This window comes from Cinclus cinclus, chromosome 27 (assembly GCF_963662255.1).
Source record: "Cinclus cinclus chromosome 27, bCinCin1.1, whole genome shotgun sequence".
Classification (NCBI taxonomy): Eukaryota; Metazoa; Chordata; class Aves; order Passeriformes; family Cinclidae; genus Cinclus; species Cinclus cinclus.
The window spans coordinates 4,148,421-4,214,179 of record NC_085072.1 but is presented as its reverse complement, the minus strand read 5'-3'; the positions used below and the strand labels follow the sequence as shown (position 1 = coordinate 4,214,179).

The 65,759-nt window shown below is 56.1% G+C and overlaps 5 protein-coding genes across 15 annotated transcripts in view; 3 read left to right on the top strand and 2 right to left on the bottom strand.

Moving 5' to 3' along the window:
* The window catches only part of PACSIN1 (protein kinase C and casein kinase substrate in neurons 1), a 3,019-nt gene extending 1,450 nt beyond the window's left edge, over positions 1 to 1,569 (bottom strand). For all 4 annotated transcript variants that reach the window (XM_062509445.1, XM_062509448.1, XM_062509447.1 and 1 more), the window contains exons 1-5: positions 1,507 to 1,569; positions 1,016 to 1,172; positions 650 to 885; positions 335 to 490; positions 1 to 7 (exon numbers count right to left, since the gene is read on the bottom strand). The exon at positions 1 to 7 is cut by the window's left edge and continues 169 nt beyond it. In XM_062509445.1, the coding sequence (XP_062365429.1) occupies positions 1 to 7; positions 335 to 490; positions 650 to 885; positions 1,016 to 1,172; positions 1,507 to 1,569 (619 nt within the window). The remainder of the gene's footprint in view (positions 8 to 334; positions 491 to 649; positions 886 to 1,015; positions 1,173 to 1,506) is intronic.
* A 10,634-nt stretch (positions 1,570 to 12,203) lies between these two features.
* RPS10 (ribosomal protein S10) lies at positions 12,204 to 16,381 on the top strand. Its single transcript, XM_062509428.1, has 6 exons — positions 12,204 to 12,253; positions 12,949 to 13,098; positions 13,293 to 13,464; positions 15,444 to 15,521; positions 15,855 to 15,910; positions 16,293 to 16,381. Exons 2-6 carry the CDS (start codon positions 12,949 to 12,951, stop codon positions 16,332 to 16,334), a joined length of 498 nt encoding a protein of 165 aa, XP_062365412.1. The 5' UTR covers positions 12,204 to 12,253; the 3' UTR covers positions 16,335 to 16,381.
* Positions 16,382 to 17,459: 1,078 nt separating this feature from the next.
* NUDT3 (nudix hydrolase 3) lies at positions 17,460 to 40,624 on the top strand. Of its 3 annotated transcripts, none has more exons than XR_009933998.1 (6): positions 17,460 to 17,787; positions 28,859 to 28,969; positions 36,722 to 36,766; positions 37,386 to 37,470; positions 38,223 to 38,542; positions 39,135 to 40,624. XR_009933998.1 is itself a non-coding variant. In XM_062509427.1 (5 exons), the coding sequence occupies exons 1-5, from the start codon at positions 17,689 to 17,691 to the stop codon at positions 38,390 to 38,392; spliced, it is 510 nt and encodes a 169-aa protein (XP_062365411.1). In that variant the 5' UTR covers positions 17,460 to 17,688; the 3' UTR covers positions 38,393 to 40,624. The 3 variants fall into 3 exon arrangements, 1 of the variants encoding a protein (XP_062365411.1); XR_009933997.1 differs by having other exon boundaries at positions 39,004 to 40,624; XM_062509427.1 differs by having other exon boundaries at positions 38,223 to 40,624.
* Positions 40,625 to 48,288: 7,664 nt separating this feature from the next.
* On the top strand, positions 48,289 to 50,862 carry SMIM29 (small integral membrane protein 29). The gene is made up of 4 exons (XM_062509615.1): positions 48,289 to 48,561; positions 48,640 to 48,665; positions 48,738 to 48,843; positions 49,116 to 50,862. Exons 1-4 carry the CDS (start codon positions 48,451 to 48,453, stop codon positions 49,176 to 49,178), a joined length of 306 nt encoding a protein of 101 aa, XP_062365599.1. The 5' UTR covers positions 48,289 to 48,450; the 3' UTR covers positions 49,179 to 50,862.
* Positions 49,734 to 57,493, bottom strand: HMGA1 (high mobility group AT-hook 1). Of its 6 annotated transcripts, none has more exons than XM_062509376.1 (6): positions 57,233 to 57,493; positions 56,882 to 57,005; positions 53,306 to 53,410; positions 52,531 to 52,614; positions 52,061 to 52,111; positions 49,734 to 50,946 (listed from the first exon to the last, which is right to left on the bottom strand). In XM_062509376.1, the coding sequence occupies exons 3-6, from the start codon at positions 53,405 to 53,407 to the stop codon at positions 50,893 to 50,895; spliced, it is 291 nt and encodes a 96-aa protein (XP_062365360.1). In that variant the 5' UTR covers positions 53,408 to 53,410; positions 56,882 to 57,005; positions 57,233 to 57,493; the 3' UTR covers positions 49,734 to 50,892. The 6 variants fall into 6 exon arrangements, with proteins under 6 accessions (XP_062365360.1, XP_062365359.1, XP_062365361.1 ...); XM_062509375.1 differs by having other exon boundaries at positions 49,734 to 50,949; positions 52,531 to 52,611; XM_062509377.1 differs by having other exon boundaries at positions 52,531 to 52,611.
* Between the last annotated feature and the right edge of the window lie 8,266 nt (positions 57,494 to 65,759).

Below are 65,759 nucleotides of genomic sequence, written 5' to 3'. Positions count from 1 at the left end.
CCTGAGTCTGCAAAAACACAGGAGGGACCCTGGTTGTACCTTGAGTGTCTCAGAGGCCATTTCTGGGTGCTGAGAGGTCTGGTTCGGGGGTCACCAGAACTGGGGAGCCCAAACTGAGCCAGGAGCCTCAGTGGGTGAAATTAGCCCCATAAATGGGATAAATCTCTGCCCAGCTCATGTTCCCCTGAGCACTGCCTGCAAGTCCTTATCCTTCTCCAGGAACACAGGCATGGGAAAATGGGAACTGATGGTGGAGAAAGGGATGTGGTGGCCACCTCCCCTGGTTTCCCTTGCCCAATGTTCCACGTGTCCAGCACAGGGCAGTGCCTCACACCTTTTGCACATCTTGCTTGCACTTTTCCACTTTGTCCTGGAGCTTCTTCTGCTGCTCAGGAGTGTTGGACTGATCTGCCTTGCTGTTGGCTTCACGGGTCATGGCCAGCTTCTCCTCCTTGCATGCCAGGTGATAGGCTTTCTTGGCTGTCTCCAGCTGTGGGGAGGATAGGGAAGGTCACAGTAGCAGTCACAGCCCCCTGCCAATCCTTCTGCCTGTGGGGAGGTGCCACTCATCTCTCCCAGCCTGGACTGGGCACACAGAGTTGGACCTGGGAACACAGGGATGCCTCAAGACACTCTGTGCTTCTCTCACCTCCTTGAGTTTCTTGGCCCAGGGCTTCTGGGCTTTCCGGAAGCCATCCTCAGCCTCCTTGGCCTCTTTGAAGCCCCCCATGATCTGCTTGTGGTAAGCGTCTTTCTGCCAGTTCTTGACCTTCTCAAAGTCGTCATTCAGGAGGCTGTTCTTCACCTCCTGGTGCAGCTCGCTCACCTTGTCTGCCTCCGTCATGATTGCGGCCCACGCCTTCTCCAGGCTGCCATACTGGGGACCTGGGGGGCGAGGGGACAGCTGGGGGTCACCCACTGCCCTTACCCCCTCCATTTCTGCCAGGTGAAGCTGCGATGGTACAGGGGGACCCAGGTGTCCCAGGGAAACCCTCCCCTGGGGAAGCCATGGTACCTTTCTCAATGAGCTGCCTCCACCTCTTGGACCAGTCGGTGAGCTGCTGGGCGTAGGACTTCTCGATCTTGGCCCGCTCGTGCACACAGTTCATGAGGTCATTGCAGAGCCGGTGTCCATCATCGATCCTCTTCACCGTGCGCTTGTAGTTCCCCACCTGGGATGGGCAGGGGACAGACAGGTGTGGGGGCTGTGACCATCCTGCCTGGCTCAGCCCCAGATGGCCTGAGGTGGCTACAGGGGAAGCACCCGGCAATTTGGGGGCGCAGGGATGGAGCTTTGCATTGGGGCTGCTCAAGCCTAACTCCCTCCAACCCCTCTGTCACTCAGGGACAGCCAAGATTGAGACCTGGGGCAGAGCCAGCTCAGACACAGAGCCACCACAGCAGGGATACTCTCAGGCAGAGAAGAGAGGGCAGGGGACACCCCGGGGAGCAGTGACAAGGCAGTGGGGTCTGTGGGAGGAGAGGATGGCCAGGACCGGGACTCACCTCCCAGAAGCTGTCGGTTGTTTCCTCGGCGGCCGATGCCGACTCGTCGTAGGAACCCGACATGGCTCCCGGCGCTGCCTCGGGCGTCAGAGCAGGCGCTGGGGGTTTCCTGGGCAAACACCAGCCTCATGCACTGAAGGGACAGGAGAGGGGAGTCATGGGGGCTGCAGGGAACCCCCGTTCCTCTGCCAACAGCTCTGTGGGACAAGCATCCAGGTACAGGGGACAGACATGGGGACAGTGCCTGCTCCAGCTCTGGACCCGCAGACTCCTGCAGTACCCACAACCCATTTGGTGCCATCCAAACACTCCCGGTGCCAGCAGTTCTGGCAGGGAATGGTGAGGAGCAGCACAGTGAGCGCTCACTGGCCCAGGCCTGGCTCAGCACTGGGAGCCACTGGGTGAGGGGCCATGGCTGGGTCAGGGGATGCACCGCCCAAGAAATTCTCGTCCTGATATTCCACCCTAATCCATCCTGATCTTCAGAAAAACGGCATCCCCAGAGCGTCATGTGGCCCTGCTGTGAGGCTTAACCCTTTGCCACTTTGCTGAGAGCTGGGAGGGGGCTGGTGGTGGCACTGCATGGGGACAGAGTGGTGGCCATTTCCTAGGCGTTCTCCTCATCCTGACCCGTATTTGGACAGTGTTTCCACAGGAAAGCACTGGGGCTATCCTGCATGGCACCTGCAACTGGGATGGGGACAAGGTGTCCACGAGCAGCTCAAATTTCCTCCTGCCCTGTCCCCAAAAGGGCTGTGGAAGAGGGATGTGTGAACCTCACACACCATCCCTTCCTTGGGGAGGTAGAATGGGCAGAGGGAGGCCTGGCTGCCTGTGCCCTGTCCTGGGGTGGGAGGGCAGGGCTGGGGACACAGGCTCCCGTGGGAACACTGTTGAGTGTCCATGGTCTCCAGCTGTGCACACAGCTGGCCTTAAGGTGTCCCTGGCTGGGGCAGGGCATGGCCCCAGGAGGATGGGGACCTCAGTTACTGGAGCGCAGCACAGGGCTCGCTGTGCTGGAACTAACAGGGCCTGGCAGGGATTTAGTGATATAACCAGGGAGGCACCAATCCCCTCCACCCTCCCCAGACGGTTAAAAATAAACGCATGACTGTCCCTCGCTCAGCCACTGAGACACAGATGGATGGGGGACAGCACCGTCCCCTCACAGCTGGCAGCACGTGCTGCCCACGCCTGCCTGGCACCCACAGCACCACCACTGTCACTGCCTGGCACCCACGGCACCACCACCACTCCTCCTGGCACCCACAGCACAGTCACCGTCCCTGCCTGGAACCCATGGCACCACCACCACTCCTCCTGACACCCACAGCACAGTCACCGTCCCTGCCTGGAACCCATGGCACCACCACCACTCCTCCTGACACCCACAGCACAGTCACTGTCCCTGCCTGGCACCCATGGCAACACCACCACTCTTCCTGGCACCCACAGCACTGCCAATGTCCCTGGCTGGCACTCACAGCACTGCCACCGTCACTGCCTGGCACCCAGAGCACCAACACTACTCCTTGCCTGGCACTCACAGCATGACCACTGTCCTTGGCACCTACAGTGCCATCACTGTTCCTGCCTGGCACCACAACACTGCCCTCCCCACCCCAGCACCCACAGGCTGCCCCAGAACACCTGCAATGGTGACAGAGCACCTTGTGGCACAGCCCCAGGGGACCCCCCCAGGTGCTGAGTGCATTGTCCCCCTGAAAGCCGTGGGCACGGTGCAGTGCCCAGTCCCGAGTCCCTGGGTTTTGCTGCAGACACTGCACCGGCATGGCAAGGGCACCCTCAGGGTGACATCCCCAGTGTGCCAGGGCTGGGATGGGGACTGTAGGGAGGGAGCACACCCACGGCTGGGTGTAGCCCAGGACCCACGGGCACAGTGCCAGCCCCAGCTGCCCCCAGCGAGCCACTCATGCCATGGGGCACTGCGGACGTGGCTGCCGCAGCTCCCTCTCCAAGCCACTACCTGGTCCGAGCCGCAGCCCGGGGGTTATTTTTGGCTCTGCATCACTTCCCAGCTAACGCTGCCGCCTCGTTGCCACTCTCCTGCCACGCACCCCCACGCGCGACCATCCTCTCACGCCCGCGCACGTGCGTGTGCCCCCGCCGTGCCAGGCCGCCTCGGCCTCCTGTGCCACACGTACCAGCCCCTTGTCAGCCCCCTGCCAGCCCCCTGCCAGCCCCCGGCCCTGCTGGCGCAGCCCATCACCTCGCATCAGGGTGGCTGGCGGTGATGCCTGGCGCCTGCAGAGCCGGCGGCCGAGCCGCGGCGTGGAGAGCTGCCAGCCCCAGCCACGCGCTGCCGCTTGGGTACCCTCGGTCTAGGGGGGCTCCGCTTCGGCCCCTCGCTTCCACGGAGCTGCCAGGGAGAAGTCACAGAGCGTTTGGCATCAAGTGACTGTGAGGTTTGTCCCAGCTTCTGCTCCACGTGCCCTTGGGCTGCTCCTGCAGAAGGGGCCCCCTGCGCGTCTCTCCTGTCAGTCTGCTCGGCGCTGAGCACTGACACGACTCTCCTCACCCTCCGGGCAGCTCTTGCTGCCCTGCTGCTGCAGGGGGGTCTCTGCCCTCTGTGGGAGCCAGGCCGTGGCCGTGGCCCTGTGCAGGCAGGAGGCTGCTGCAATGCAGAGGCTGGTGCTGCTGACACCGTGGGCAGGGCATGGGCAGCTGCCCTCACCCCCATGGCAGAGCCCTGGCTGGCAGAGCCCTGTCCCCAGCGAGGTGGGACAGTTCAGTCCTGCTGTCCCCTGTCCCTACGTTGCTCTCTCCAGGTGTGTTTGTTGTCCCAGACCCAGCATCTCTCCTGCAGCCAAGAAGCAGGGATGGGGATGTCACACTCCTGCCTCTGGGCACATTGGTTGAGCCCGGTGGGAACCAGGGGTAGGAGTGGCTGCAGAGCCTCTGGTGCAGGTTCCTCTGCTGCAAAGAGCCCCTGGCTAAGGCAGGATGGTGGCTGATGCACTGCAAGGAGTGGAGCAGAGCACAGAGAGCAGTGGTGTCCCCATACTTGTCCCCATCCTGACCCCAGGCAGGAGGTTCACACCAGGTGTGAGCCCTGTTGCTGGGAGGGCAGTGGGTGAGTGAGCATTGCTGAGAGCATCCAGGGCAGGGGGAAGCCACACTGGGAGCTGCACTGGTCTGTGGGAATCCAAGCAAGTTGGCTGGGCCTCGGGCTTTTGGCCACAGGAAAGGTTATTTGCTCTCCCTTAGCACAGGGCTGCTTCAGGGCCCGTTTCAGGGTGTAGAGCCAATGCCACCGTGATGTACAACGGTGGCCACATGACAACCACTTGTGGCACAGACAAATGGATTCAGTCGAGGAAGTCCAGAGGAGCCTGGAAGCAGCATCTCCCACCATGTTCTGGGACTGCCATGCTGCATCCACCTCAGGTACCAGTGTCCATGTGCTGCTGCCACTGCAGCCACACACGGGGGCTGAGGTGGCCACATATGGGGGGTGAAGTGGCCACATGTGAGAGGTGAAGTGGCCACATGTGAGAGGTGAAGTGGCCACATATGGGAGGTGAAGTGGCCAAGGAACAGTAGCAGGTCCTAGGGAAAACGCGTGACACTGACGTTTGCTCCAAGAGGCTTTGCAACTGCAGGAGCTGTGCCTGGTTTGCTGCTCAATTCTGACCCAGAGGAGCTGCTGTGGGATTCCCACCCCAGGGTGGTCTGTGTGTCCCATGGGGCTGGGGCAGGGAAACACTCCTGGGGCTGGTGAGGGTCAGAGCTCAGGGAGCATGGAGGGGTTTGGCTGTGGCACGGCCCTCTCCAGAGCCCCCTGTGGACCCTGTGAGGAAATGGTTAAGTGGGTGCTGCTGATTCACACTGGCAGCTCCACACCAGCAGCACCCGGGGCTCAGGGCTGAGCAACCTCAGCACCAGTCCTGCCCCCTCGTCATCAAACCAAGCCTAATGCCAGGCAGGTGGTGAGCCTGGGCCCTCCCAGGGTACTGTCTCCATGGGAGCAGGCTCAGGTAGGGTCCCTCCTGCATTCCCTGGCAAAACCCCTTAGGCTGCAACGTGAGAAGGGCTGGAGCCCTTGGGCAAAGAGCCAAATCCAGAATGGTGGGTGATTCTCCATGGGATTTCAGCCAGAGCAGCACCCTGGGGCTGCCTGGGACCTGGTGCTCCAGCAGTGCATGAGGTGGCTGCGAAGGCAGCAGGACCCTGGAGGGGGCACGTAGATAATGGTGGGAAACTTCTGCAAGACACGTTTCCAACATATCCTGGGTGGAATGTGCCTATGAAAGACGCCCCCCCCCCCCCCCCCCCCTTGTTTCCATCACGGTCATCTGCATTCATGGGGGGATATGAGGCCTGAGGGCCTGCTAGACCCTGTAGGGTCAGGGCTTGTGGGCTCCCCCAAACCAGAAAGGAGGTTTAGTGATCCATGAGCAGTACCAGGAGCCTGGTGTCCTGTGCACAGCCGTGAGGCCACTGGGGGCCAGGTGCTGCCAGGTTGCAGTAGCCAGGGGAGACGCATTTTCTCCAAGCCCTGGCAGCGATTGCTTCACACCTCATGTGGGCTCTGCAGAGACCTCCCCTTCCCCTTGCGCTCCCAAAACTGCCCAGCTCAGGGCACCCATTAATCTTCTAGGGATTTTAGGAGCCTCGTGCAAAAATTTCTGGAAGCTTGCTTGGCATTTGCAGATAACGCAAGTGTCTCTCCAGGGGAGCCTGCAGCCCAGTTCAGGGACAGCGGATGTGCCGGGAATGCGGATGGGGAATGTGGATTGGGGATCCCGGGAGGGGCAGCAGCAGCAGAATCGCCAATCCCCTGCAAGTGCTCAGGCCTGGGGAAGGGAGAGGGGGCTCAGCCTCAGCTGGGGGTTCCACTGGCAGCCCAGCTCTGCAGCTCTGTCTCATCCTGCCGCCTCGGCTCGCCGTGGTAAACAAGGCTGCTCGGACACCGAGCAGGGATTTGTGCGGTCCCGGGAGCGGGGTTTAGGCAGAAATCCAAAGATGAGGTTTGCAATTAAACCCAGAAGTGGCAAACGGGGATGGTGGAGGATACGGCGGTGCCATCCCCCTGCTTCCGCATCAGGGAGGGGGGAAGCGGAGCGTCACGCGCTGGCACGGGGGTCCCGTCCCCTGAGCCTTGGCGGGATGGACCCAGAGCTGGTGGTGACAGAAGGCAAATGGGGCTGCTGGGAGCAGGAGAGGTGGAGGGACAGCGGAATTTCAGCTGTCTGTGGTGGGGAAGCAGACTTAGAGCCAGAGGGGACAGGAAAATGGGGAGATGGGGGGAGCAGCGAGGGAGAAGCTGGGGTGACACTGCTGAAAGGAGGGGGTTCAGCGATGGGGTAAGGTGTTTATTTGGGCAGGGGGACAGCCATGACAGGGACAGCACAAGATCCCCCCCATTAATTGCAGATGTGGAAACTGAGGCACAAGCCCGGGAGTGCGGCAGCATTGCAGAAGAGATGTCCCTTTCCCCAGCACCCCATAGGACACACGGAGGGGGTGAAGGTCATATACCCCCCCCAACCTCCCTGGCTTGCAGAAGGGATCAGGGGACATTGTGTCCTGCCGAGGGGTGCAAAGCCATAACTTGCTGCCCGCTCCTCGCACAGCATCCCCCCCACGCCGTGCCCCCATTCCCACAAGGAAGCCGGGCATTCCGCACCCCATCCTGGCGAGGGACCCCGGCATCCCGCACCCAATCCCCGCAAGGGACCGGGCGTCCCGCACCTCGTCGCCGCAGTGGACCCGGCTGCCCCCGCGGGGTCCGCGCTCACCTGCCGGGGCCGGGGGGGCCGGGGGGGCCGGGGGCCCGAGGCCGGGGCCGGGGCCGGGGCTCCGCTCGCTCCGCTCCGCTCGCTCCGCTCCCGCCGGGCAGCGGCGGCGCGCTCGGCCGCGGGCACGCGCCTGCCCGAGCCGCCCGTTGCCATGGCAACCGGGATGGAGCCGCTGCTGCGAAAATCATCGGGGGGGGGGGGGGGGGGGGCGCGGAGGGGGGAATGGACCCCCCCCCCATCCCCGTATCTGTGCCCACCCCGAGGTTCCGCACTGCCGCCAGTCCCCGCAGGACCCGCCGACCCCAGGGCACCCAGCGGGGCCGGGCTAAGGCCCGGGGACACGGCTGGGGCGGGGGGGGGGGTGCCGGGGTCGGGGCCTAATCGGACTCGTTCCCCCGGGGTGGATGGCTCCTTAGGGACCCTCCCGGGGTTCCTGCTCCTGCTACCCCGGGGGTCGTCGTCTCTCCCGCACGAGACGGGACAGAGCCATGCACTCCCTCCACTGCTGCCCCGGCCTCTCTGTCACCCCGCGGTTGCAGGGGGGTTTTGGGGCTGAGCCACAGCTTTTGCAGGAATAAACACCCTAAAACGCCTTCGGAGAGGCAGCCGGTGCCGCCTCCTTGCCAAATGTGCCAGCTGGGAACAGGCTGGCAAGAGAATCAGGAACAGTCTTTTCCCCCCGGCAGGGCTGGGGAAGGGGGTGAGGGGGCTGCACACCCAAAGGCTTCTCGGAGGGGAGCAGGGCAGCTCCCCCTCACTGCCATCTGCCCATCTGTCTCCTCCCAAGCCCCGGGGCTCATGCGGGAGGTCACCGGGGCTTGTTACGGGATGGGAGTCCCGGGGGCAGAGGGGGCTGGAAGCCGCCGGGAAGCAGGCAGGATGCGGGTGGGGGTGATGGCAGGCTCCCCGACACTGCGCCTGCATCCCCCCGCTCGCGGGGGATGTCAGGGAAATTAAAAGCCAGCAGGAGACGAGAGCGTCCGGGCGAGTAACCGAAGCCGCTGCAGAAGCTGCAGTAATGAGGCTGCCGGGGCCGCCGCCGCCGGGATCGGGTTGCCCAGAGAATGCGACCCGGTCCCGGGGGGCTCTGCCGGCCTCCGACGCCGGCTCAGCTTTCCCCTAACAAGAGCCTTCTTCTGCCTAATGAAGCTCGGTGGGGCTCTCCAGCCCGCCTGCCTTCCGGCTCCTTCCAGCTCCGTGCCACCCGAGCCAGCCCACCTCATGGCCAGACAGAATGGCCCCTGGAAGGTTTCACACCTGGCAGCAGCTGGGGGGAGACCTCGGTGATTTAATCCCAAACAGGAGTGGGATGGATGGTGGTTCCTTCAGGAGAGGGGGATCTTTGCCTGTTGGCATTTCAGGGTGAGGAACTGGAGGGTGCTGAATAAGTGGTTATGGTCCTTTCAAGCAATGAGTTGGCAGTTCTCAGCACAGGGTCACTGCAGGCACCGCTGGGATGTCCCAGCTGCCATCTGCCCTGACAGTATCCCTGCAGCAGAGGGGAAAATGTCCTTGGTATTAAACATTAAGTGACAAACACTCTCCAGGATGGTGACGAGGGACCTCAAAGACTTGGGGGGTTCCCCAGCGCAAAGAACCATTGCCATCAGCTTTGTGGTCTGTGCAGGTAGCACCAGCTCAGGTCTCCCCTGCAGCTTGGGCTGTTCCATGAAGGGAGCATGTGGGAGCTCTGCCTCCTCGGTTCCTTCACCAAAAACTCGGTCACGACAAACTTTTCCCCGGCTCTCACCATCCCACCGTTTACTGTTTTCAGTCGTAAGCCACTTCTCCTCCTGTAAATGAACTTCCTTGTGGGAAGCAGCAGACGGTATTGGCAGGGAATAAGCCCTGATTTATGGGGCCACTTGCCGCTCTGGAATTATAGCTCCATGAGCACAAACGGAGAAGTTAGAGCACATGAGCCCACACTGTGATCCCGGAGGCTGCTGGGGCCAGAGTGGGCAGGAATGAAGAGATGCCACCAGGGATCAGCCGCCTGCCCATCACCCAGGCAGGAATGCTGGCATTCGCACGAATGGGGGGGATTTCGAGCACAGCCAGCTCCCGTCTGCCTCCCCAAGAGGGAATGGAAAATGTGTTCCCTAAATCTCGGCCCCTAGAGCCCTTAGTTATGGGGCTCAGCTGTTTCTGGGAGCAATGGGAGAGCCCGTGGGCGGTCCAGGGAAGACTGGCACGGATGGGGGCAGAGGGCATCCGAGGCATCCCGAGTCCATTCCTGTCCTCCTTCTTCCTGTCCTCTTCCCAGGGCAGAACGGAGCGGGAGCTGGGGCCGGATGGGGCCAGTGCTCCATGCTCGCCCCATGCCCGGGCTGCGTCGCCGCTGCGGATGTGCCGCCGGTCCCAGAAGCCCTCCGGGGAGCTGGGAGAATGCAAGCGCTACTTTGCATCTCTAATTAGCCGCGGAGGATAATTGGCGGCTCTGCCGCAGACAGGCAGCCATTGTGGAGGGCCCCGCGCCGGGCAGGTGCTCCCAGAAACCCAAATCCCACCGAAACAATCCCCTTCTTGTCTGCCTGTGACCGGCCGGGGCATCCTCCGAGCCCTTCCGAGGAAGGGGCTGGGGCCGGGACATAAAGGCTCCATTTTTCCTGGGAAGCAGCGTGGAGCTGGCTGCAGGCAGCTGCCTGAGGAGCATTTCACCCACGGCCACCGCAGTGGTGCTGGAGCTCGCTGCCTCCAGCCCCTCCTGCTGAGCCACACTGGGGGCAGCCGGACACCAGTCTGACTATCCCTGCAAGCTGCCGGCTGGATGTGGCCTCTCCTCCTCCAGGATCATCTGCAGGAACTCAGCACGTCCAGAGTTTGCCTTCAAGGTGTTGCACAAACGCTGGCCAGGCTGGCAGCCCTGGGACAAAGTCTGTCCCTGGGCAGAGCTGTGCCAGATGTTGTGCTGGAGGAGCCTGGCTCCATCCAGCACGTGGCATCCCGCCCTGGCACAGACCAGCACAGCTGGGGACAGGGCATTCCCAGCGAGGGGGATCCCACTCAGAGCCAAGCCCAGGCTTTGGGCTTCAGGACGTGGCCCTGGTTGATGCTGACGCGCTTTGCTGATGTCCCTTCTCTTCTCGCCCTGCCCTGTGCACGTCACTGTCGGTCCCTGCCAGTGCCTGGGCTCTCTTTCCTCAATCCTTTCACGGTTAAATCCCGCTCCCATTCTGCCGCAGCCCCTCCGGCGGCCGCACACTCTGGGAGATGAGGGAGGTGAGGGAGAGGAGGGAGAGGAAGCGGCCGGGGTGGCACACATTAGTGCAGACCCCGGGGCAGGGCAGCACCTCCAGCACCGGCCGAGCCGCTGCCTGGTGAATTCCCCGATTTCCTCTGCGCTCCTGCAAAGGGAACACAAAACCCCAGGAGGTGGGAAGGACTCTCAGAGCTTCAGCCGGGGTTTCGGGGTCAGGCGTGCTGGAAGCCGCAGTGCCTGATCTCTGCTGTGCTGCGGCCACGGCTTCGACCTGGACTTTTGGCTTAGGGATAGGGTTTGCCCGGGGAAGGCGACGCGGGGGCTGAGGGATGCGGGAGCAGCCGGGGAGGCTGCCGGGAAAGCTCTAATCCGTTTAGCAAAGCACTTGCTTTGCCATTTTCGAGGCAGGAGGTGCAGGAGCTGTGAGGAGGAGATGCAGCAGAGGCAGGGACAGCGACAGAGGCAGCGTCCATGGGCAGCATGTCCGGGGCAGCAGGGACAGCTCCTGTTCCGCGGGACGAGCCGGGGTGTGTGCTTCTTTCAGGGGATGCCGCAATTGTCGCAGCATCGTGAGGGTCACCCTGTGGGAGCTTCGCCCCAGCTCCGTCCATGCTGCCCCCGAAAGGAAGAACGGAGGGGGATGACACGGTAGCAAAGCCCCAGGATGGCACCGGGCAGCTCCAGGAATACGGCGCATCCCTCGCTCCCTCCCGTTTCCCACCCGGCACGGTCCGGCACAAGTTGGAAACCACTTAACACGGGTCAGGCGCGGGTTCGTTTCCCAGCGCAGGGTGCGGACCCGGTTCAAACACCGGAGGGGACAGCGCTGTCACAGCGCCCCGATCCCTGGCATCTCCCGTGCTCCCCCCGGGGACAGCCCTTCGCCCCCCGCCGCCCCCGGCCCGCCCCGCCGGCCGTACCTCGGGGCCGCGGGGACAGCGGCGGAGCCTCTCCCGGGGCCGGCGCTGCGCATCGCGGGCAGGTCGCGGCAGATGGGGCGGAGGGAGGGGGTAAAGATCAGCTCGGAGATTAGGGCGGCATTTTTAGCCGACCAATCCCCGGGCCGGCGCGGCGGCTCCTCGGCCGCGCAAGGTGACAACGCGAGCGCGGAGAGGATGGCGATGAGCCCCGGGGGCGGCGGGGGTCCCTGCACCTCCCCCTGCCCCTCCTGCTGTCCCCAGCCGGCGCTGCTCCGGGCTGTGCCATGTGCCAAATGCCCGGTGTGTTTAGGGGGACAGCGGGGACCGTGTCCCCTTCCCTGCGGACCCCGCTCCTGTCGCTCCCGGGGGGTTCAAACCCCGAACAGGGTTGGAGAGCCCCGGGCTGGGGGGGGGGGGGGGGAACGACGACGACGACGACACGGGATGTGCCCAAGGGGACACGGCTCCCCCCGGAACGAGAGCCCCCGGTCGGAGGAATCCCGGCTCCCGGGCGGCTGTTTTGGGATGCAGAGCACTGCGGCGCCTCCGGCAGCCTCGAACCCTCGGTCGCTGGATGGGACCCGCGGCTCTCCGGGTCCCGGGGCAGGGCTTTACAGCCCCGCTCCCAAGGACACCGGGCACCGCGGGGAGCTGCGGGTGACACGAGTGCGGACGCGGGGGGATATCACAGCTGACCCCATCAGGCACCGCAGCGGGCTGCCTTTTCTCAGGCGGGAGGGGGCCTGAGCTCCGCTCAGGCAGCGCCCTGGCCGCCCTCGCCGTCGGGGGCCTTTCGCACGGCGGAAGCGGCGGTCCGGCGCACGCGCAGCCCTTTCCGGTCGGGCCCCGCCGCCACCGCCACGGTGAGGCCGCGCTCGGGCCATCGGCCCCGCATCGCAGCCATCCCGGGGTCTGGAGCCTCCCGCGGGGCATCTCCGCGATCGGGGCGCCAGGCCCGGCTGTGCGGGGAGGGAGGGACTGGGGGCGCTAGGCCGCGGGGTAATACCGGAGGTCTGGCGCTGGCACCGGGGCCTTCCGCCCCAGCGCTGCCGCGGGGGTGGAATGTGATCCGCGGGGGTTCAGTTATACCCGAGCACGGAGACACCCTCGTGCCCTGGCCTGGCGGGTCCGGGAGCGCTGCCCGCAGACCGAGTTCACGTCCCGGGCGCTGCCAGGGCCGGCTCCAGCTCCCGGAGGGGCGAGAGGCTCCCACGGCTCATGGTTCCCGGGTTTAGTTTGAGTTAATGGCAGCACCAACGGTGTCCGCGGTGGGCCGGGACAATCTCCCCCCCGAGCCGCGGCCCTGCCCCACCTGTGCCCGTGTCCCGCTGTTACCGACACCGGGCGGCGCCTGGTGGAGCCCAGGATGATTTGAGGAGCAAAAGCAGGGACTACTCGGTTTTACCTCCCGGCAAGCAGCGAAAAGGAGCGGCCCGGTGGGAAGAGCATCCCAGGGCAACTCGGGGGGACACTGGGGTCACCCAGCAGGGTTCGCTGTCCCCGGTGCAGATGTTGGTACCCAAATGTCACCGAACCCTGTTTCCTGTGCCCTCTGCAGATGTTGATGCCCAAGAAGAACCGAATCGCTATCTATGAGCTGCTGTTCAAGGAGGGAGTGATGGTGGCCAAGAAGGACGTGCACATGCCCAAACACCCCGAGCTCGTGGACAAGAATGTGCCCAACCTGCATGTCATGAAAGCCATGCAGGTATGAGGGCTTGGGGCACTTGGGGGTGTTGGTCCCTGGGGTGTGCTGCATTGTGTCCTGTGCATGTGAATTGTTCCTGTTCTCACATACCCATTCCCCACTGCCTTGCTGAGCCCCAGGGGCTGTGAGGCACTGGTGGTGCTGCTGGGAGAGGCTCAGCCCTAACGGGGAGTAACTGGGAGTTCTCTGTGCAGTCCCTCAAGTCCCGAGGGTACGTGAAGGAGCAGTTTGCCTGGAGACACTTCTACTGGTACCTGACCAACGAGGGCATCCAGTACCTGCGGGATTATCTCCACCTGCCCCCCGAGATCGTCCCGGCCACGCTGCGCCGGAGCCGTCCCGAGACTGGCAGACCCCGGCCCAAAGGTCAGCTGGGGTGGGCATAGGCATATTGGGCAGTCAGGACAGTGCCAGATCTGCGAGGCTGTGGGGAGTGGGTGTAAAATTGTGAATAGAGCAAGGAAGTGTGTTTGAAGTTTGTGGCTTTTGAACCTGGCCGCGGATTGGTGTCCCTTGAGAGGGGTGGTGAGAGCTGGGATGCACAGGGAAATGCTCTGAGTGGGGCTTGGCCTTCCCCAGGGACTGGAATTGATGGGAGCACACCTGCTGAGATTGGGATTGGATGGATGTACTGTCCAGGGCTGGCTGAGCCCCACCTGTGGCCGGGTTGGGTGTCCCACTCTGCCTTCCCCATGGACATGAACATGTTGCTGCAATAGGGCTCGTTGCTAAAGGTTAACAGCAAACTCGTGGTGGAGGAGCAGCAGAGTCCACAGAAATGCTGAGGAACTTGGAGCATCTCTCTGTGAGGAGAGGAGACAAATATCCCCAAATATTCCCAGTGGATGTACCAGAGGTACAGTGGTTCAATGGTGCCCAATGGCAGGGCAAGGAGCAGTGGCCAGAAACTAAAGTACAGCAAGTTCCACCTCAGCATGGGGAAGAGCTTTCCATGTGCGTGGTAGAGCACTGGAGCAGCTGCCCAGGGAGGGTGTGGGGTCTCTCTCTCTGGACACATTACAAACACACCTGGACATGTTCTTGTGTCACCTGCTCTGAGTGACCCTGCCCTGAGAGGGGCTGATAATGAACTGGATAATCTCCAGATCAACCCCCAGCTGTTCTGTGATTCTGTGTGTTGGACTTGCAGATCTGATTTTGCCTCGGTGGATTTTCACACCCCTGAGTGCAGGGGGTGTAGCCAGACATGCTCTGGCTCTGGAGGCTCACATGGCTTGTGCTTTTTTGGTTCTGAGCTGCACTGGGGGGCCAGGGGATTCACCCCCAGCTGCTGCAGTTTGTGTCTGAGCCAAACAAAACAGGAGCATCACCTGCTTCAAATGAAGGAATTGCAAACAAACTGGGAATACGCTGCTTTCTTTGATACCTGAGTTGCTTAGATTTGTTTTTTACACGCTGAGTTTATCCAGTGAGGTAAAGGAGCTGCATCCCTGCTGAGAGGGAGGGAGGTGTGGCAGCCTCTGGCTGGGTTTTGTACAGGAGGAGTCATGTGAGGTGTCACAGCCTTGTCCTGCTGCTGGAACCCTCCTCAGACCCATCAGAGCAGGGATCTTTGGAAGGGCTGCACTTGGTGTTCTTTTTTGCTATGGATGACCTGCCTGAGGCAACAGGAGCCTGGGAGCCACAGGGGTGGTGTAGTAAGAGAATTATTACAAGAACTGGGTTTTGTATGGCCAAACCAGTGCTTGGGGATGTGCAGGAGGACGCTGGGGTGTGCCAGGCACAGCTGCCCCTCAGTGGGTCCTTCCTGGTTGGGCTGACCCCAGCCTGGGCTCCAGGGACACATCCCAATCCCTGTGACCTGGTGGTCCCACCACAGCTGGGTGTTACTGCAGAAGTTTTGTCTGGTGTTAATCTGAGATTCCACAGATAATCTGTTTTTACTGTCATGAGCGTGTTCTGTGGGGGGATTTGGGGTACTGGCAGTGTGGCTGTTGCAGGTTGAGGTCAGAATTCTGTCCTGCAGTTTGTCACTCAGCTGTGCACAGGCTTGTGGAACATGGCATAATCCCAGTATTCCTGAGATTTTTACTAACAATAACATTCAGCACTCGTTTGACCAGAAGACTGTTGAGATGATTCTGTAAGCCCACTTCTGACATTATTTAACTTCCACCCTGCCACAAGCTGGGACACTTGGGTGGATTTCACCCTTAAAGTGAAGTTTCCCTTACTAAATCACTGTTTTCCTTAGGATTATTCTCCCTGAGCTGCCCCAGGTGCAGCACTACTGGCTCACCCGGTGCTGTTCTGCACTAGGGGTGCAGGAAGGAGCTGTTTGTGCCCTGGCTGAGCAGTGTCTGAGGCTCTGCTCTGTGTTGCAGGTCTGGAGGGCGAGCGCCCGGCGCGGCTCACGCGAGGCGAGGCTGACCGGGACACGTACCGCCGCAGTGCTGTGCCACGTGAGTGTGCCCCCCGAGCCCCCCCTGCCCTCCTGGGGACAACTGTCCCACCTCTAGGGCTCTTCTGAAGGAGAGAAAGGGAAGATGAGACTTGGTGTAGCTTAGAGTCTGTATGGGTGGATGGGAGGTTTGCTGGAGTTCAGGCCGGCTGAGCTGTGGGATTTTCTCTTGGGTTGGTTCAGTAGCTCTCAAACATGCTCAGTTACAGCTGTTTCACTTTGCTGTGTTTAGGCCCAGTTTTAATTCTGTGGCATGGTTAAAGCTTTGCTCCCAGGCAGGAGCACTGTGCTGGGCAGGGGGTTCTGTGGGCACTGACCGCTTCTCTCTCTGCAGCTGGTGCTGACAAGAAGGCTGAGGCTGGTGCTGGAGCAGCCACGGAATTCCAGTTTGTGAGTATTTGCATTTGAACATTGCTTCGTTTGTTGAAGGTTTTGATGGGAGAAGCTGGAAGGTCCTGCCTGTGGGATTCTGAGGGTGTCAGAGAGGATGGAAACTGTCACCCTTCACATGCAGCTTGCTCACTGTGGGGAAAGGATGTGGTAGGACCAGGCCAGTGACAAGTTTGAGAACAGGCTGAACTCTTGGGAGCTCATGATTTTATGCTTCAAAAATAAACGTATTTTAGGTGTGATCCACAGAGCTGGCTGGAATGGGTTGATGTTGGTGGCACTCACCTGGCTGACCTGTGCCATCAAAGAGCTTTGATGATGTTTGTTCTTGCTGTCATTGCTTGACATAATCATTTCTAACACTCCCCTTTTGCTGTTGCAGAGAGGTGGATTCGGTCGTGGACGTGGTCAACCCCCGCAGTAGAACTTCGTGTTCATGTTTTGTGTATAATAAAAGAGGTAAAAATGCCACTGGGTTCATGCCTGTGTGTCTCTGAAATGCATAAACAGAGCTCACTAAGCACAGCATGACTCAGATCTTTGGCATCTGGAACAGCATTTTGGGAGTGACTAAATACAGGTTCTAGTGAAGGAACTTTCCAAGCTTAGGGGGTGTGGAGGTGAGTCCTGGAGGAATGTGGGAGCATTTCCCATCTGCCCAGGGTCGTGTTGATTCCTGGCAGTGCAGCAGGGCTGGGCTGGCACTGAGCTGTTCTGCAGAGGGAGAGCTCAGCTGTGCCAGCCCATGTCCCTCTGATCGGGACACAGCCCGCGTGGGCGGGTGCGCGTGTCCTGCACCGCTGCGCTGTCACCTGCGCTGTCACCTGCGCTGTCACCGGCGGGGACCGAGGGCGGGGTTGGCGGCAGGAGCTGGGGCGGGGGGCGAGAGTGGCGCAGTGGCCGCCGCCCGCCGCCAGGTGTCGCTCGGCAGCCGGTGACAGTGAGCGGTAACGGACCTGGCATGGCCGCGGCGTCACCGGGGGGATGGACACGGACCCGCGGTGTCACGGGCGGGGGAATGGCCACTCAGCCGCGTGTCACCGGAAGGGGAATGGACACCGACCCGCGGTTGTCCCCGGGGGGGTGGACACACGGGCACGGAATGTCAGCGGGGGGATGGACGCGGACCCGCGGTGTCACTGGGGGTTGGGGCCTGGCGCGTGCCCGCGGTGCCGGCGCTGCCGTAGCGCCCCCGCGCGGCCCAGGGCGGGCGCTGCAGTCCCCGCGGAGCCGCTGTCACAGCGGGGCCACGTGCGCGCGGCCGGCCCGGCCCCTGCGCCGTTTGCGTAAGGCCGAGCGCCCGCCGCCGCCGCTCTACGCCGCCCGCCGTATTCCCGAACGCGGCGCGCGCCAATGGCGCAGAGCGCGCGAGCCGGGGCGGGGGCGTGGCGGCGCCGCCTGCGCGGGGGGGAGCGATTCTGGAAGTCGCGCTGCGCACTTTGAGTAGCGGGCGCGCCGTGAGACCGCAGGGGCAGCACCGCCTCCCCGCCCGGCGGCCTTACGCCGTTTGCGTAGCGAGCCCCAAGATGGCGGCGCGGTCGTCGTCGGCGGTGGCCGGAGCGCGGGCGGTGGCGGCGGCGCGGTCGGGAGCGAGGGCAGGGGTGAGGCGGGCGAAGGGCGGCAGCGCGTAGCGAGACCCACGAAACGAGGCCCAGAGAGAGACTGTCGCGGGCAGGCGCTCCCCCCGCGCCCCCCCGTCCTTCGCCGCCCGGCGGGTCCCGCCCGCCCCCGCCCTCCGGGCCGCGCGTCCCCTGGCCCCGCCGCCCCCGGAGCGGAGGATGATGAAGCTCAAGTCCAACCAGACGCGCACCTACGACGGGGACGGCTACAAGAAGCGGGCGGCCTGCCTGTGCTTCCGCAGCGAGAGCGAGGAGGAGGTGAGGGCCGGGCCGGGGGCGAGGCCGGGCACGGGACCCCCGAACCAGCCGGGGTGGGGAGACTCGGTCCCAGCGGCGTTTTATTTTTAATAGGTGTAATTCAGCGTCGCTGGGGGAGTTGGTGCTTCCCACTGGGTTATTGCTCTCCGCTGGAGCCGGGGAGATGCCCGGTGGGCGGCGGGACAGGCTGAGGGGAGCGCGCGAGGGGGTTTGGCAGCCGAGGGGACCGACCACGCTGGCAGAGCTTCAGTCCAGCACATCACATGAGATGGGAGAGGAAACCTGACCTTGGATTTATAAAAAGAAACTGGGATAAAAGGGGACTGATGGAGTGCCAGAAGTTGCTGTCCAGAGAGCTTGGGAGGAAGTGGGAATTAAAGGTGGATTGGTTGGTTTGAGAGCGGCCGCGTTGCTAAGGGGCTGCATTGTCCGGGAAGTCACAGTGAGAAACTTCGCTCCGATGTGCGATTTTACACGAGTCTGTTTTGACACTTCCTGAAGGTGTGCTCGGAGTGCTCAGAGCAGCAAGGCTGCAGGTCTGCCTTGTGCTGCTGCTGCTGGAGTCAGACGTACACACTCCACTGCATTTGCTGTGCCCGAGTGGCTGTGCTAAAGTCTTTGTTCTCCTGATTATCATATTTGTAGCTACAGGAAATCGGAAGGGAATGCAGACAGTTCACTGGAGGAAGGGCAATTAGCATACATCCAGTGATTATTTAACGTGAAGGAGGCTGCACAAGCCCTTTGTAGCTGTGCTGGCGTGATGAGGAGCGTCAGCGTTTCAGCAGAAATGGTCTGAAATGACAGCAGTGTGTTTGGTGCAGCATTCGGTGTAGCTGGTCCTTCCCACGGACTTCCAGGAAATTTATGGACTGACCACGAAGAAGAACATCATTGTCTTGTGTGGTGATGCTGAGGGTGCTCAGCACAGGTGGGTGAGGGCGTTGGAGTGCCCTTATGCCATTGTACACAGTTAGTGGGGGAGTTTGCAGGCTCTTCTGGAGAGGTGGAGGCTTGGCCATGTGTCATTGCAGTGTGGTTGAGGGTAGAAAAGTACTTTTAACAGGTGCCTGAAGCAGTCAGCATGTGACTGGTTGTGAGTTTTATTTTAACACACCTCAGTCTGCAGTGTTGTGCAGGCTGCAGCTGATCCCTCTGGCCCGTGGGAGCTGGTGACAGAGCCCCCATGGTGCTGGGGGCACCGAGGTGTGTTAATGACAGGTGTCAGAGCCCTCAGTGTGCTGGGACACCAGGCTGTGTGGCAGTGTCACAGTGCTGACCCAAGAGGTCGAAGGAGGAAAGTGAACTCGGTCCAGAGGCACGCTGCTGTGGGATGGCTGCTTCCAGGAAGCTCAGCTGTCAGGTTGGTGTAAGGCTGAGATTTAAAACCACTTTTGTGTCAGTTGTGCCTCTGCTGTGATCTCCACCTACAGCGGATTGAATTTAAACTCCTTCAGGCTCTAGTTTCTAGGTAAGAGCTAGAGTAGAATGATCTGTTTCTGGTTTCAGGTAGGCTTTGGCTGGCTCCATGTGCTGGGTCATTCCCAGAGGTCTGTAAGCTCTGGGGAGGTTCTTGTGTGCAGGGCAGCGGAGGTTCTGGGTGAGCATTGTCTTGTCCCTGTGGTCGCTGTTGGTGGCCTTGCCCTGAGCTCGCAGTGACAGCTGGCAGTGGCTGTGCTGTCCTGGGACAGCTCGGGGAGGGAGCAGTAGCTGCTATGGGAGGGCTGCAGTCTGGGCTGGGGTGGGTTCCTGGGGGTGTGCCTGGGGTGGGTTCCTCAGGATGTGCCTGGAGTGGGTTCCTGGAGATATGCCTGGGATGCATTCCTGGGGAATGTGCCTGGGGTGGGTTGCTCAGGATGTGCCTGGGGTGGGTTCCCTGGGATGGGTTCCTTGTGGTGTGCCTGGGGTGGGTTCCCTGGGTTGAGTTCTTTGGGATGTGCCTGGGGTGGGTTCCTCGGGATGTGCTGTGTGTGTGCTGCTGGTGAGGAGGCACTGCAGGAATGAGGCAGGGCAGGGTGGTTCTGATCTCAGAGCATTTGAAGGTCTGTGTGTGGTACCTGTGAGTTGGACCCCGAGCTGAAACTGCATCCTCTGTTCCACCTGTTACAGCCCTGCCCAGGGAGGGGGCTTGTCACAAATACATCTGGGAAAGCTTTTACCCAATCCCATGGAATTAACCCCACTGGGATGGACTCTGTGCTGAGGTCTTGCACTTGGCCTTGGCCAAAAGGCGTTGAAGTTAAACTTGTGTCAATGAGTGTAATCAGCAAGCAGGACACCTCATTAATTTTCCTTTCTAATTATTTCTTGGGTTAATTCTCATTTGTTGGCTTTTAAATAAACTTTAACAGAGAAGCTGACTGGTGTCCATGGACAGCTACTAGCATGTTTTTAATAGCAAGGAAGGTGTTACCTGTATACATTTAAGTACAGAATTTAAAATTGATGTGAAAGATTTCTTGGTTTGCTCTTGGACAACAATACTTTTTAATGTTACTGATGTATTTTATTATTGATTGTTTCTATTTAAATGGAAATTGAGATCTCTTTAAAAGGTCTCTCTAGGGAGGGGAGAAAGAGCTAGAGCCAAAGTATGTACATTAAAGAGCTATTAAAAGCTTAGTGTTTGAAAAGAAGAGAGAAGAAAAGAAGCATGTTTTGATAAATAAATTAAACTTTTTATATTAAAGTAGGATTTTTCCTAGGACTGGCTGTTTCTCATTACTGTTTCTTTTAAGTGCTTAAGAAATAGAACTTTGCTCTTGCCTTTCTTCTTCATTTCCTGCTATGAATTAAAAAAATCAGTTTTTTCCCATTTTTAACCCCTCATTAGTTCTTGAATTTAAAAAGTTTGCCAGTGGACAAGAAGAAATAAGAGAATTATGTCTACACTTACAGAGGAGGCTACTTTCTTCTGTTTAGGTGTTTCTTCCTGAATCTTCAGTTCACTTATGTATTTTTCTTTGAAATCTTTGCAATCCTTGGAGATTGATAAAACACCATTTAGTTTGGTGTTACATTTGAAAATAAAGGGTCTTAACAGAAAAATATTTAGTTATTTTTCAGTTTTTAAGTGATTTATATTTTCCCTGTGCTGCTGGAGGTCGCACATTGTCTCTGCATTGCATTTGGAGGCAGCTACTTTTGGGCATGAAAAAAGCTCTGGAACATTTTTGGAAGACCAAGCATTGGCTGAAAAGATGCCTTTGTTACATATTCCTTTAAAAAGCAGCACAGGGAGAATTCATTTCAACGTGAATCTCAAGTGGAGAAAAAAAAAGACATTTTTTTTGCCTTTGTGGAAACCCCCCCAAATTGTGTGTGGTTTCCCAAATCATAATCCACCTCCTTGGGCAACAGGGAGAGCCGGGGCAGCAACAGGATTCATTCAGAGAATGGGAACAGACTTCAAAGGACCTTGTAGCAGCCAGACACCAGGATTTTGCTATTCCCATCCTTTCCCATGGCCTGAACTCCCGGGATATTTGCGGAACTGTGGAAGGAGAGTGTGGAGGGAGCGCTCCCAGTCCTGTGGTACCTCTGGAGTCACTCAGTGCATTCATTGCTTGAGGTGACCCTGCCCCTCAGCGTTATCACCAGGGGGTTACTTTTACATAACACACTTTTTTTTTTTTTTTTTTTTTTTTTTTAATGTGTGTGGCCCAGCTGTTTCCATGGGGAAACATCCCAGGAAGTGCCGCTCATGCCTCGGTGTGCCCCAGCAGCTGGAGCCCTGCTCCGGGTGCTGTTTGACAGCAATAAAGAGACACCGTGGGTCCGTGCAGGGGAACCAGCGGGTTTGAACATGCCCACATTGTGTCTGTGAAAGGAGCTGCTCGTTAACCACGGGTGTTTTAAAAGACTTTTTTTTTTTTTTTTTTGGAGAAAATGCCTCGGGAAGAATCTTTTCTGAGCGGTGAATGTGACCTGAATGGAGCTGGGAGAAGAGAGGTTTCACCCAGGGGCCGGTGCCCTGGCACACGCCAAGCCCTGGGGTGGTCACGGGGAGAGCTGGGCCGGGTGGCCTCTGGGAAAGCCATTGGAATGCAAACGAACCTTTTTTCTTTTCCTTCTGGCCTCTCCTGGGCCGGTTTTACTCCAGCTGTGATGTAACACAGCAGAGCTGGGATTGGAACCCGCCGAGTGTGGTGGGGATCACGAGGTGCTCCTGGGCTGTCCCCTGTGCCTTGGCTCCAGTGTAAACCAATAACAGCTAAAACCACTCGCAGTGCTTCACTGCCGGGATGTAAGTGAGCCCAGCATCATATGATCATCCTGCTTTCTGTGGAATAAAGTCTCAGAATCCCTGTTCTGATGGCTGGGCTTGGCTGTGCGCTCCCATCTGCTGCATAAAAGGGTTGTGGTTGAACCCAAGTGAAGTTACCACATCTCCAGGGGGATAAGGGCCAGCTTGGAAGTGGATCTCTTGCTTGTGCTTCTCCTGTCCCTTTCAGCCCTGTAAATTGTGTAGAATCTGTAGGTTGTGTTCTCCAAGAGCAGGAGCATGGTAAACCTCTGCAAAACCTGGCTTTCATCTTTAGAAGTATTTTGCCTTCCCACAAAAGCAGCTGTCACTAAACAGTTTTGCAAGCAATTCCATGGTCTCTTGTACTTTCCCAAACAACAAAAGAATGAAAATTGTTAAATTTTCACTTCATTTACTGGAAGCTCCGCAAGCTGTTGTGAAACTGAAGAACTGAGTCAGTTTTGTTCTGCTGCAACTCAGGGAAAAGTGATGACTATGGAAAGAGGGTGTGCTCCGCCCTGGGTCTGTGAAGGACCCAACAGTGGTGGCTGTGTCTGTTCTCTGCAGAACACTGCTCTGGATTCTCTTCCACCTCAGCTCCATTTAGTGCTTGACTAGGAGCTGGTTTTCCTACCTTTTTCTCCTCACTCTGTGTGTTCTGTGTCCCCGTCTTTTTTTAAAAAAACCCTTCTGCCCAGTTGCCTGATTTGATTCATCTGAGCATCTTCAGATAAACTCCTGCAGTGTGGAGACAGGTACCAGCATTTGGGGGTGCACCCAGCAGGGCCTGCTGCCAGGGGACCTTATCTTTCTACGGATGATCTCTCACAGTCTGGAAAAACAACTCTTTCCCTTCTCAGTAAAACAACAAAAAAAAAAAAAAACCAAACCACCACGTGCTTGGACTTTTACATTCTTTTAAAATAAGGAGAGTTCTTGTTTGCTTGGATAGCGCAAAATTAACAAACTCAGTTCTACCTTACAAATAGCAAACATCCATGTGGGAATACCGTAGGTGACATCCAGGGGTTGGGAAGCAGGGCCTCTGTTTCTTTAAAAACTTGCTCTTTTTCAGCCCAGCTGAAGGACTGACTGCACATACCAGTCAAAAATCTCTCAAATTTTGTGTGTATTTGTTCCAGAATTCCTGTCTCTGCTGCTGGATATTGCACACTGACTCTTTGTTCTCAGAAATTTCATGTTAACCTGTGAAATTCGGAGGGATACGATTACCTGCTGGGTGGATTTTTGTCAGATGTTTCAGGGCTTACTTCTCCTCCTGCAAGTGACATGTATTGATGCAGTGTGTAGAATTAACAACTTCTCTTTGAGCAGCTTCCCAAGAGTTTGTATGTGCTATATTTCCTGAGTAGGATGGTTAATCAGAACAGTGTGCAGCTGCTGACAGCCAGAATCATTTGGGCTCTGTAAAAAGCCCAAATACCTCTTCATTGCTTTTTTCTCTCCCTTACTCAAAAAGACACTTTACAAGCCAGCATTTCTCCTGGAAAAGGTGCGCCTGGACAAGTTGTGTAAGCGCTGAGTGGTCACCAAACTGGTTTAAACAGGCAGAAATAGGTTCTGGGGTTTGGGGGTCTCTCTCTGGGAGTGCCCCTTATCATCCCTCAGCTTCTGAAAGCAGCGGCTGCTGCTGCAGGCGGTTCAGCTGCTCCTGAAGCATGGGAAGGCACGTTGCAGATAATTTCTGTGGTTATCTAAGCCAGAATTTTGCTGGAGGGGGAGGACTTGGGAGTGTGTTCCTCCCTGGTAGGAGCAGACAGCATTTCTGAAGTTGCAGGAGCGCTGCTGTAGCATTAACAGGACCTGTGGAGTTCTGGAGCCAGAGCAGCAGCGCGGTACATGGTGATTTATTATTGTTATTCTAACCAGCAGCCTAAAAACCAACAGAATCTGCTGTATTTTTTCCTCCCTGGTTGTAGGACTGTAGGTGCGATCCAAGCACTTGAAATGACTTGAACTTCTTCCAGTTCACCTCTTGCTCCCATTCCAAAACTTGTGCTTTACTTTTGTCAAATTCTCTAGTGTGAATCCCTTCCCTTTTGCATGTCCTGCGATGAATTTCCCACCTCCAGCTCCTGGATCTCATGTTGTTGGTTAAAATCCCATTATCCCACGGATCTGGTGCAGGTGCATGTGCAAAAATAACACTTGTCTAAGGAAATGTATCCTGTTGAGGAACTGGAATTCTCCTGGCAGAACAGGCTGTTATGGGCAGGGGAGGAGGGATTTCTGTGGCTGGTAAGAGTGTGTGTTGTGGTCCCAGCTGCTGACCCTGCCAGGTGCAGGGCTGGCTGTAGCCCTGCTGACCACCGGCTGGACTCACTCCTAGCATGTGTGAGCTCCAGAACGTGCTTGGAATAGCAAGAGGGTGGGAGAGGCCCTCCCTAAGCCCTGGCTGTGCCCTGGGGCCATCCTGCCTTTGCAGTTTGGCAAAACACGTGATTTGCTGGGGAGTCATCGAGGCTGTATTGCTGCCGGGGAAATGAGATTAATTTTGCACAGCTTTGGTGACAGCAGTGTCCCTCTTCTCCCCCCTGCTCCTCCAGTTCTCACCCCTTGCTGGGCTTAAAGGTGATTCGGTGTGGTGAAATGAATATCCCACTTCTGTCAGGTAGAAAAACATTGTAGTACTGATATTTGGGGATTGGGAGAATGTTTGTTAATTTTGGGTGAAGCACCCAAAGTGTTTGTTATGCTGGACACAGCGCCAGCTCTGGGGTCTGCCTGGCCATCGGGGACATGGGAGCACAGCTCAGCTCCTGAGAACACACTGATTTTAAACTGAAACTTGGAGACAAAGGCAGATTGAATAGCAAAAGCCTTGCAGTCAGCCATCTTCTCCTCTCAGCTCCTGCAGCCTCTGCAGCAGCGTTTCCTTGCAGGCTGTGCTCTGATAAATGGTGCTAGAGTGGGAAATGAGGTGCAGTGCCGAGTGTCACTGTGCAAATGATGTGATTTATGGCTTAATGTTGACAGAAAACACAACAGTTTTGATAGAAAGCATGTCAATATTGAGGGAAGGCCTGAAAATATTGAAGGGAAGCCTGTAAGGATGTGCAGAGGCTGTGTCAGGAGCCAGCAGCTATGGATCAGCTCCTGGCAGCAGGAGGCTGCTGGGCCAGACCCTGGATTTAACATCTTGCCTGCTGTTCCCTGTGCTGGCTGCCAGCTCTCCAGGCCCTGGCTGGCACAGGTGGGTAGCACTGGCTTTTCCTGGAAGTCTGGAAGGTTCTCAGCTCATTTTCAATCCACACTGTGGCCCCAGCTTCTCACAGGGCTGTGGCACTCTCTGTCTGCTCTGTCTGCTGTGGAGCCTCTTTCAAGGAATCGTGTTCCTTTTCGTGTAACTGCTCTTGTTTTATTTATGGGTGGTGGATGTTTAAATCCACCATAGCGTGGAAGAACCTGGGAATCTCTCCTCTGTTCCACAAATAGCAAGTTAATTTTCTGCCTGATCCCGATTGCCCAGTTTTTGCTTTGCAGCACTCCATTATTCCTGTGAAAAAGAGGCAGAAAAAGCCCTCCATGTGGATACAGGAGGTTTGTGTAGGTTGTTTTAAATCAGCGTTGTGTATCAAGGAGGCCCAGATTTATCCTGGGGACAAAACTCTTTACCCCTTTTCCCGTGGAGCTCCTTATTCCATGTGGCTGTCAAGGCAGTCTTAGATGTCTCGGTGTGTTTCCTGTCTCCTCCAGGCAGGGTTAGCACTGCTCAGGTTTGTTTGGGTTTGTTTGTTGTTTGCAGCTTTGAAGGGTCTTGCCATGAAGCTTTGCTTTGAGCCCCTGCTGCACACTTCAAACTTGGCTTATTTTTCTAAACTTTCTCTTTTGTGGGGGATTGTGTGGGAGAGTTTCAGCAGGGCCACCACCTCAGAGAGGCTTGTGTTGCTCATTTCCCTGCTTTGAAATGACATAATTGTCTTTGAAATCCTGGAAAACACAACTTGGACATGTGACGTGTTACCTGCAAATGCTTTTCCAAAAAGTCTGCAGGACGCAGCTCCAAAATCCAACTCCAAAATCCTTGGCAGACCAAGAGTCTCAGTAGCCATTTTAAACACAGTTGCTTGGCAAGGATAGAATGGAAATGTCTGACCTTCCTACGTGTTCTAGCCTGATTTAAAAACATAAGTAAATTTTTGTTTATTTTTTGATGGCTGTTTAGATTAAATTAACTACTTTAGAATGTATTAAAATAAAAGTTATTTATGTAATAAGTAAGTTAATGAGCTAAAAAGCCAGCTGCACCCTGGGCTGGTCTACTGGAAGGTGGAAGGGGATGGAATGAGATGGACCTCAAGGTCCCTCCCAACTCAAACCTTTTTGGGATTCAGATGATGACAACTTTTTCCTTGATCCCTCTGAATGCATTGCATGTATTGGGATCCAGGACTGGTGTTGGAAGTGTGGGATTTTTTTCCAGCACAGCAATGTCTCCCCTTCGTTTGGAACTCGGCCCCTTTGTCTTGGGAGAGCTCATTGGTAGCAATATCCTGTTTGAAGTTGTTTTAAAAGAATGGCCTTGTAGGGCTTGTTTCCTGCACTCTCTTGATGGGATTTCCTTTTTATTAAACAGGAAATAGTCTGATTACATAAAAGTGTGAGAATGACAGGTTTTTCATTCCCAGCAAGCGTTGTTCATGTTAATTCTATTCAGAAAATGCTCAACTGCCAGAGCAGCTGAAGTTAATTTACTTTGCTTCAAACCATTGTTTACACCCCGAAGTTCCTCCTGGTGTGATGCTGGGGCATTGTCTCAGCCTGAGCAGGTTTCCTGGAGCAGTCTGTGTCCAGGGTTCTGTAGCAGATCCTTGTTCTCACACCTGGAAGGTGGCAGGAGTTCAGGGGTATGAGGTGTGCCGTGCTGAATTTCAGAGATCTGATTCTGCAGCTTGTTTTGGTATTTTTCTGGCTTTTTCCCCTCCCTTGAGCTGGAGCTCTGAATCACAATAGGAAGTGGCAGAGCTGGTGCTTCCTTACCTGGCAGCAAAGGTGCACTTGAAATGGCTGTTCCTGCTCTTTCAGCCTTGTCCTCAGAATCATCGACCGACCTGGAGTCAAGAATTTGAGTCCAGGCTCTTCTGGATGACCAGGGAGGATGGAGTAGAAGTCAAGTATTGTGCTAAGAAGAGGTGCAGTGACAAACTGAGGTGGCTGGGGATGGCCTGGCAGGGACTGGCTGCTGTACCAAGGGCTCTTGAGGATGAATGAAGTTCACATTCCCTATTTAGGCATGGCTTTCTGGTGGCATTCTACATGGACTGGATGCCTAGGGAAAAGGAATTCTGCCTTCCTCCTGGAAAGGGCCAAACACTTGGGATGTCACTGTAAAGCAAACTCTGTTCTGTCACAGCCTGCCCAGAGGACAGGGCAGGCACCATCCCACTTGGAATTGAGGAACTGAGGTGGCCCATGCAGCTTCATTTGTTTCCAGTACGAGTTTGGTATGTTGGCAGATGAGAATTTCCAAGATAAACCAACTGAAAAACCCTGGAAATCATGTGCTTGTTTTTGTTTTGGAAGTTTAATTTTGAGTTCTGTAGGTAGATTTCTTTAGGTAATTAGTGCAAATATTTTCATATCCTACTGGCAATTCACTGTTTCCCCAGTAAAGCCTGGGATTTCAGTGCCTCCACAGTGTAACTCCCAAATGTCTGACACTGTTACAGCTGGCCTGGAACCTAATTGGACTGGTATGTTGGAAAGTTTCTGGAGCAAGTCGCTTTGGCTGCGAGCTTTGTGCCAATGAAATGATGAAGTACAGCAGGATGACTCTAATGAACAAGCTTTGTTTAGAGAACTGGACAACAGTATTAGTGTTGTTTTAAGTTTCCATCTCTGCTCGTGGATGTTTTGCAAGTAGATTTAATAAGCACAGTGTCTCGCTGTTCTTTGGGACAGTCTGTAGCCAGTTGAGAGTGTTAGTTAGAGTTTGTCTTGCTGGGAGGTGGCAGATCAGAACCTGAACTTGTACAGAGCAGAATTACCCTGGAATAAGAAAATACTATTTCAAGAAAACCTGCCACAAAGCTCACGTATGGCAGATCTCTCCTGGGAAGAGGGTTGAACCATTTTTCTTATGGACAAAAGTCTGTCTTTCTGTGCAGCCCTTTCCTAAGGGGTTTTAAGTTTAATAGGTTTAATGCAGGCTTTTGTTTTGCTTATACCTCATTGAACAACCTCCTCTAAACCGAAAGTAGCCAAGTGCTGGCTGCAGAGCTGAACTCCTCAGTGCCTACTGCAAAAGAGGTGACAAACAGTGGGGCTGAGAATCTGTGCTCAGGCAATTGCACATAAATAGTGCAGTGGGAGTTCCCGGACATGTACGCGTTGTTGGTGACAGAACTGCAGGGACAGGTAAGGCCAAAGGCACCAGGATAACTAAATCGAGGTACTTCTGCAAAGGATGGAGGTGCTGAGCAGCATCTGTGCATTTCTGTTGTTGCCTGAGGTGTATCCCGAGCTGTGAGGACTCTGCAGTGAACTCACACTGTGAGTGGTGCTGTGTCCAGCGCTAATGAGTGTTTCGGTGTGCAAGGACAGTTTTTCCTACAGTGCATCAGAGCAGGGAGAGGCAGTGGCTGAAGTAACACGGAGCGTGGGAGTGCCTCAGTGTGACTGCTGCTGGAATTTCCACGGCTGTGTGGATGGGGCTGAGGGAAAAGCAAGCAGTGGCAAAGCCTTGCCTTGGGCGGGTGATGTCTCGGGGGGTGTGTGTGAGGCACAAAGACAATCTCTGCCCTGCAGTGGGCTCTGAAGGGGAGTGCTGGGGGTGCCCCATCAGCTGTGCTCTGCTCTCCACAGGTACTGCTGGTGAGCAGCAGTCGCCATCCGGACCGATGGATTGTCCCCGGGGGTGGCATGGAGCCCGAGGAGGAGCCCGGCGTGGCTGCCGTGCGCGAGGTCTGTGAAGAGGTGAGTGCCTTCACCCTGCCCTGCCAGCCCGGCTTCTGTGGGCTTGTTTTCATCACTCTTCCTTCTTCTTGAGGTGGAGAGGGAGACAGGGTCACTGGTGATAGCCCCATCCCACTGGGAGTAAAAAACAGAGTCCTAAATAAAGAGAACATGGGAATGTAATTAAACATCTCAGTTGGAACGAACTTGTCCTTGCCTGATACCCTTAGCTGAAAATAAAGTTCAGCTCTAGTCACTTCAGTGTATATATAGTCTCTGCTTCATTTTCTCTGTAGGATAACTTTAAAATTCATCTGTGCCTTTGTGGACCTGTCTAGGTAGAAATAAACCCTTAGGAGCCACTAAATACACTCCAAATACAGGGACCTAAATACGTTTTGGTTTAGAATACATAGTGAGGTTTATGTGAATAAGTGAAATTGGCCATAAGTTACCAGCAGCAATTCCTAAACTGTGGATGGGTCGGTTGGTTGGTTTTTCTCTTTTTTGCTTGAAGCTGTTTCAGGAGGGGATCAAACAGCAGATCAAACACAGATCAATGGGCTGTAGGGAGAAGGCACATTTTTCTCTTAAAGCTGGAAGAATTTTTTCTTCATAGGAAGTGTAAAGGCAGCAAATGGCAGTTGACTGTGGTGTATGTAAAACATGTCTTTAGAATTTGCTTCTGAATATTAACCATTTGGGGAGATGCTTAGGTTCAGAAATGGTGGCATTATTATAAATGGAATGGCCAAGTAGGTTCACAGTTACATAAAGCAGGATTAAAAATGCTTTTGAGAGGGTTATAAATCTTTGAGCTCTGTGCAGAACAGAAAGCAAGAGCTAACTGATGGGACTTGGGAGGAAGCTTCTCCTGTAGCTGCTTTATTGAATTGTCTGGTGTATGTAGGTTTCTTTCAGAATGATTTGGAAGTACCTGCTGCTAACAAAACCCTGAGTATTCAGACTTGGACTAACCAAATGTGGCAGATCTCCGGTTGCATGTTTCTCTTTGCATGTTTTTATAATCTAGCAGTTTATCAGAAAGAGATTATACAGTCACAGTTTATTTTTAAGTGTCTTTAGGTCCCTCTAATACTGGGAATTGCTGCTTGCAAATTTTATTTCCAGCTTGTAACCCAGCTCCTGCTTTTCCAGTAACTCGGCAACCTTTCAACTACTTCACGAGCCAAAGTGAGTGTAACCAGAACAATAGAAATATTTTTAGCTGCAGACTCCTGCTTTTCAGCCCAAGCATTATTAATAATGAAGTGATTTGATACAGAAGTCCAGGGTTCATTCAGGAGGTGCAGAGCTTCGCCTCTCAACCCTTAAAATAAATGTGCAGGGGCACTCCCTGTGCGGGTGGCAGCGCCCTGGGAGAGCTGCGCTCTTTCCATGACAGCGCTGGCTGGGAAGGAGCCCTGGCAGGGCTCCGGCCGTGCAGGAACTGGTTTGGGCTGGCTGAGATAATCCTGCTCCTCGGCTGGTGTTCCCTGCTCACGTGGAGCGGTGCCCGCTGCCAGTGTAACTCAAGCCCTGGCAGCCTGGCAGGGGTGAGCTGTGCCCAGTGAGGCACCTCTGCCCGGCTGCTCCCAACACGGAACAGCGGCAGCTCCGAGCGCCTGGGGGTTACCTGGGCACCTCCTGCACATCTGGGCACCCTTGGCTCGTGTGGGCACCCCCGGCTCACCTGAGCATCCCTGCTCAACTGGGTACCCCCGTCTCACATGGGAACCCCTGGCTCAGTTGGGTACCCCTTGCTCATCTGGGCACCCCTGGCTCTCATGGGCCCCTCTGGCTCACCTGGGCACCCACAGCTCACCTGAGCACCCCTGCTCGCCTGGGTACCTCCAGCTCACATGGGAACCCCTGGTTCAGTTGGGTACCCTTTGCTCATCTTGGCACCCCTGGCTCTCATGGCGCCCCCCCCCCCCCCGGCGCACTTGGGCACCCCTGGATCACCTGGGCACTCCCAGCTCATCTGGACACCCTCAGCTCACCTGGGCACCTCTGGCTCACCTGGGCACCCCCAGCCCTGGAGGAACTGATACAGAGCTGTTTGACATGAGTGCCCTGCAGCTGCCAGTGCTGCTGGCAGAGCTTTAGGGGTGCCAGGTTGTGCTCATGTGCTGCTGCTTTAGGGGTGCCCAGATGGGCTGTGCTCATGTGCTGCTGCTGAGGATCTGCACACAGAACTACCCCACATTCCCCAGCCTCGAGTTCCAGGAGCTGTTTGCTTCCTGCAGAGGGATGCTGGAGCACAGCAGGAGTGTTGGGAAAGACAGGAGCACCCACCCTCCCCAGTTCATGCTGTTGGTTTGGCAGGAAGGGTTTCAGGAGGCTGCTGGGAGCCCTTGCTCTCCCATGTGAATCCAGGTGTTTTGGAAATCAGAAATCAGGCTGATTTCTGAGTAAGTTTGAGGTCTTTGCTTCTCTCCTGGGACAGCCACTCATGGGGACACAGGGTAGCTGAGAAGTTCCAGTTTGTTGTTTGAGGTGGGAGAGGGAAAATCCAGTTTCCCCCATATCAATAGGCAATGCTGCTCAAAGTTGTGGGAGAAATGTGTGGGGTTTCTTTCCTTGACTTTGGTATGCCTTTTCCAATTTTTAATAAGAGCCAGTTGGAAGAGCTGTAAGAACTTGTGACCCTTCCCGTTGCTTGTGGCTTTTGAGAATGACAATAGGCTGTCTCTGCTCAATTCATTCTCTTTTACATGGTGGCAATTTTTTTTCAAAACATGCTTCCCTCAACGAACATTTTAACTTCTGCATTCACTGTTTTAATTTTACAGTGTATGTGTTTATACATGTTATTGTTGGAATAATTGTCATCTAAAGTTACCTAACTTTTCCCTCTTTCTGTTCCAAAAATGAAACTGTTCTGAGTGAAGGCTGTGATTCCTCTGTCCCAGTTTGAGTTCAAGTCCTTGTCCTAGTTTGAGGTAGTCCTTATCTATATTAGTTGTACCAGCACAAGTATTAAAGCAGACAGGTACCAACACTTGTCATGCTTGCTGTTGTCTGTGTGAAATTGGAAGTGATTGGGGTTGTTGGGCATTGTTTGTGCAGAGTGACAGCAGACACACAGCAGCTCTGGGTCAGAGCAGCTTCTTCAGAATAAGCTCTCTTATTTTTGACAGGTTGCTGAGAAGTGCTGTGTTCAGTCTTAAGAGCTGGGAACTCCATGTGTGTTCCAAAGTTCCCCTTGTGGAAGGTTTGTGCCCTTTTCAAACAGGTCTTGGTGCTCATGGAGTGTGTTCTTTGCTTAGCAATTAGGCATTTTTATGGGTGTGAGCAACTGGTGAACATCATGGTTTGGAAATAGATGCCTTAAACTTATTATAGAGTGACTTTGAAAAAAGCCTCCACACTCATCTCTGAAACTCAGCACCAGTTCATTTTTCACTTAGAGCATTCTTCACATCCTGACCTTGAAATACTTAGTAAATGTCAAATTTTATAACACTGCAGGAGTGTTAGTTGTGCTTTCTTCATGGGAGTCAAAAGCCAGATAATCTGTGCTTGATCTGTGATCAAACAGGCAATTGGTGCCAATATCAAGAATAGTCCATCATGGCAGTACTTTGATCTGGTTGCTGAAACGTTTTTTTCTCCTCTTCTAAACATGCTTTATAGATAATTTTTCCTGTTCCATGTATTTTGTTAGTGATTTAGAACACAGATATTGATATCTTTCAATGCTAAAATAGGAAGATTTTTTAAAAAGTACTGCAGGGCCCACAGATGAATGATGAGGTGATGGCCCTGAACTCCTCCTGGTTGGTCATACCCAGTGCAGGTGGTGGTTCAAAGTCATTGTCCCTTACCCTGTGTACTCAGACTTCACAAAAATTAGTTCAGTATCTGAAAGTTCTTCATTCTGATGGAATGGAATTTCATTTCTATTTCACAAGTGTAGAAGCAAATAAAGGTGCCGTGCAGTACAGATTTAGATGAATGAGTCTGACCCTCTCAGAAATGGCAGAGTTTGCCCAGCTGGCCTGGAATCAGCATCCTTCAAACGTGTTCACAGCCCTCCTGGGTGGGATTTGCACCTTCAGTAGTGCAGGTCTTAGAGCAAAGATTTGGGTGCTCCACCACAGTCCTTTTGCCCAGCAGTAATCTGTAGTAGATGCAGGCTTTGAGCCTAATAGAGCAAAGTAAAATAGCTGAAATTCCAACCCACATTTTCCTTAGCTCAGATGGAAGGAAATAAAAGCTGTCCCGAGGAACAGATGGTGTTGCTGCAGGCTGCTTTTTGCATCTGACCCCAACTTATTTTCAGCTTTGAAACCTGAACCTGCTGTTCTTGGATGTCTTCAGTAATTTTTCTTTATTAAAACAAGTTGTTCCATGAGCAACAGAACTAGTAGAGCTTCATTTCCTCTGGGTTTTTGTTCCTTGTCCTGAGCTCCCAGCCCACCCCTCTGGGTGCAGTTGGGGTTTGAAGTGTGTTCTGGGCAGGCAGCTGGCTCTGGCAGTGTCTGTAGCTGATGTGCTCTTGCCAGAGCTGCCTTTTCCTCCTCCCCTGGACACTGATTTAGATCAGCAGAGCAGGGAAAAAGCTCATTTTGCCAGCTCTGGGTCTCCTCTTGTACCTGAGTGTGCCTCTCCCAGGGAATCCTGTTGTGTCATTGCCTTGCTTCGTTTCCACACCTGCAGCTGGAACAGTTAGTGCTGGTGCTCTCCTACCCCTGCTGATGGGCTCAGGAGCATCCTCCTGGGATCCTCCTACGACTCTCCGTGTACTTTGAGGATTGCAGCACTTCCAGTGCTTAGAGGGGCACAAAATCAATTGTGCTGCCTCTGCCTCACTGTTCTGGCCCAGGAGGGCACAGCATTCTCAATTAATTTACTATTGAGGAGAAAATTCCTGAGTCATCTGCTGCAAATTAAAATGTAGAGCCTGCTGCAGTCCTGGGTGAGCTTGGTACTGTGCTTTAACTCTCCAAGAAAATTTAAAAGGAGGACATGGGGAGCTTGCCCAGAGAGGAGCCTGGCAGTTCTCTTGCTGGTTACCAAGCTTGACTTGTTAGTGGGAACAGCTGTAGGTGATTTTCTCAGGAGTCTTGGGCAACTTCTATGTTAGATTTGTGTGAGACAGTGAATTCCACTTGCATGCTTGTTTGTTCCATTGTACAGAGACCAACTCTCCTGCTGGTGTGGGAGTTTAATGCTCTGTCAAAAACAGGTGTATGACAATCCTGTTGGTGTTGGGTGTCCTGTATGTTGACTTTAAAATCCACTGTACCTGACAAATAGGCTGAGACAGACATTGGCCCCCAGGAGCAGTGGCTGATGTGTTTTGCAGGCTTTGGTAAAAACCTGCTTTATAAAATCAGCCCAACTTTTTTTTTTTTTTTTTTTTTTTTTTTTTTTTTTTTTTTTTTTTTTTTTAATCAAACCATTCTTCTACGTCACCATTTACAACTGCACATTAGAAGTTCATGTGTGAAGCAAAGGTTAGAGTTTTCTCCAGTTGTCTGATGATAATTCAGCATGATATTTCTACAAGACATGTTTATCTTTGCATCGTTTTTTGTGCCTTTCTGGGCAAATAAGACCAGGCAAGGCAGAGCAGGGGATCCTGGTTTGCAGACAGCATTATTTCCATCGTCTTTACCAGCACAGAAGGAAAGGCTCCTCACCTCCCTCTGCTACTTCTAGCACAGTTCTAGAGCTGGGATAAATTGCCTGGGAGGCTGCTTGAGCAGAATTCATCCTTCGTCTCCAGGTTGGCCAGTTGCCTGGAGATAATTTTATTTCTAGTCAGACTTGAGGGTTCACTAAACCATCACAACAAAATCCCTGGCTTCTGATTCCGTGCCTACAGGTAGGGAGAGCAGAAATTCAGCAGCCTTTTCCAGCAACCAGTGAATCATTGGCTTAAGACAGTTATTTTCCAGAAATATTTGATTATGCTTCACCTTTTACTGCATTCACGTCCGTATGTTGTGAAGGTGGAAGCCTCCAGTTCCTCCCTGTGTTAGTGCTGCCTGTTGAGCACAGCTTAGCCAAAAATAAATCCCAGTGCTGAAGGAGTTCCTTGAGGGAAATGCATTTGAAGCATTTGCATTCCAGATGCCTTGAGAAGGCTGAGCCCAGGTCAGCAGGGTTGGCAGAGGAGCTGGAATCGCTCGCCTGCAAAGGTCAGGCAGGCTCTGCCCAGCCCGTCCTGGGCATGTGGGCACCAACCTCCATGGCATTGCTGCTCCTCCGTGGAATTGCTGCTCCTCCTCCATGGAATTGCTGCTCCTCCATTGAATTTCTGCTCCTCCACGGAGCTGCTGCTCCTCCATGGAATTGCTGCTTCTCTTCCATGCAGCTGCTGCTCCTTCATGTAGCTGCTGATTGCTCCAGAAATAGCCCCCGGAGTCACAGTCAGTGAGGCACCTCTGGGCTGAGCAGGATGTCACAAGTACTGGTGAGACAATAGAGCTTGTGTCCAAAAGTGAAATAGAAGATTCAGTTAATTCACTTCCTAGAAGTGGAGCTCAGTGAGTGCATTATCAAAAGGATTTACAGATTTTTGTGACTGCTTGTTGTGAGGGAGCTTCAAACCCTTTGCTCCTGGGGCAATTGCACATCAACACCCTTTGGAAGCAGGAGTGAGGTGTGCTCTGGCTGGCTTGTTTGGTACCTGTTCATGCAGTAGACTGGGACTTAATCAGGAAAATCATCTCATTAAAGTTCTTCCTTTCTGACAGCACGAGACTGTGCAGCAGCTGGTCAGTAGGACAGAGAATTTGTCTTATCATTAATGTGACTCACACATTTAATTTTTTTTTAAATAGTAGCCTGGCATAATGAGATCTCTGTATTCTCATCTGCAAGAGGCACAGTTTCCCTGGGCTTTTCATGGGATGTGTTCCAGCTGCCAGAGATGGAGCCGACTCTACCTCCCAGTTGTGGCTGGGTTGTGTGCCAGGCTGTGTGGGTTGGTTCAGACCTGTTAAATCATGGAACAAGACCTCATCTTGTCTGTAGCAATTGAGTTCCAACAATTTACAGTCATAAAACAGAGGGAATATAAAGCAAGGGCAGAAGAGTGGGCTGGGATTTTCTACAGAGAGCTGAGGAGGGCAAGGGAGGGAGCCAGCAGAGAGGTACCAAAAGGGCACCAAATGGGATGGAGTGGTACATCCTCAGTAGTATTCAAACAGACAGAACTGTTGCTTAGATCTCTTGATTTTTGTCTCTGCTTGATTCAAGAGCTTTATTTCAGTGTGCAACTCCCCTTTGTGTTCTATCCAAATCCCTCTTGTTCCTGCTGCTGGGGACACATCCCAGCATTCTGTGTTTATATTGGCTTGTTGTAGGATACTGCTGAAATACCTGGGAACTGTCACATCACTTGGGACATAAATGAATGTCCTACATATGCTTTATTTCCTCAAACTCTGATTTTGAAGGGGTACAACTGCCAAACCCCAAAGCCAATGTTCCCCGTGCTCAGGCTGTAATGATTCTGGTCACGAGGACTGTATTGGTATGCAAGGAGTAACTCCTCAAATATTTCTTCTTCCTCCAGATTGAATTCAAAATTGCTTGAATGTAGGAAAACAACAACAACAAAAAAGAAAACCTGGGAATGCTTGGAGCATTCAGGATACATTTCTGTCGTTTGCCTTGTGACTGTGTTAGTTTAAGACAAGCAGAATTTTAGAGCATTTGCTTCCTGTCCTAAAGGAACTGGTCCTGCACACCAAGTAGGAAACATGTACTGAGCTGTTGTTAAAGCATGTTTCTTTTCTCTTTGAACTTCCCTAGGCTGGAGTGAAAGGGACATTAGGAAGATTAGTGGGAATTTTTGAGGTAAGTTTCAGACCTGGGCACTGTGAAATTTTGTTGCAAAAAATCATCTTGGTATAACAATGATTCTGCAGGGTTGTGGAGTGAGTGGGTGCTGGTTTGGTGCAGACTTCGGAGTCCCTGGTAAATAAAAAACACACCCAGTCAGCAATTCTGATTTTTGCAATGGGCACTCCAGTGAAATCACAACTGGTATGGCTGAATATTCTTGGTGCTGCCAAAAGCTGGGGAGTGGGGTCTCCTCTCCATTTTTAGCACTCATAGCCACACCTGGCACAGTCAGCAGGTACCAGACACGGCTCTTCTTGCTATTGTTTGTCACTGACTCCTTCAAACTCATATGAAATAGGTCAGAGCCTTCCCAGCTGAACTAATTTGTAGGCACATCCACAAACCACTGCTCCACAGATCAGGAACTATACTTTTGGGTGTCCCTGTTAACACTTTCAGACCTCTCTGATTTAAAACACAACAGTGTTTAGTAGCTAAGGATGAGTTCTGCTGTGAGAGGAGCTGCACCCAAGGTGGGCAGTTTGCATCTTGCAGTGGCCCAGTGCCCTCCTGCCTAAAAATGTTTGTTGTTGTTGTTGTTGGTTGTTACTCTGTCCCCTTTGCCTTCCAGAACCGGGACAGGAAGCACAGGACTTATGTTTACGTACTCATCGTCACCGAAGTGTTGGAGGACTGGGAGGACTCTGTCAATATTGGTAAGCTTGGTGCATGCTGCTTTAACTGATGGAAACAAACCACAAGTCAGCTCAGCATCCCTCTGGGACCTGGAGTCTGTGTGAGTGTCATTGGGAAAAGTTGCAGTGGTGTGTCCTTTGGTTGCTTGGGAAAAAAAAAAATTATGGTGAAATGGATGCTTTTGTCACCTCTGTGGTCCAGGAGAAGCCAAGTAAGTGTCCAGCTGCTTCTGCAGCAATTTTGTGTTTAATTCTTGCACTGGAAGGTACCAAGCAGAGAGCATGAAGAACTGTCCTGCATGAGACTAGAAAACATACACGTGGGCAGTGTGGCTTAATCATTCCCTGCTAGCTTTGAAATCTTTGTGTTTAAATTGGATTTCCAAGTGGAAATGGACCTGTTGTTGCCACAAGGTTTGTGACTGCACTGCAGCAAATGAAATATGGCTCCCTTCAGGGCCTTTATGGAAAGAGTAAGAACTGAGAGATGCCCACAGGAAACTGAAGTCCACTTGGAAACTGATGGAAATTGGGGTGGTGCTTGATGTGTGTGTTGTGAGTTGTCATAAAATGAGCATCTGGGTTGACTAGAAATTGCAGAAATATCAAAATTTTTTTTTTTTAATTAAGAAATGCAAGACAGGGGATGTACTGCCCTAAACAAACACCTGTCCCTGGGCATGGGGAGCTGTCAATGTAGGGTTGGAGGGGGAGACCCTGAGATCAGAGAACATCCTTCTGTTGCATCTACTGATTTCTCTCTTTGCCCCCAGGAAGGAAAAGGGAATGGTTTAAGATAGAGGATGCCATAAAAGTTCTGCAGTATCATAAACCAGTGCAGGCCTCATATTTTGAGACCTTGAGGCAAGGCTGTCTGGCCAACAACGGCACCCCGGTCATGACCACGCCGTACTCCGAGAGCTCCGTGTCTGACATCAGATGACTGACGAGGTCCCTGCGAGAGCAATTCCCAAAAGCAGACTGAGACCTGGATTTCCCTCCCCTCCCTGTTTCCATGCCTCCTCCCTCACACCAGGCATGGGCAGCTGCCTGGGGCAGAGCAAGTGTTCAGAGTGCTGCGATTTAGTGCAAGGTGGGATGATTTTTTTTTTGTTGGCTTTTTTTTTGGTTGGTTTTTTTTTTTTTTTTGGATCTGTATTTTGTAAAATACATTTTGTGCATGAAGTGCCCCTTTCCTGGTACTCCACTCCACGGCCTGGAGGCTGCCAGCCCTGCCTCTGCCTTGTGCTCTGAAGTGTCCCAAGTGTCCCCTTCGTGTCACCCCAGCCAGAGCCACTTTTTTTTTTTTAATTAAAAGACTTCCAATGTGAGATCAGCTTTTCAAGTCTTAGTCTGTACTGTAAGATGCTGCTCAGACCCGTGTGGGGATCAGTCGCAGCACATCTGTATAAACTTTTTTTTAGATGGAGGATCTAACTTTTAATTTTGCGGGAAGCTTTTTTTTTTAATCCTGGTCTGCTTCTGAAAAGAAGGGTTCATAATTAATCTGTTTGCCTTTTGTTCTGTTTTTTGAAAACACACATTCTGTGACAGTGCTAGTGGCTGGGCCAGTTTACTCCCCAATCCAGTATCTCCCAATGTAGTGCAGTGACACTTGAAGTTGAGGGCAGAGTTCGGATCACCTGCAGACATCCCTGCAGACATCCCTGCGGCTTCTCCAACAGCTCCCGCCAATGTTTCTGCATTTCCACCCGAGCAAAACCACATGGAGCTGGTCTGGAACCGTTGGCCAAAACCAACCAGCCTGAGCAGCGCCCGGATGGGAGCCGGGCTGCAGGGGGGTCGGACGGACAGACAGACGGACAGACAGACTGCAGTGTGGCTCACCAACGCTGTCCCCTGCTCCCTGCTCGCGTCTCTCTTGTCCACATGCCTTACGCCGTGCTGAACTGGACGCTTGGGCTTTGTGCTGAAGCTTCGGATCGTGCTCACCGGAGAACCACGCGCGTGTCCCTGAAGAGAGGTCCCCGGGAGGGGTGGGGAAATTCAGGTGTTCAGTCTCTTGTCCTGTGGTTCTGCAGCACTTGGGGTCGCAGCGTGGAGCGTGCTCGAAGTGTGCCCTCCCTGAAAGGTACAGCTGCCTCCTGCAGGCAGCATTCCCGGGGCAGCAGCACGGGAGAGCTCCCCGATGCCTTGGCACACTTCACACGGGGGTTTGTTGTTTTATTGCTGTAAGTTTCATGCTGTCTTGATTTGCCAACAGTGTTGTCTAGTTGGGAAGTAAAATGGGAAGGGTTGGGGTTGGAGGGGGGGGGGGGTTGGGACAGGTACAAGTTTTGGGAGGGGCATTAATTAATCCCTGGCTTGGGACAAGAAGTGGTTGCTGAGTTCAGTAACTTCTCCTTTGTCAGAGCAGAGCCAAGATGTGAAATTAAATCTGCAGTACTTTTTTTTTTCTTTTTTTTCCTGCTCTTTATTTAACAAAAAATATTCTAATAAACACTCACTGTTCTGGAGTTTTCTCTCTTCCTGAGAAGCGCTTGCAATATGAAAATCTGATAGAAATATCCATGGAGCCTGGGACAAGGGGGAATGGTATCCTTGCTGTTTTGGCAAGAAGCTGTTCATTTTAAGATTCTCTTCTGTTCCTTTCCTTGTTCTCCCTGCTTTCATCGGTGTGGAGTAGCAAGGCCAAAAGCAGCGCCAGTGATCGCTGACATGGAAAACCACGTGTAAGGAACAGCCCATTATTCAAGGAGTAGTTCAAACCAAGCATCTGGAATTGAGCCTAAATTACACCAGTTCAGCTCACTTCAACTTAGAGACGAATGTACAATCCTTTCTCACTATGTGCTGGTCAGCCTGAACCAAACTCTCAAAAGGGCTTGAATATTCTATCTGGAAGTGTCCAAGAAATTCCCAGAGTCGCTGTCCCTGTGCCCTGCGAGGCACCTGACACAGCCATCTACTGCCTTCAATGAGTCTTGGTCTCTACTGTACAGATTAGTATGTTGGAAATGCTTTGCAACAAAACAGCTGGTACTCCTGAAAGAGTAACTGCAGTTTTAATATCAGCAGCATGCACACTTTTGTTTTTAAACTAAAAATGTTTTTACAGGGCTGTTAAACTGACAATTTAGGGTAGAATGTTGTTAATGACTTGCTAATGGCTTATTTGTTCGGGTCAGAAAAAATAAATTGTGCCAAGAAAGTGTTTTAATGTGGCATGGATTGATGCTGTTACCACGGAGTGGCTGATGTTATGGCTTGTAACTGGAAATGGCTCCTGGGGCAGGAATAGCCTAGATTGAAGGGATGCAGATTTCAGACCAAGCCTAAGCCCTGTGCTCCCTGAACCTCTCCCTGCACCACACAATTCCCATCTCCCTCAGCATCTGAGGTTCTCTCTAGAACTGGTGCAGCTGCACCCCCAGCAGTTGGAGTGGTTTTATCTCAACTGGTGTTAACAGGTTTGGGACTGACCTCTGCCCTGTCTGTGTGAGGCACAGGGGAGGGTGGCTCTGGTTCTGCAGCCTGGGCAGTGCTGCTCAGTCTCACTGTTGGTGTCACTGTCCTGAGCATGCTGAACCCCAGGGGATGAGCCTGTGACTCCCAGCCATGCTAAAACTGGTGCTGTTCAGAGCTGGTAGCATTGGATAGATGGATTCTTACCTCAGCTGGCCTGGTCCTTACATGGAGCATCACTCTGTGTCTCAGCATGCTGTGGGAGCTGTTCTTAGCTGGCTCTCAGCCTGGCTTGCTCTCGGGGCACTGCTGGCAGCTGGGTACAACAGAGGGTGTCCCCAGACAGCCAGCAAGGTGCAGCAGTTGTCTGGTCCCCCTCTCCTGGCAGGTCTCCAGTGCTGGTTCGGGGTATGATCAGGGTGCAGCTGAGGAGGGGCTGCTGCTCTTTCATCACCTCTGGGCCCTGGGGGACCCTCTTCAGATCCTTAGGGGCATAGTGATGTCACTAATGGGGTCCCTTCTTCCCTTGCTGCTTTCCATTCTGTGGTCCTGGCCCAAGGGCACCCCACTCTTGGTACACCAGCAAGGGGCAGGGAACTCGGCACCAATTTGGTGACTCCAGCATGGGAGTAGAAGACACCCCTGTAGTACCCATGTGTCCAAGTGCTGCTCAGTCCTTCCTGCAGGATTTGTCAGACCCCAAACCTCTGTGATGGTCTTACATGATGTGTAAAGTGTGTGGACGTCCCTCTGCAGAGAGAGCTGAGTGTAATGAAACCCAGCAGGGCTGGAATTGTGTGGCTCTCACTTTGGGGAATCTCTCCCAGACAAGGATTTGTTGTGGTGGAAAAGGGATTTTGGTTATCAGCAGCTTGGAAATGGTGTGTGGCCAGGAACCACACAGCACCTTGACTGAGGTGGTTGCTTTTGGGTGGGTTTGGGTTTCAGATGTGGCTCTGCTCACGCTGAGGTTGTTCAAAGGCACGTTTCAGAGAGAGAAACCCTTTTGCAGTGCAGAGTGGTGAACCCCAGCTGGGGATTGGGGGATTCCACTGCCGTCTTTTCCTGGGAGAAGAGTGAAAGCAGGGAGGTTTTTTTCCATTCTCTTTCAAACCTGGAATTCAGTGATGTTAAAATACCTCTGGTGACTTCCCAAAGATGGATTGTTTGAGTGGTTTGTTGGAACCTCAGTGTCACAGTTGTGTCTTCCCTATCTCAGGGCAGTGTTGCCGCTTCCCAAGAGCACTGGCCGAGCTGTCCATGCTCCGTGTGGTCAGCAGGGTCAGCACACCCTAGCTCAGAACTGCTGTGGCACTGGGAATTCTGAGCCATTGGTATTCACCTCCCCAGGTACAGCATTAGGCAGAACATTCCCTGGATATGGAGTTAACAGCCACTGTACAAACTGAGAAGATTTTTTCAAACTGAAAACATATTAAACTTCAGGGTGTAAAACCTCCCCAGGACCGAGGCAGTGACAGCCAGGTGAGCTAAGCTGGAATAGAATCCTCTGGGAATAGAGGAAGGGGGCAGAGCCTGAGGGCTGCATGTCAGGGTCCCTCACCCGTGGGTGCTGGGGGGAAGGTGGGAGCTGGGTTTGGGGGCTGGAAGGAGCAGCATATCAGCATTCCCACCAGCTCTGTTCCTGTGTGGATGGATGCTGTGAGCTCTTCCCTTTTGTCCTGCAGAGCATGGAGGCAGCTCATTCAGCCTCAGCTGGAATGTGCCTTAAAGCAAACTCTGTAAAGGGAAAAATTAAAAGGGTTTGGAATCTGCAAGTGTTGCTTTTTCCCTTGTGTGGCCACAAAGTATTCAGTGGCTAAAAATGTGGGTAGGGAATGCCAGGAATCCTCAGTTCCCTTCCCGGATCTAGCAGGGGCTTTGGGCCTTTGCCTCAGCTTTCCATGCAGAAGCTGTGTTCAGCATTCCACAGCGAGCAAGGATCAGGATCTGGAGGCTGCACAGGTCCAGCGAGTACCCCTTGTACAAGAGCTGTAGGTTTTCCTGCTTGTTCTCTGTTTTACCCCAAACTGCCACGTTTGTGTTTTCACACAGCCGGATGCAGCACCCATCCCTGTGCAGAGCACACAGGAGGCACTGGGTGTTGCTGAGGGATTGCTTTGGGGTTTGACCCTCCCAAGTGGAGCCTGTGGCTGGTGCTGGGGGGGATCAGAGCTGCATCTTCAGCCAAACCTGCCCCAAGCAGTGACTGGTGCAGTGTGAGGAGCTTTTCCCTCTGGCTGACCCAGTGTTTGCTCGCTCTGGTCTTGCTCCCAGGCAGGGCTTTCTCTCCTGGCTCCGTTCTCCTGCTCAACAAGGCATCATCAGGTGGCTGCAGCCCTTCAGGGACATGGTGACCTCATGGCTGAGGTGTCCCTCAGCTGCTCCCTGAGCCCCTGACACACACAGGGTGTGATCCTCATTTTCCTGACCTTGGAATGGACTAATCCAGCTGCTCTGGGCTGTGGAGATCCTGGAATGCTATGCTGGGGTAATGTCAGGGGTCTGGACAAAACTAAGGTGTAGCTGGTGAAAAGAAACTGAGCTGGTGAAAAAGAAACTGAACTGGACTGAAGTTGTATTTAGGAGATTTATAAATCTCTCTGGTGCTAGTCTATAGAGGTTTTTTCTTATTCCTTTTTTTTGTGGGAAGATGGGAATTTTGATGTTATACTTGATGAATTTGCTCTAGAATTGCCTCAGAAACCTGGGGAGGTCTGATAGTGTCTGTTGAATTTCCTGTGTGTCCTATTTTATATTTATTAAATGAGAAAATCTGGAATGATCACTTTGTATTTGCTGCTCAGTCCTTCCATGAGCTCTGTGTACGTGAGGGGCTCCTGGCAGTCCCCCCAAATCAGGAGAACAGGACCCCAGCTGAGGGATGAATGACCAGGGTCAACTGTCCAATCTCCTGTCCATGGGTGTGTTTGCCTGAGACTTCTTTATTCCTTCCCAAAACAAAGAATCTCCACGGCTGGTCAGGGCTGTGGGATTTGACTGTCTCTGGTTTATGTTTGAGCTGGTACCTTCAACCTCACCCCCACGACTGAGGGTGGGACTGACCCAGGAACTGACCTTGGTGTGAGGGAAAACAGGTTCTGAACCCTTCCAGAGACTGATCCAAGTCGTCCAAACATCCAGGCCTGGAGTGGGGGCTGATGGTGAGGCATCCCTGGGCATTGTGCTCCATGTGATATCAGGTGGAGTCAGTTGGGTTGTCATGGGGTCAGCTGGGATTTGGTGGGGTCAGCTGGGATGTGGTGGGGTCAGCTGGGATGTGGTGGGGTCAGCTGGGATTTGGTGGGGTCAGCTGGGATGTCTCATGGAGGTTCTTGTGCTGCTCCTGCCACCTGGCTTTCACAGAGAAGTGTCAGCAAGTTCCCAGAAGGAAAACTGATGTAGAGAATGAACTTGCTGATTTATTAGGATTAAAAGAGGCCTGATATTTTCAGTGATTTTCAAGGAGTTGCAAGTGAAATACTCAATTCTCTGTGAATTCAAGATGGTTTTGTACTTGTAATTACCATAATCTGCTTGGGTTCATTTTCCTGGCTGCAGATCTGTTCCTCACTCCAGCACTTGGTGTTTCTAATCTCCCCGTGAACTTCACATGGGACGGTTACAATAAATTACGTAATTTGCAGAAACACTTTGCAACTGCAAAGGCCCTTTGGAAATGGAGCATTGCAACGGATGCTTTTTCTCTTTTTTACTGACTCATTCTTACAACACCTTTGTTCAAAGTCCCACACGTGAAGTAGAAAACACCTTCTGTTTCCTTTGGGGCTCCATCTCAGTTGGAGCTTCTGGATAATGCAGGTGTTCTGCTCCTGGTTGGTTCTGGCTGGCAGGTGCAGGACATCCCTATGTGATTCTGACCTTTCTTCTACAGTGTCTACACAAAGGCTGGAGTGCTCTCCGTGTGTGAAGCTGGGTGATGCGGTGGGGTCCCGTCATGAGGGGTTTCCTCTGTTGAGTTGTGTGTGAGAGGGAGGCCATCACTGTCTGTAAAGGAGTGAACAACTGAATAATTGGTGGATGCCAGTTTGCCAAGAGTGTGGGCTGTAATCTGGTGCCAACCAATAAACATGCCAGTATTTCACACAGCTCTGCCTTGTCTCCTGATCCCAGCGCTGTTCCCTGTGTACGTGAACTTGGAGATCAAGCAACGGTGTCACCCATGGAGAAAGCCCTCCCTGCAGTAGCTTGGGGGACAGTCACAGCCTGGAAGAGGAGCTGGAGGGATGTCGCCTGTTGATATGGGCTCCCTGATGGGGCAATAAAAAGGGGCATTTTAAGGAGAGAGCCTCTGAACGTGCTCCCACGTGTTTCACAAAATCCTTCCCAAGGGAGCAGCTGTGGGAGAGGCCGGGCGGAGCCCGCACCGAGAGCACACAGCACCTCTGGCCATGCACGGTGCGGTGGCGCTGCCGGCCCAGCCGCAGAAAGGCGAGCGAAGCAAACGTGTCCTGGCGTGGAAACCCATCCCTAAGCGAGCCTTTGCAAATTCCCTTTGGGATCTGGATGCGACCAGGCTCCTCCTGCAGAAAACACGGGGGCTGGCGCACCACAGCCTCGTGGTTGCAGCTGCGGCGGGGAGCCCAGGGCAGAATTAATCTGCGCTGACGGCGGCGTTAATGCCTGAGCGGGCGAGCGGCGAGGCAGAGCCGGGGTGGCTGTGCCCCCGCGGGGACAGCGGCACCCGGCCCCCAGCCCGGCATTTCTGGGCGAATGAGCAGCCGGAGGGATGCGCTGGCTGGAAATCTGGCCGCTTGCGCTCAGCTGCTTAAACGGGAGCTTAGCGGCTCAGCAAAGCTGTCCCCAGTTATGTGCTGGGGGCCAAGCAGAGCAGGGGAGGGGGCTGATGTCTCACAGCGGGGTTAGGGGCAGGAATAAATTGCTTGTGTTGCTATTCCAGCTTTTCTGCCCTGGCTGACGCCCCAGTCATGAAAGTGCCTTAACCCCAGGATGAGCGGCAATGCTGCTCTCAGCCCCCCCAGCATCCTTCCCCACCCCAAGGCAAGCAAGGAGGAGATTTCTCCAGGGATGAGCAGATCCTGTGCTGCCCCAGCTTTAACTCCCCTTTTTTCCCCTCATCCGGATGCTCTGGGAAGCAGTGGATTGAGAACAAATGTTCGTGTGGGATCTGGGGATCCTGCAGATGTCCTGGGCTGGCTCTGGCCATGTGGAGGGGCTTGGTGACCCCCGGTGTCCTCCCAAGGATGTTGCTGCTTCCCCAGGACCACGCATGCTCCTCCTGGCCATGTGCTCCCACTCGTTCATGCTCTCCAAGGAGCTTTCCTAGAAATGGATGGATTTATTTTTAGCCGTGGCACAGCAGGGTTCAGCTGGGAGGGGATGGGCAGCTGTGGATGGTGGCAGCATGGAAGGCCCCTGAGGTGTCAGTGCTGGGTTGGGGGGGACTGGGGGTCCTGTCCCACTCCGTGTTTCCCCCGCTGCAGTGGTGAAAAGGGGCCGGGACTGGTTTGGGAAGGGTCTCTGGGGCAGGGGGAGTCAGCACAGACAAGATCAGTGCCACTGCTGGGGAGAGTAGGGTCAGCGTGGGCTGGTGGGACCAGAGGGACCCCTGGGGACAATGGGACACTGGGAACAGCAGCTGTTGGCCCCTCTCGGGAAAGCTGGTGCCCTTTTCTGACCTGGAGAGGGGAAAATAACCTTGTATGGGCTAGGCAGGAGGTGAGGGCAGCGGTGCAGGGACTGGCAGTGGTTTAGGCAGCGATATGGGCAGGCTGCAGGGAGCAGTGCAGATGGAGGTGCAGGCAGGGTAAGGCAGAAGTGCAGGCAGGGTCTGGGCAGCAGTGCAGGCAGGGTCCAGGATACAACTGATCGTGCCATGGGCAAGTTCATCCCAGAGGCTGCAGACTGTCTCTGCTCTTCCCCACCAGCTCAGGAGGCTCCGGATGCTCCACAGTGGTCAAGCCCTGTCCTGCTGCCAGTCCAGGGCCTGTGTCCCCCCAACTCCACCATGTCCAGGCTCCTCTTTCACCTCATTCCACTTGATGATTATTTTCTGTAGCTGTTGGGAAGCGCAGTGGGGCCCAGCGTTCCCTGGTATTCCCCGCTCCTGCCTGACCCACTTAGCAGGACCATCTGGTCCCTGCGGGCAAAGAGGATTAGCCCTGCGGTGGGATCAGGGCTGGGGCGCTGCCACCACTGTGGGTGACACCATCACAGCCCCTGCCTAGAGTGCCCACAGGTGCAGCCTGGGGCAGAGCGGCCACAGCAGGAGTCCCTGGCCAGGGACCCACAGCCGCTCCCAATATGGATAACCCTGCCCGTGTTCCTGGCATCTCCTGAAACCCAGCCCTGCGGGTTTTGGTTGTCTCACATCACACCTACATCTCCATCCATCTGTCCGTCCATCTGTCCGTCCATCCGTCTGTCCATCCATGCCTCTCTCTTCTCCCACCCACACCCCATCTGTGCACTCACCTGGCCAGGTGTGCAACTCCCCCATCCCTCCTTTCCATTTGTCTGCCGACCCCTCCACTCACCTTTCCTTGTGCTCTCTCTCCCCCCCTCCCAGGGGCCTGTTCTTCCTTTCTCGCAATTTTTCTTCCTGTTTCACCCTTCCTCCCTCTCCCAGTTCCCCATTTACCCTGGCTCCCTTTGCCCCATTTTCTCATTTTCCCCATTTCCCCTCTCTTTGCCCCATTCCTCCATTTTCCCCATTTCCCCTGCCTCTCTTTCCCCCATTTCCCCATTTCCCCTGTCTCTCTTTGCCCTATTCCCCCATTTTCTCCATTTCCCCTGTCTCTCTTTGCCCCATTTTCCCCATTTTTCCCGGCTTTCCTTACCCTGTTTCCCCTTTTCCCCTCACGCCTTCCCCCCCCCCCCCCCCCCTCCCCCCCGGTCTTTGCTGCCCCCTGCCGGCCGCGCGCCGCCATCGCCCCGCCCTCCAGGCCCCGCCCCTTCGCCCCACCCCTTCCTCGCGCGCGCTCTCGGCCCCGCCCCTCGTCCGTCACGCGCCGCGCGGGTTCCGGGCGCGGGTGGCGCGCGCAGGTGGGCGGGGCGGGGCGGGGCGGGGCGCGCGCGCGGGGATCCCCGGAGTTGGGGGAGGGGGAGCTCGGGTTATCCCAAACCGGACCAGGAGGAAAGGAGGGGGGAATTGGGGTGGGGTCGGGGGTCCGAGGGTGTCCCGGACAGAGCCCAGGGTGAGGGACACTGCGGTCCTCCCGCTGGTGGAAGCGGATCTCCCCTCCAGCCCCAGCTCTGCAGGGAGGGGGGTGCGGGGTGACCCCCTCCCCCCCCCGCCCCACGGGGTGATACCGGGCGGGGGGATCGATACCGTGTTATTACCGGGTGGGAGGTGGGCTATTACCTGTGAGCTGGTCATTCCCGGGAGGTGAATTCCCGGGGTGGGGGAGGTCATTCCCGGGATAGGGATCATTCCCGAGGCCGAGGCTCATTGCCGGGTGGGGGTCATTGCCGGGGTGGGGGTCATTCCTGAGTGGTGGGTCATTCCCAAGGCCGCCTGTGGATTGCAGAGCTCCCATCCCTGGGGCCGGACAGGCGCGTCCCCCCCATGCAGGCAGGAGCCGGCGCTGGGCCATGAGCAACGCCACGGCCCCCACGGCCCCGGGCGCGGCGGGGGACTCGCTGGTGGGCTCCGTGCTGGGGCCCTTCCTCCTCCTCACCCTCCTCGGTGCCCTCCTGGCCGCGGTGAGTGGGTGGGCGGGGGGCAGCGGGGGGCAGAGAGCCCAGCGCCGAGCCCTGCGCTGCTGATGCCTTTCCCCGCAGGTGATGTACGTCAAGAAGAAACGCAGGTGAGCGGGGCCGCGGTGCTGGGGGACCGTGGGGGGTCTGCGGGGTCACCACTCACCACTGACCCCCGGCAGGTCCGACCGGCTGCGGCACCGGCTGCTGCCCATGTACAGCTACGACCCGGCTGAGGAGCCACCCGAGTCGGAGCAGGAGCTGCTGGTGGAGGCTGAGGAAGCTCAGGTGGGTGGCTGTGGTGGGAATTGGCTTTAATCGTGTTTTTCCATGAAAAATTTGAAGCAGCAACAAGTGAGGTGCCTGTCCCGACAGAGCTGTGGGGGGAATGGTAGGATCATTGAAGTTGGGAAAGATCTCCAAGAAGGTTGAGTCCAACCTCGAGGGAGTCAGGCTTTGGGTATAATCCAGAGATTTTTGGGAGGGTTGGGCTGTGTGGGCAGTGCCTTACCCACCTGCCACAATACCCTAGGCTGCAGGTGTGCCCCTCTGTGTTGCAGGTGGTGCCCGGCTGGGGGGGACCCTCTCCCCCTTGGCCCCCACGCAAGGACTGGAGGGCCTGACTCTACCTGGAGCACCAGAACCAGATCCTGCCCACGGGAGGGAAAGGAGGACTGTGCCAGCACTGGTACCATCAGCCAAAACAGGCAGGCTGTGCCCACGGTGGTGCCACGATGCCACAGCCGCTGCTCTCACCTCTGAGCGCTGACCAGGACGGGACATCTCCCACCTCAGTGCCTGATTTTGCCTCTTTTTTTTTTTTTTTTTTTTTTTTGCCTGAACTGCTCCAGCAGCCCCTTGGAAAGCACCAGGAGGGTCCACAGGGGCTGGTAGACTGACACGGAGCAGCAGGCTCTGCTGGCACGGGATGCCTGGGGGAAGATGGGGTAAATAAATGTGTCTTTGCCTTGGCCCCGAGGCTCCCTGTGGGGCTGGGGGTTCCCAGCCTTGGGTGGGAGTTTGGGGGGCAGCAGGGCTTTGCCTGTTTTTGTTTCCATCGGCACCTCATCCCCGTGGATTGCTGGTGGCTGCCACCAGCACGGATGTCCCTGTGGAGATGCCCTGGGAGGAGCCACCCCTGCCCCACACCCTGCCGGGGACAGACGAGGAGTCACAGACATCCATAAAATGTTTTATTCAAGTAACTGCAAATAGGAACCCAAAAGGTCGTTAACAGTGAACCAAAAAAGAAACCCAAACCAAACCCCGATTCTCTCCCGCCGGGGCCGCCCGGCACCGACCTCCGGTCCCGCTGCAGCCGTCGTGCTGGGGCAGAGGGACAAGGGGAGCATCCCATGGTCCCCCCACACCTCTGCCCTGCCAGCCTCGATCCCTTGAAGCAGCAGAGCGAACTAGACCTCAAAATAACGATTTTTTTTTAAAAAAAAAGAAAAATGGAGCCCAAAAAAAAGGGGAAAAAAAAAATACCCCACAGCCCCCAGCAACACCCCGAAAACAGGAACCACTGAGCCCACAGTGCCCTGGCAGTGCAGCAGCACACCTGTGAGTTCAGAGAGTGGAACTTAAATATCCAGAGGTAGTTGTGAATGAAAGGACAAAAAAAACTACTAAAAAACCGAAAAAAATACCAAAAAAAAAACCAACAACAACAAAAAAAAAGAAAACAAAAAAAAAAACCCAGAACGTATGAGGAAAGGGCTGCCTGGAGCCTGCCGTGCTCTGGCACCCCCGGGGCCGGGCACCCCGGGGATGGGAACCCCGGGGATGGGCACTGGGCCCCGGCAGCGCTGCAGGAGCTGCTCCCACACACAGTGCAGTCACCCAGGACTGGGGGGGACAAAGGGGGCTGCCCAGGGTAGCAGCAGGCCAGAGCAAAGGTCTAATGCATTTGGGGGGGTCTCACCTTCACTGCCCCCCCATCTCTTCCCTGCAGAGGCCCCAGGGCAGAGCCCAGTGCTGGAGGGGGCAGCCAGCACCCACTTTGGTGGGGTGAGATCACGGCATGGGGGGCAGCAAAGGTGGGGGGTGCCAGCCCCGGCTCTGCCATGATCCTCCTTTCCAGTGGGGCTGCCCCGAACCCGAGGGCTGGGGAGGGGGAGCTGGGGCAGGTGCCCCCCCCCCCCGGGCAGGGGCTGTGGGGGCCGCCCGGGTTGGGCCATTTTCCAGTGCTGCCGTTGTCTGAGGGTGAGGAGGGAACGGAGGAGGGAGGAGGAGGAGGAGGAGGAAGCCAGGGCGGCACAGTGGGTCTCTCCCCGTCCCTCTCCCCCGGCCGCTGCGGGGCCGTCGGGCGATGAGGTAGCGCCGGTTCGGGAGGTGTCACTGCTCCTCCTCGGATGACTCCTGGGAAATGTTCACCTCCTCCTCGTCCTGCTGCTGCAAGGCAAGGGAGCGGGGCCGGGGGGTGTCAGGGAGCGAGCCCCACTGCACCGCCCCTGGACAAAGGGCTGGCCAGACACATCACACGCTTTGTGCAACGAGGGAAACCGAGACACAGCACCCTCCTGGATTAAAAGACTGGCCCCGACTCCAACTTGGAGCTTAAATCCCAGCTGAAAAACTCCCGGGGTGGTCTCGCAGTGAGGAGACCGCACCCCATGAGCGCACAACACCTCGGAGTGTGGGACCGCCGTCCACAGTGGCCACGGGAGGCGGTGACAGCAGCGGCTGTCCTTGTCCCGTGCCGGGTGTCCCCGTCCAGCCCCCACGCCGGGGTGGGCGGCCGTGACCCCGCAGGCGGCGGTGACTCAGGGCTGAGTGAGCCTGAGTCACACCGGCCCCCGCTTCCTCCCTCTTCATTCACAAAAACGCCACCGTGCCTGCCAGAGCGGGACATCGTGTCCCGGTGTCCCCGGCACGGCCCCGCTGGCACGGGACAGGCTCCTTCCACACCCCCTCCACTGCACTGGCTGCCCACCCTGGGGTCCCCAGACAGATCCTGGCACTGTGACACCGGCACAGGAGAGCTCAGGATGCCACCTCGTCTTCGCAGCCCTGGCTGGTCTCAACCCCTCAGTTCTGCAAGGAATTTCAGTGGGAAAAGGAGCAAAATCTGGGACAGGCAGGGAAGAGAGATTAAACCATCCGGGGTACCTGGCAGCCGCCTGAGCTGCGAACTGAGGGGGAAAGGAGAAAAAATGGTATGGAGGAGGGAAAGCTCAGGGAAGGAAGGGGGCGGCTGCACCCGCGGGCTGCAGGAACGCCCGTGCAGGGGCAGGCATGTGCCAGCATGTCCCCAGGGCAGGACCAGCCACCCAACGCTGCTCTTGGGCCCAGGAGGAGGTGGGGAAGCCAGGATTCCTCAAACCCCCGGCCCTAGGGAGTTCAAAGCCCACCCAGTGCCCGTGTCCTACTCGCTCATCTACTCTGAGCTCCTCCAACCTTACAGCATCCACCCTGCACTCATGGGGCTCTCTGGGGAGCGGCTATACCTCCAAAGTGCCCAGCACCCTACCAGGATAGATGGGAAAGGGAAAAGCCCACTCACCGATTTTTTGGGTCGCCCTCGAGGCTTCCTCCCTGGTGTGACTGCAGCTTTCTGAGCCAGGGCAACAAAAAAAAGGCGTTTTGATCAGGCTGTCCCCAGGATGCTGGCTGGGGTGGGTGGTGTTCTCCTTCCTCCCACCCGTGACTGCCAGATTCATCACCCCAGTGGCATCTCTTGGGGTGCTGCTGCCAGCCCCCCGAGCCCCCCCCCCAGCTCTGGGATGCCCCGTGAGTCAAGAGGTGGGTACAGGATGTGAGTCGTGTGTTTTGCAAACAGGTTTATCTCGGGTGTCCTGGTGCTGACACATGGCCCCCAGCTTCCCCACCCTCCCTGGGCCAGATTCACCCCCCCCCCGCTCCGCCCCATCCCCACTTCTAAGGCAAATCTGCCCTCAATTGTCCATAATTGAGCTCAAAACAGACCTGTGGTACCAGCACCCAGCTGGAGCAGCCCTGTCCCCGGGTACCTACCCTGCCCTTTGTGGTGGCCTTGTTTTTACTGCCCTTCGGCCGTCCACGGGGTCTCTTGGGGGTTGGGGCCTCGCTGGGCTCCTGCTGGAAGGAAAGCAGAGGGGGTTGCATGCCCAGAGCAGCTTCCAGTGCACCCCAGGATGCTCCAGCCAGGGAGACCTGCCAGGGCAGAGATGCTCTTCCATGTGGTACTGGGAGCACTGGTCACACTGGGACTGGTGATCAGACACCAGGCAGAGGCTCCCGTGTCCTTCAGCTGGGCATATGTGACCTTTTCCACCCCCAGCATCACCCACTCAGCTCACGTGGATGGTCTCCACGGCCCCTCAGCCCAGACGTTGCTCGCTGCTGGTGCTGCAGCTGAGGAAGCGTCAGGGAAGCCACAAATCACCTTTTCTGCAGGAAAACGATGTGCACAAACCCCACCTGCCTCGGGAGGGGGGGGGCTGAGCAGGGTTTGGTACTATAAAGGCTCCAGCAGCATCTTATCTCTCTGAGCAGCTTTTGCTAATGGGGCTTTAATTAGCCCATCTGCAAAGGCAGGTTCAGCAGGGCCTGGGGAGGGGTGGGAGAGCCCCTAGCTGGGGCCAGGAGCTCTGGAGCCCCCCGGGAGGGTCTTGCTGCTGATGAGCCCTGGGGAGGTGCTGCCCAAAGAGGTCACAGGGCTGCACTGGGGATGTCCCCAGCCTGGGGCTGTAGGTGTGTGTGGGGTTTCCTGCTGCCCCATACCCTGGGGGTGCCCAGTTCCTCCTTTCTCTTAGGGGACCCCACGTACCTGCGGCTTCTTCCTAGGCCGCCCTCGGCCCCTCTTCTCCGACACGTCTTTCTCCCCTTTGGAGGCCAGGGGCTGGCTGGATTTGGCGCTGGATTCACTCATTTTCTGTCCCGGGAGGGAAGAAGGTCAGTCAGTCATGGCTCTGGCTCACCATGCCAGCCATGACATCCTCCAGCCCTCACCCTGGGGTAGGTGAGATGCCCCCTGCACGCTCCTGGCACTGGCTGGGGAGCAAAATGCACTGGCAGCAGGGCAGTGCCCCAAGCCCATACAGATCAGCCAGTGCCCAGCACTCAGGTAGCTCCTGGGGACCCCTCAGGTGTTTGGGGAGCAGCAGCTTGGCCACACCATCCTGCAGAGCCCAGCCCCTTTCCTCAAAAAGAGGAGAGTGACTCCAGGTTTAATTTGAAATCTCACATGTGCTGCTGCCACCCATGAGTTGAGACAGGATGAGTAGTGGCACTGGGGGTGCCAGGGCCCTGAAGTAGGGCTCAGGGTCCCACAGACTTGCTCCCCACCCTCAGCACTGCAGCACCCAGGGTGGCTGCTGCACCCCTGCTCCTGCTACCTAGCTGAGGTAAGGGACAGGCACTTTGACCTGGGGACACTGGGTTGTCCCCTCCCCTGTGCATGTCCCAAAGGGCTGGGCAGCTCTCCCTTGCTCTTGGAGCAATCCCACAGAGGAAAAGGCTCCATTTTCCCCTCTCCACCTCGCTGCTTCCCAGGGGCACAGGGAAAACCTGCTTTTCCAGAGCCGTAGGGGTGGCTCCGTGCCCGTCTGCCAGCCCAGAAGCCGGGACGATGGACTCAGGGTGGCAAGGAGCAGGATTGCTGCCACAGCCCTGGTGCCTGCTGGTGACCCTGCTGCCAGTCCTGGGTGCCTGCCCAGAGTGTGGATGTGAGGCTTCCCAGCAGGAACAGAGGCAGGGCTGAGTTTGTGTGCCCAGTCTGTGTGTGTTGATGGAGGTACCCTCCTACCTCTGGGATAATAATGCTCAGGTTTGAAGAACTGGTCCTGACTTGATGGTATTGGATCACCTGGGATAGAGGGGCTGCAAGGGCCGAGGGTGCTGAGCCCCTTGGGACACTGAGCTTCACTGGGGAGATTGTGGGCAGGACATGCAGCCTGAGGAGCCACACTCAGACCTCTGAGCCTTTTCAAAAAACAGGCGTCAGCTCCTGCTCCCCTCTGGAAGTGACTCATGAGTACAGAACAACAACAACAAAAACCACCCTCGGAGTCTTTTTTTTTTTTTTTTTTTTTTTGGGAGACAGAAACCACGCTGTAGTGTAAACACCCCGAAAATATTACTCACAGCATCCCAGAGCCCATGAAGGAGTCTCTTAGGGAAAAAAAAAAAGAAGTATGGTTTAGATTTAGGCCAGCAAAGGGCCGGCTGCTGGTCGAGCTGGGACAGGGTTTTGTCTCTTTTTAAGTCAATCTCTGTCAGAGGCAGCACAGCCTCAAGCTGCTGCGTGCCCCCTCCTGCAGCTGGAAGCAGATGGGCCCAGCATGGCCCCCACCCTGCCGTGCTCTCCTCCCCTGGAGGAGGGACCAGACCCCACAGCAGCTCGGGCTGGGAATGCCAAGGAGACCCTCCATGCGATGGGAATGCCGCTGGGTCTGCCCTCCCCCACCAAAAGCAGCTCCTGCTGCAGCAAAGTTGTTGGTGCTGGAGAAAGCACGTGCACCTCTCACCCATCCCTCTGCATCCCATCCATCCATCCATCCCTCCTCATCCCATCCCATTGCAGCCCTCCCTCCGGCACCTCAGAGCTCTCCCCAGGGGCTGCAGAGCTCAGGGGACTCAGGGAGCCCCACTCTGGCAGAGGGGGTTGGGAGAAGGATGCTGGAAATGGGGGACGCTTCTCTCCCATCCCAGCAGCTTCCCAGCCAAAACCCTGTTGCCGAGAGCAGCCCCAGCTCCCTGCAATGCCCCCGGCTCGGCAGCACCTGCCAGGCCCCGGGTGTGCTCCGAGCCTGTGGGACCATGCCGGGCACATGGCGGGAGCAGCTCCGGCCCTGCTCGCACGCAGCAGAGCCATGGAGGGAGGGAGGGAGCAGCTGGGTTGCCATGGAGGAGAGGAAGCAGCTGAGGGAGAAACCTTTCCAGGCAGGGAGGAATCAGTGGGGGATGAGGGCAGGGGCTGCCCGGCTCCCTGCAGCCGAGGGGTGGGGGAAAACATCTCTGCACGGTTTGGAGGTGGAGGGGCCACATCTGCCTCTCGATTGATGGAGCTGGGGGAAGGAAACCTCCTCCCCTCTCCATCCCTATGGATGCTGAGCGGCTGGGATCTCCTCCCCCGGCCCCATCGCTCCCTCTGCTCCAACCCTGAGCTGGGCTGTCCTTAGCAGCCACCTCTGGGTTGCACAAGCCAAACCTGGTCCCTCGGAACCATTCTCCCGGCTGCTTCTGGGCCTGGTCCTGCCTTCCCAGCCGCCTGCGCTGGCTTATGCTGCTCCGTGCAGATAACCCCATAAATCCCCCGCTCCTGCCACCTACTCTTAGATTAAACAAACTGGCCCAAGAGAAGCGGGGAGACAGGCGGGGGCTTAGATCATTAAAAATATATATACATATATATGTGTATGTATGTATAAAATCTCTTCACGCCCAGAAAATCCAGCCTGATGGCAGCTGGAGAAGGATCCCAGCCGCACCTCCTGGCAGAGGGATGGGGAAGGAGGAGGGGAAGGAGTCGTGGAGCAGAAGTTGAAGAGCCTGTTGGGCAGGGGTGCGGGCCGGGAGGGATGTGCGGGCTCCTCCTTAGCACAGACCCGCCGTGGGGCTGCTCTGAACCCCACCCCGGGGCTGCCATTGAGGAAAGTCCCCCCCTTCCTTCCTGGGATGCATAATAAAAGGAAGTGATAAAGGAAAGGAAGGAGGGAGGTGGAGGAGAAAGAAAAGAGGCAGGAAGGGCACCATCAGGGCTTTGTGAAGCCCCTGTCCTGGGAGGTGGGGGGGGGGAGGTGTAATAAATCCCCTCGTGGAGCCAGAGCTGCTGGCGGGGTGCGGGGGGGGGGCACCATAAGGGGGGCGGCTGAACCCCAGCACCGCAACTTCTCCCCGAGCCGCGTGTGCACGTTCCCCGTGCCCCGGGCTTGGCCTCGCACCGGCCCCACGCACCTCACGCCGCCCCAGCCCCAAGGCCGCGTCCCGCTCCCACGCCCGTGCACCGACCTCGGCCCCACGCACCTTGCACGGTGCCGGCCCCGCGGGCTGGCCCGGGGCCGTGCGGGCCCCCCGGGCGCGGTGCGGGGCGTTTGCATCACCCGCAACCGAGTAAGCGGAGCAAAGTCGGTCGGCGGAGGGGGAGCAGCGGTACCGGGGACCCCCGCCCGCCCCCCCCCCTCACCCTCAGCCCCCCCCCCCCCACGCTCCGCCGCGGCCCGCCAGGTGCATCAGCCTGCTTTTAACAATAATTAATACCAATAATAAAGCGAAGCACCGCCAGCCACACGCGGCCGCGTCCTTGCAAACCCCGACACGCCGGGGCCGATCGTGCCCCGCATGCGGCCAAGGGAAGCAGAGCCCCGGCCCCCCGCAGCAGAAGGAAGAGGAAGGTGGAACTCACAGTCAGCTTGATCCCGGAGCCGGGTGTTCGCCCTGGGTTTTGGGGGGCGGTTTGATGGTTTTGTTTTTCCCGGCGGGTCTGTGTTGCGGAGCGAAGGGACCCCCCGCCCGCGGCGACTGCGGATCTGCAAGGAGAAGAGAGAGGCTGCGGCTCAGCCCCGCATCCCCGGCCCCGCCAGGCCCCGCGTATTTATATAAATAATAAAGAGAGAGAGAGAGGAAAAAAAAATGCTCCAGGAGGAAGGAAGCTGGGTCAAAATCATTTGCAGAGAAGGAGGGAAAAAAAAAAAAGGGAGGGGGGAAGGGGGGACAGGGGGGGGAAAAAAAAACCGGAGCGAGCTCCTAGCCTTACTGGAGGGGATCCAGCTGCTAAAAATAGCAAAATCACACTCGAAATTAAATAAGGGCAAACAGGCGAAGGGAGCTCCCAGCGCCGGCGGAGCGGGGGAGGCGGAGCCGGGGCCGCATCACGGCGGGGGCGGCGCGGGGCGGCGCGGCCGGGAGCGATAGGGCCGTTCAAAGGGCTGCGGCGGCGGCGGCTGCGCCCCCGGCCCTGCCTGCCGGAGAGTCCCCGGAGGCACATGGAGGGTCCTTTGGGAGGATTGCAACGGCCTCGTTTTCTCCGCTCCGGGAATGCTCCCGGCTGGGGATGTGCGGGGGAAGGGGGTGGCTGTCCCCGGCTGGGTGACCCCACGATGAGTGATTTCCCCCCTCCCCACCATGGGGACGGCCGTGGCTCTCCTCTCTCCGTGCTTTGGGCTGGTGTGGAGGGGGGGGGGGGGGGTTGGTGTCCCCGTGGGGATAATCACCGGCTGGGGCCGCGCCATGTGCTGATGGCCAAAGCATGATGCTCCTGTTTGCTGCCTCCTCACCAGGTCAACCCCCCAACAAAAAAAAGCTTCTGGTTCCCATCTGGAGGCACCGGCAGTGGGGGCTCCCTCCCCGACGCTCCCAGGGCTGCCTGGATCGTGTTGTGATATTAATTTAATGTTCTACTGCAGCACCACTGCTGAAAGGGGAGGCTGGTGTGGGAGCAGGTCCTGCTCAGCACGGTGGGATTTGGGGAGCAGGTCCTGCTCAGCATGGTGGGGTTTGGGGGGGCACGTCTTGCTCAGCACGGTGGGGTTTGGGGGAGCAGGTCCTGCTCAGCACGGTGGGGTTTGGGGGAGCAGGTCCTGCTCAGCATGGTGGGGTTTGGGGGGGCACGTCTTGCTCAGCACGGTGGGGTTTGGGGGAGCAGGTCCTGCTCAGCACGGTGGGGTTTGGGGGAGCAGGTCCTGCTCAGCACGGTGGGGTTTGGGGGAGCTTGTGAGTGGCCCTGAGGCTCTCCTTGGCCTTAAGCATGTGCTGGGCTCAGTCTGCAGTCAAAAAAGCTTTGTTCGGAATTCCTCTGGTCGGTTTGGAAGTGCTTTGGGTCAGGCTGGAATCAGCTGAGACCAACTCTTAGGTGAGGTACCCCAAAACCCAGGTCCTGCTGTGTCAGGGCAGTATTTCTAAAACATTTGGGATCTTGTAGTGGTTTTCCTTGACGGGATACCTGGAAACCCAGAGCTCAGCACCCCAGTGTGTGAAATTTCTGCAAACTCTTGTGAAAACAACAGTCACACATCTAATGGAAACTCTGCTTTAGGTGCTTTTGACCATCCTGACTCTAAGGGTTGAACTCTGAAGTGAGGATCTGAACTTCAGATTGCTGGATTTAAGTTTTGGGCCAGTTTTTATTAAAATAAAAAAAAGTGGAGACCTTTAAAAAGAGGAAATGTGAAAGTATCAATATCTGTCTGTGCAAAACTGCTCTGGCAGGGAAGGTTTGTGATGCAAAACAAACCAAACCCAGCCAGGCTTCGGGCACTTGTTTCTGCTAATTGTTATTTGGATTTTTCAAATCCTCTGCAAATTCCCCTGCCTAAAACACAATTGGAGCAGTGCCCCTTTCTGACAGTTAAAAAATGAAAGCGAAGAGGGGGAAGAACCGTTCTGCAAGAGGGTTCCTGTTCCCAAACACCTGCAGGAAGTGCCGGCACCACCCTGCCTGCACCCTGTGCAGATCCTGGGTGGGTCTCCCCCATCCCAGGGCCTCGAGAACAGGCAAAGGGTTGTTTGCAGACCCCAAGTGTTTTGGGTTTTGTTCGTTTGTTTTTAATTTTGTATGTTTTTTTTTTTTTTTGGGGGGGGGCGGAAGTTGTGGGTTCTTTGGTGTATATATATATGTTGTTGTTGTTGTTGTTGTTTTCCCCCTAAAATTAGTGTTTCCTCAGCCTGTAGCCAGCCCTGCCTGGGTTTGGATGTGCCAGGATGTCTTTTACCCCAGCGCTGCTTCTCAGGCTTCCCCTTTGCTGTGAGCCCAACAAGGAACTTGGTTTGTGTGCTGGCAGAGGCTCGTTGTTATTAATATCCCTCGTTATTTACTGTGCAGTGCTGGTGAATGGCAGCAGCCTGAGTCCTGCAAACAACCGGGGCTGCTCTGCTTTAATCCCTCAAAGTTTTGGCTGCTCCCCACTCTCCGAGCCCACGCTGGAGCCTCCCCATATTTGTGGGGTGACCACTTGGCCCTTAAAGAAAAACAGTGCTGCAATTGTGCCCCAGAAGTAGAGAGAGGTGAGGAGATGGCCTGAGAGCCAGGTACAGGCACGCAGCCACGTGCAAGGAGTGGAGAACAGGGGGGGAAAAAAAAAGACTGGGCTGGAGCAGAGCCCAGGACTGAGCCCAGGAAGAACATTTTCACTTTTGTTTCTGCACTTGGGCTCCTGATTTACAGCTCGTGGCCGAGTGGCTTTGGGAACAGGACTGGGCAAGATCCCCCATCCTGCGATTGAGTTCTGCAGCCACAGAAGAAGCTGAAAATGGGGAAACAAATGATTAATTATCCCCCCACCGCAGCTGAGCCCAGCGCGGGGCACGGCGGAGCAGCCCGTGCCGTGCCGTGCCGTGCCGTGATCGCACGGAGCCGTGCAGCCCCGAACCCTCCGGGAACCCCTCCGGGATACGAACAGGGATGTCCCGGCCCGGCTGCTCACAGGGCTGGCCGGCCATGGCGCGGGAGGACAGGGACAGGGACATGGCCTTTGTTTCCCCTCCCGGCTTTGTTTCCCCGATGGCCCCATTGATGAAGCCCCATGTGGCCCAACAGCCCCGGACCCACCCCAAAACAGGCCTGTTAATTTGATTAAATAGCCGCTTCCTCCTTCTCACCCCTGGAGCAGATTGAGCTCTCACCAGGGCAGCGTTTTCCTGCAGCCCCATTCTGGGGACAAATTCCTAAATCACCTGATAACTTACAGGCTTAACGCCGCCGATTTGAGCCCGGGGTTTGCAGGATGCAGCCCCAGGGCAGTGCCGGGGAGTGTACGAGCTGCAAATGGGGGGTAGACCTATGAATTGTTTCGTTTCTTGATTTATTTAGCTAGTATTTCAGGCCCGGGAGGAGTCCTGAGGGAGAAACGGGTGCTCAGGGCTTGGGAAAAGCTGCACCTCTGGAGAGTTCCCAGAAAGAGAGAGAGAGGGGGGGGGGAAAGGTACTTGAAATCACCCCCAGCTCCTTGGGTTCCTCAGAACTGCAGGTCTTGATGGGGTGTCCGGAAAAGCATCCAGGAGGGACGTGGGGGACCAGAAGGTGACCCTGAGCGGCACTCCTCTTATCCTGCCCTGCCCTGCGTCCTGGCACTGCCAGCGAGCCCCGCAAAGCTGCGTTTGGGGTTTGGGCGCCTAATTCCTGCTAATTTCCCTGGGAAAGGGGAAACCCGATCCTCTGAGTCAGCTCAGGTTGTTGGGTGATTGGAAGGGCCACCTGGCTAATTACAGCGGGCGTGTTTGTCGCCTCCAGAACTCTCTGGAATAGCAGTTAATGGGGCGTGGCGGGGGCTGGATCCACCGACTGGGAGCAGGGGATTCGGAGAATTTGGTGAGAAGGCCGGAAGATTTGGAGGTGCTCCCTGCTCTGGGCTCCGGGATGCTTGGGACTGCAATAAGCACAGCCCCCGCACAGGGAAACGCACATAAATAACTCCCTGTACCCTGATGATCCTGAGACAGCACAGGCTGATCCATGGCGGCCGCAGGGCGAGCAGGATCAGCCGGTGGGGCTGGAAAGCGGCTCAGGCTCAGCCACCCCTCACCTGCACGTCCTGACCTGTGGGGGCACGTCCCTGCCTGTCACCCCTACTCGGTGCCAGCGGGGTCTGGTTTAGCGGCACTCCTGTCCCCTGGGATGGAGAGGATGCCTTTTGTGGGGTGGGGATGGGCAAGGGGCCGTGTCCGTGGTGCTCCGGCTTGGGCAATCTCTACTGGAGCATCCCATGAGTTTTGGGGAGCCCCTGGCGGGTGCCCTGTGCTCCTCGGGCACCGGCTGTGCCACCGCCTGGGCCTGGGGTGGCTGCTGGCTCTGGCAGGGAGCGGGATGCTCTGGGGCCGCAGCCATGGCTGCGCGGCTGCACAATGGCCTTTTGTCTGCGGGGCTGCCCCGGGAACATCCCGCCATCCCAGTTTCCCAGTAACATGAAACCTCCTCGGGGCTGCCTGCCGGGAGCACAAAGCCTGGGGCTGCTGCGGGGGGCAGCCCTGGCCCCGTTCCCGGCTCCCCCCACACTTCAGCACATGTGCACCGAGCGTGCTGGGGCTCAGGTGGGTGGGGGGAGGCTGCCAGCCCAGCCGGGGTCCCTCCCGCGGGGCAGGAATCAGGGAAGCACCGGAATGGAGCCATGTGCTCTTCTCTGCAAGGATGCGGCTGACCCATGACGGGGGGGTCGGTGGCAACTTCCTCACCTCTGGTGTCCCCACGCAGGGAATGTGCCCGGGGCTGAGAAAAATCCCTGCGGGGGCTTCCTGCAGCCCCTTCCCCTCTGCCTTGGCCTGGGGGCGCCTGGAGGAGGGAGGGAGGGAGGAGACAGGCCGGGGAGGAGCCGCTGTAAATCATTAACAGGGACGCGGTGGAGGGGAATGCGAGGGTCATTAATCGCGGGCTTTCTGGCGGGCTCGCAGGGGAGTCTGGCCGCCTGGTATTTTTTTAATCAAGGTATTTTATTACACATTAAATCTGAACAGGGCAGCCAAGGAGGTGGTGGCTGCCGGTAGCATTCAAGGAAGGGCGGGGGGATGCACTGCAAGACGCTTGCAGGGGGCTGGAGGACACACGGTGCAAGGGACTGGGGATGTTTTTCCTGCTTCCCCCAGCCTTTCCTAGCTCCTCCATACCCTGGAATCTCTCCGTATGATAGGAAAGGAGTCGTCCTCCCCCCACTCCCTGGCCAGCTGCGAGTTCACTGTGGCAAAGGGGATGCACCAGAGAGGCTGGTCCTTATCGGGGCTCCAAGAAAACACTTTCCCCAGCCAAATTCCTTGACACTTTCCCGTTTACTCAGCTCCGGTTGGAAAAGCATCGAGCACCGGGGGACTTCCCTCGTCCCCGTGACTCAGGTGCTGGTCACCGGGGTGACTCAGCCGCTGGCAGAGTCCCGGCTCCGGAGGCACAGGGGGTGCCGGGGGTAACACAGGCAGGGGAATGGGAACGGGAGGCGATGCCGGAGGTGACGGGACGGGGTATGGGGCCAAGCTGGCTGCTGGTGAAAAGGAGGGAGCGGGAGCCGGAGCAGCCCTGCTCGTGTCCCCTCCGTGGCCTGGGGGTTTGACCCCAGGCTTTGGGATGAAATAGGTCAGGGCGGGCAGGGGGTCACCTAATGACCAGTGAATGACCCGAGGCGGCAGGCCAGGCCGGGATGGAGCATCCTGGGATGCAAGTGGCAGGTTTTCCTGCGGGGAAACGCTTTCCCACGTAGCCAGAATCACAGAGTTATGGAATAATTTAGGCTGGAAAAGCCAACGCTGCGGTTTCCTGCTGCCACCTAACGGGGAGAGGCTGCGGCTGTGGAGCGGGATGGAGGGAGGGCTCCGCATCCTCCCCCCGCCCGTGCCTGGATGGGTCCCAGCATCCCTCGCCGGCAGCGGGAGGGTGCTGGGGGCAAAGTGGAGTCGGGCAACGCTGAGGCGCGTTCCCGTATCTTCCCCTGGCAGTGCCCGCGGGAGAGGTGCTTGGTCCCCTGGGGAGGGACATTCGAGGGGTGCTGGTGACCCGGTTGCAGGACCGAGCCCACCACGTTCTGCTCGCTTTGTCCCCGGGGCTCAGGGACAGCGGGTTTGCCCCTATCGGGGACCCCCAGGCATACGGTGTGTCCCTGCCCCTGCGGTGCGGCTGTCTCTGTCCCGGGGGAATGCGACACCGAGCCCGGCCGGGATTAGGGCCGGCTATAACGGGCCGGGGGTCACCGCTCGTTCCCGGCTCTGGTTACTCGGTGTCTGGGCCAGCTCTGCCAGGGGCTCATCTTTCAAATGGCAGGGACAGGCTGGCAGGGTGGCTGTGTGGGCACCAAGGGGCTCAGGGGCTGGGGGAGGGGGGATCCACGGGGCTGGAAGGCACCGTGGGGCTGAGCACCCCAGCCCTCCGTGTCCCCAAACCCACGGTGGGAGGAGTAGGCTGTGGTTATCCCCACGGCCCCTGCCCAGGAAAAGCACCTTCCCCACCTTGAAGGCTTCGGTGAGGGGGCAGGATGCTCCTCACGTGCTGCCGTGCCCTGGTACCCCCACACCCATCATGAGAGCAGCCAGGTGGGAGTTTGCCAGGCTGTCATCCACCTTCCCAGCCGGCTCCGGGCCCGCGGAACGGCTCCCTTGGCAACTGCTCCTCCGTGGGTAGGAGCGGAGCCGCACGCGTGGCTCCCCTCGAGGGGAGCGTCACGACACGGCGGGCGCGGGCTGGGGGGCGGCTCCCTGTCACTCGGAGCTGGGGGAGGACAGCACTGTTCCCATCCCTGACGAGCGGTCCCAGAGTCCCTGCGGGGTGGGAGAGAACACCCCCGAATGAGCCCACCTCAGCACCTACCTGTCACTCTTAAATAGAAGGATGTGGCTTCTTGGAGGGTCCCTGCTCCCCAGCACCTGTGGAAGAGGCTTGGGGCACATCAGCTGGAGCAGGGATGTGCCCTGGAGATTTTGGGAAGGTTCTGAGGGGGTTGTGGAGGTGTAACTTGTGTTTCACCTGTTGCACGATGCGATGGGAGGCCTATGCACAGGAGCTGCTTGTTCAGGCTGTGCCACACCTTTGCATGTAGGGCAGGAGGGGACAGTCCCCACCGCAGCCGTGTGTGTGTGTGTGTGTGTGTGTGTGTGTGTGTGTGTGTGTGTGTGTGTGTGTATTTAGGACAAGGATTGCTCCAGACACCTCTTCCCCATCCCCTGGGTGGGAGGAATCCCCCGTGCCGGGTTCGTTCTGCTGCACGGCTGCAGTGAGCGCAGCTTCCACGGGAAGGCACTGCTGGCCTTCGCTAGAGGCGCTGAGCCCAGCTCTGGGACCCGAGCGTGGGCTGGGGTCTGCAGCAGCCGGGGGTCCCCGGGGCTGGCAGCTCCTGCGGGACCCAGCCCTGGCCAAGGCTGGCTCCGATCCTGGCTGCACCGATTGCTCCAGATTGTGTTTCACCACCACCCCGTCCTGAGTCTCCTTCCCCCCCCCCCTCCTCAAATCATCTCCCAAAGCACTGCTGGGGTGCTCTTTGTCCCTGGGACCCACAGCCCCTTCCTCTCCTTCCCCACCGCTGAGCCCCCTTGAAGCTGAGTGATGCATTCACTTCCATCTCCATCTTGTCCCAAGGGACAGGGATTTGTTGGACTGCTATAACCAGTGCACAGGAGAACCTCTGGAACCCTTTGCCTGGGGCTTGGAGAGCTGTGGCAGAGGGAAGAAGCAAGGGAAAAAAAAAAAAGGGTTTTAAATATTGGCAGTGAAATGGGGCTGGAGCCTCTGCTGAGCTCTGCAAAAGCAGGGTAACAGGAAGGAACTCCCAATGGATTGACAGCATCCAAACTGGGAGCGGAAAGGAGCTGGGGGGACTGGAGGGGTTTGGAGGGTGGCTGCTGGCAGGTACATGAGCCTGTGGTGTGTGAGGGGTGGTGGATGGAACTGGGATGGATCTGGATGGAATCCCAGTGGTGCTGGGGGAGCTGCTCCCTCCTGGGACGACTTTGCTGGCGCAAAAATGCAGCCACGAGGATGGAGAACCTCTTGGGATGCTGCTGCACAGTGTGGGATCCTTCCTCCCTCTCCCCAAACCCTTTTGTGACTTTTCCAAAAGCCATTTTCTGGCACAGGGCGGGGGTCACACCGGCACTGTGTGTGGGGCCCCTCCCAGCACAGCCCCTCACTGCGGCACCCGATCAATGACCAACATAATTACTTCTGCAAAGGCAAATCCGTGCTGGCCTCGGCTGCTTGGTTGCGTTCCAAGGAAGACAGTGTTTCCTTGCAAGGATGAGGCCATGAATATTTTATGTCCGAGGAGGATATTTCTTTCAGGAGGTTGTTGCATGAATTATGGAAAAGTTGGGAGGAGAAGACGGGTGCTGCTCGCTGGGGTCAGCTCCGAGCTGGAGGCTGCGCTGGCTCCGCGGGGTTTTACCTCGGGTTCCTTTCCCTGGCTGCTGGGCAAGGTGTGCCACTCACTCCCCACCACAGCAGCAATCAGGGCATGCTGGAGGAGCCTCTGGTGCAAATCCATCCCAGTTTGGGGCAGTTTTCTCCGGCAGAGCAGGTTGGTGCACGCAGAGTGAATGGGCAGTTTTGACACGGGGTTGAATGTGGGATGGGTGCTCAGCTGCCAGTCTGGAGGTGTGTGAGGGGGGGTACAGCAGCTTCCCGGGGCACCCGGAGGGGATGAGCAAGGGATGGAGCTCTTCCTTGCCTTCCTCCATCTCCTCATGCCTGGATGGGTGCTTGAGATGCTGGTGCTTGGTGCTGGGCCCACCCAACATCCTGCGGCTTTCTAGTGCCAGTCCCTCACCAGAGCTGCTGCTCTCCTGTCCCTTGTGCCCTGTGCCCTGCCCATGTCCTGCATCCC

What these genes read in the sequence shown, in the direction of transcription:
- RPS10 (XM_062509428.1), top strand. Translation starts at nt 12,949, where the DNA reads ATGTTGATGCCCAAGAAGAACCGAATCGCTATCTATGAGCTGCTGTTC. An exon ending in TGGCAGACCCCGGCCCAAAG is followed by an intron (nt 13,465 to 15,443) that starts GTCAGCTGGGGT and finishes TCTGTGTTGCAG; the next exon opens with GTCTGGAGGGCGAGCGCCCG. An exon ending in CCGCCGCAGTGCTGTGCCAC is followed by an intron (nt 15,522 to 15,854) that starts GTGAGTGTGCCC and finishes CTCTCTCTGCAG; the next exon opens with CTGGTGCTGACAAGAAGGCT.
- NUDT3 (XM_062509427.1), top strand. Translation starts at nt 17,689, where the DNA reads ATGATGAAGCTCAAGTCCAACCAGACGCGCACCTACGACGGGGACGGC. An exon ending in GCAGCGAGAGCGAGGAGGAG is followed by an intron (nt 17,788 to 28,858) that starts GTGAGGGCCGGG and finishes TGCTCTCCACAG; the next exon opens with GTACTGCTGGTGAGCAGCAG. An exon ending in GATTAGTGGGAATTTTTGAG is followed by an intron (nt 36,767 to 37,385) that starts GTAAGTTTCAGA and finishes TTTGCCTTCCAG; the next exon opens with AACCGGGACAGGAAGCACAG.
- SMIM29 (XM_062509615.1), top strand. Translation starts at nt 48,451, where the DNA reads ATGAGCAACGCCACGGCCCCCACGGCCCCGGGCGCGGCGGGGGACTCG. An exon ending in TCGGTGCCCTCCTGGCCGCG is followed by an intron (nt 48,562 to 48,639) that starts GTGAGTGGGTGG and finishes CTTTCCCCGCAG; the next exon opens with GTGATGTACGTCAAGAAGAA. An exon ending in TGGAGGCTGAGGAAGCTCAG is followed by an intron (nt 48,844 to 49,115) that starts GTGGGTGGCTGT and finishes TCTGTGTTGCAG; the next exon opens with GTGGTGCCCGGCTGGGGGGG.
- HMGA1 (XM_062509372.1), bottom strand. Translation starts at nt 53,407, where the DNA reads ATGAGTGAATCCAGCGCCAAATCCAGCCAGCCCCTGGCCTCCAAAGGG. An exon ending in GGCCTAGGAAGAAGCCGCAG is followed by an intron (nt 52,615 to 53,305) that starts GTACGTGGGGTC and finishes CTTTCCTTCCAG; the next exon opens with CAGGAGCCCAGCGAGGCCCC. An exon ending in AGGCCACCACAAAGGGCAGG is followed by an intron (nt 52,112 to 52,530) that starts GTAGGTACCCGG and finishes GCCCTGGCTCAG; the next exon opens with AAAGCTGCAGTCACACCAGG.